Raw genomic sequence first — 63220 nt, 5'->3', positions numbered from 1 at the left:
CAGGAAGCGCCGCATTCCCACACAGCAGGCACCCCACCCAGCGTGGGCCTGCCGGCAGATCATGTTTCTGCTTCCAGCTGGTGGGGCCAGGGGTGAGGAGAAACGCCTTCTTGTTCAAGAGATGCTCTTAAATGAGTCAAGTGTTTCTGGAAACCAACCCAGAGAATGTGGGCTGCATTTCAAGTTAGCAAAGGTTTGAGGCTCTGGGTGCTTTCAGGAGAGGCCATGACGGACAAGCAGCCCGCCCTGTTCACAGACTCTGACCCGGGGGGACAGCCGTCCAGAGAGTTCATCATTGTCTTGCACTGGGAACCGTCCCATATTTTACCGTTGCTTTGTCAGTGTGTTTCCCATTCTTCTATCAAAATAAAGTAAAATCCATTAAGGAAGGAATGGTGGAATAGTCACTGGTAGTGCTAATGACCTTCTGGATGGAAACACCTGACTCAGTTCAGGCAACACCCTGAATGTGGGTGAAATGTGGGTTATTGTCTTGTCTGAACTCAGCAGAGATACCAACCATGGTGACCAACCCACAGTTCATCACTCAAGAACAAGGCACAGGATATCTTCATGGGTTGTTTGTGGTTTAGAAGCTACGGCTTGTTAGTACAGCCAGGTTTGGACAGCACGACAATCTGGTGTTCGACAGCAAGTCACACCCAATCCATACTGAACCTTCAGTGTAGCTTATTGTGTTGTCTGAACCCAGTCAATATGTCCTGAAGAAAATGGGACTGACTCCAACACTTGGTAGAGCAAGGCAGCTGGTTTGGGGGCTCATGGAAGGAAGCAAATAGTCTGTCCTTCATTATGATTGCATCCGTATTTCCCAGGAAGAGGAAAGATGCTAGTGGGGTTTTCTCCCTCCGGTACCAAAATAACTTCAATTTGGTTACTAACTAATCACTAAGACTGAAGAGGGTGGGCTGCCTTTTGCTTTTCTGACACAGATGACAGCATCCGTCCTGCTCTTGGTGGCAATTGGTCCAGCTCCCCCAGTGTATGGATGGTTGGAACACTTTGGGTGGGTGCACCTGTGACATGTCACCTGTCCATCATTGATCGCGTGTGCCTCATTTTCTTAGGACGCGGGGCATGATCTGAACATATGCAATGCACCTCGCTTTGCGGAAACTAGGCAGGTTGGATGGCCATGGAATACGTTTTGTAATGGAAATCAGGATGCTCTGAGTTTCCATGGGGAAGAAAGGTGGGATTGCTCTGTAATTAAAAAATAATAACACTACTGCTAAACAGGCTAAGTAAAAAGGAGGAGGCAAAAGTATTAGAGGAGAAGTGGGGAATCTGCAGTCTTCAGATGTTCTCGGACTTCAGCTCCTGTTCGTTCCTGACTCTTGGGTTGTGCAAGGTGCGGCTGCCGAGAGCTGTAGCCCAACATCTGGATCAAATGAGTGATGAATGTTTGCAGGGGAAAGATGCCTCTTTAATTTTAGAAAAGTATCCAAAGATATGTAAAATTATTGGGATCCCGCAATCCTATGCCTGTTCAGACAAAAACAGTCCTACAGCTCCCAGTATTCTCCAGCCCACCATGCTAGCTGTAGGAATTTTTTCATTTTTTAAAAAAGAAACAGGATTGTGCGCTAAATAGACTTATTTCTTAAGGAACCATTAACAAATAACCTGCATATAGAGTTACAAAAGCCAACCTGTTTTATTGCATTTGGGATCAATATAGTTGGAGATGCAGCACTTCCTTTCATTACAATTCCTGTTCCTCTGCTTGCATGGCAATGTTATTATGATAGCATTTATTTGATTACCTTGGATAAAGGCAAGCTATTTGGAAAAGTAAATAAATAGTAAAAGGACTTCTATATTATGTCACTGAAAATAGTAAATGCCTACTTTATTGTCCTTTTGGTGCCAGGCAAAGATCTTTCTATTTTCCAGAGACTTTTAGATCCAATGTTAATCCTGCTGACTGTTTTAAGCTGCTTTTATCATTTTGGGAGCTTTTAGCTTAGTGTGTGTGTATGTGTGTGTGTGTACATTTACATTTTGATAGTTTCATTCCTTTTTAAGCCATCTTGAGAATATGATTGCACAGCAGAGTAAACATACTTAATAAATTTGAGAGCGTGATTATCTCACCTCTCCTAACTAGGCACCTGGGTCTTGTTGTCTTGCCTCTCATTCTCTCATCCTCAACTTCTGCTCCTTTCTGGCAGCACTTGGAGGTCCAGTCAAGGTGAGTGGCTTGCATCTTTACTTGACTGGGAAAAGGGTCCTCTCACACTCAGAATGTTGCTGCATTTTAAGTAAGGGGTGGGAGTAGGAAATCTCATCCATATCTTTGTGTTTCACAGTCAGATTTTTCCTCTTCACCTTCTGTCTTAAAGCTACATTACAAATATTTTCTTCTAGATTTAGGAGACTAGATGGAGTTCTAGGCTGATGAGGCTTTATTCTGCTTTATTTGCAACCTTTGTTACGGACGGGAAGAGCTTTAGGTTGTCTCTGCCCTTTTTCCTTCCCTCTCTCACTGGAATGTAGAGCTTCTCCAAAATGGAATTCGGTCCTTAGGCTGCAAGTGGTTCTGTAGTCCTGAGTTAGAGCAAATTTCCTTAATGTGGGCTACTTGGGAATGATGCAGACTGTCACCCTAAACACTTGGGAGAACAACAGGTTGGATAAAGATGGGTTAAAGTGCTGAATTGGAGATACTCTGTTCAAACCCCATGCATTCGCAAAACTCACCAACTTCAGACTATCCACCATCTTTCAACCTAGACTACCTCACAGGATTATGGCAATGAGAAAAATGTCTTCCTTTCATCACCTTAGGAAAGCAATAGAACATGAAATTAGCTCTGTATACAAGTCTGTATCCACATTTGGAATAAAGTGTACAGTTCTGATTGCCACATCTCAAAAAGAAGTGAAGAAAAGGACAACCAGAAAGATCAAGGAGCAGGGAGTCTCTCCCCAGAAGGAACATTTACAGTGTTTGCAGCTTCTTAGCTTCAAAAAGTTATGGTGGATGTGAAAGAGCAGTTATACCTAACTGTCCAGGGATCCTGGGAGTTGTAGCCCAAGACTTCAGGACAGCATGGTGCATGGTTTACAAGCAATTCTCCTCCTATAGTATTCCAGTACTCTGGAATTCTCCCAGAGTACTAGAACCCCAAGCTCCCCAAGGTAGCTGAATGGTAGGAGATTCAAGACAAGCTAAAGGAAGATCTTCATGGTGCATCTAGTTAAAGTGTGAAATTCATGCCAGAAGGTGCAGTGAGGGCCACCAACTTAGATAGTTTTCAAAGGGGGTGAGACAAACTCATGGACAAGTCCACTAGTCACCATGGTTATATCCTGCCTCCTGGTAGAAGAGAATGCATGCTTCACAATACCAGTTGCAGGAGAACATGACTGGGAGGGTGTTCTTGCACTTGTGCTCGTGGGCTTCACATGGGCCGTTGTGGGGATGCATGGGAGGACTAAATGGGCCTTTGGGCTGATCCAGCACAGCTCTTACGATTTCTCATTCATGTCAAAGCAAATAAACATCCAGTGGCAGGTGGAAAAATGCAGTGGCTCAAATCCAGTTAAAAGCCCTGTTGAAGCTGACATGAAGCTGACTATGTAAAATCTCCTTATTGAACCTCAGGCTTAGCACATGCACAAGGAGCGCATAATGCAGTTCTTGGCCGAGACAAGCTTCTAAAATAAATCTCTTGTGAAACTGAACTGTCCCCAGAGTGTAGTTAAGAAAATAAGAGCTTGCCAATGTGCCAACAGCTGGGTCCTTTGAAGCATTTTAAAGAGCCCCTTCCTCCGAGAAGAAGATGCCCTTGCTCACCATCTGCAGAGAAGCCAAGCTCTGCTGGGGTTAACCTTTAAAGCTTTAATTGGCCAGGTTACCTGAGGGATCGCCTCCCTGGCATCATGTCCTCTGCTTCTAAGGTTTATGACTTTCCAAGAAGGCCTCTGATTCAAAGATCAGCTCACTTCAGGGAGCACCTTCTATAGCATCCTGGACTAAGCATGTAGCTCTCCCATCATCTGATGGAGATCCCCTTCCCATGTACCCTGTACTGTCACATTTACACAGGAATATCAACTACAGAGAAAGAGACAGCAGCTCTTCAAAACCTGCAGTTTGCTTTCAGGAGGGGTGGAGGCTTGGAAAGGCCGGGTTGTGGCAGCCGTCTTAAGCGGTCAATTGACTGCAGTCTTTTGCTGGAACAACAGCACCTTAGGAGAAAGCACCCCGTCACCCTTTTCTGTAATGTGCTATCCAAGGTACTGATATGACTCCCATTTTTGTAAAAACAGAAGGACAATGCAAACAGAACTTTTGCATGGCTGGCTTAGGCTGGACCAAGGCACATGCAGAACCTACAAAGGACTCATGGAGCTGCCATGGGAGGTTCAGCAAACGCCATTTCTCTTGCCCTTGTAGTGTGACTAGGGAGAAGCTGCATAGTGAGAAATTCTCTCTTCTCTGCAATTTTTAACAGTGTATGGGCTGTGTCTTTCACGGACTGCACAAACCTGATCACCAAATCATCCTCATTTCTGAGACATGAATGAAGTCCAATTTCCCTCTTGCTACTCCCACTTCCTCTGCTAATCACTTTTTCTTTATTTTAGGTCACTTAAAAACAACCGAATGCTGCTTTCGATAGCAGCATGGCGCCAATTGGCAAGGATGTGCCATGGGCCTTCCCTACAAATCAGGTCGATTGTGTTGCTATGGTGAAAAGGCAGTGATCTCATAAAGAATGGTATTATCAGATTATGAGCAGAACTAAGAGGTTTCAGTGAGCAGGAGGGCGGGTGGAGAGGGGTCTAAGCAGGGTGGCAGTTTGGATGGGTTAGACTCCCTGTGTTGTCTGGCAGAGGCAAAAGGCAACACTTCCTTCATATCGCCCAACACCTACTTCCCCTCTCTCTGAGAAAGCACTCAGCAATGTGTTCCCTGGGACTGCAAACATTTGCTTTTTCCATCGGCCAGAGAATGAGGGCCCTGAGAGCTGCATCGTCTGCCCCTCAGGAAGAGCATCATGTCCACACATTAGCTAGAAAGAGAACAGCTGCAGAAAGCTTATTGTGCTGTTCCGTGCAAGAACGCAAGATAAGAAAGTTTTGCAGGTCTGAACCTGGAAAGGTTCTGCAGGGGGACAGCGGTCCCAGGGGGATCCCCATTTACTTTGGGGGTCCCTGTGGCAGCTTTAAAGAGTAGCCTGTTCTCTCTAGCTGTTTGCCTGCTCCTTCCATGCTCAGCATGCGCTCCATCAATGTTATATCATCCCATGTCAGCAAAGTAGAATTGTGCCAACCAAGGCCCAGTGATGCTTAATCATAGTTAATGCTAACCAGGTTTTGTTACTGTAACTTTGGTTAAGATTCCAGATATGCAGCGAAACCATGCTCCCCACCCCCCCCCGCTCACAGTCCTACAAATGTTTACTTAGGATCAAATGCCACCGAGCTCAATCAGATCTGCTTCCTTGTAAGCTTGCTGAGAGTGTCAGATTCAGTTTGCCAGGCTAAGTCCAATTTCTGGAAGGCATAGACAGGAAAATGCAAGACTTTCTTGTCACTCTACAAACGGACTGGAGATGCTAGCGCAATCATAATTGGGTGCAGGAGGGCAGGAGAAGTGATCTCTTCCTACTTCCAAAATCCATGCTGTTCGAAGTAGGTGGCAGCTCTCCTCATTCTCCACAGAGCCTGCATATCAAATATCTAGCGCCCAGGATTGCTCTGTTAACCACGGTTTCTTCTGCTCAAATGTATGGTTAATGCACAACCATGGTTTGTAAAATGGCTTCAAAACATGGTTTGGGATCCTAGCAAACCTTGATCACGGCTAAGAATCATGCATGTGCAAAGGCACAGATAGCTTTGTGGATGGCCAAAATACTGTTAGGACAGTCTATTACAGAGCCACTTCGGACAGAAACTTCATAGCAAATAGCAACTGCTTTACCAAAATATAGCTTCCCATCTCTTTTTCCATGATGCAATTACAGGGGAATTAAGTCAGTGTGGTACAAACTCCGCTTTGGATCTCTCTTAATATTTGCAGACATCAAAGGCAGCAGCACTTCTAAAACCTTTCTAATTAAAACTCTGGCTTGGTGGAATGCACATCACTCAATTCAAAGGAAATCCTGATGTCTGTGGCATATTTTTAATGACAGCTGACAGGCGGCAGGATTGTTAAGAGAGACCAGGGTAGAGCCTGTGATGGCTGGTTCATACCACATGATACGCAGCTAAGGGCGGGTGACAGGGAGAGGCAAGAGGATAGAGAGCGTGCTCTTGAGTCCATGTTTAAACCACCCTTCCCCAATCAGGCACCCTCCAGATCCATAGGACTACAGCTCCTGCCATCCCCAGCTGGCATGACCATGATGACTAGGGATGATGGAAGCTGTAGTCAGCATGTCTGGAAGGGTGATGTTGTGAGCTAGTCCCTTCCCTCTTCAGTCCCTCCCTTTTAATAAAGCTTATGGCTGTACCCTCTGGGTGACTTAAAAGGCCAGAGACCCTCTAACTGGGCAGGTCCTTTCTCCCACTGGGTCAAGCACTGGGTCTTGCATCTGCTCCCCACCCCATCCTAAAAACCTTTCTGCCCCTCCCAAAGCAGACCAGCTCTCACACTTTGCCACTGAAACGTCAAAGTCCTTGCCCTCTGAACTGCCTCCACAGAATCAGACAAATTTATCCAAACAGTCTGTAATGAGTGTGAGACAAGCCCACTCTCTACAAGAGAAAACTTGGGGACGTCTGACTTAAATAGTTGATTTCTACAAGCTTTTCTGTCTGCTGCATGGTCAGAGAATGGTTATAGTCAGCATTTTCACACCTGGATATGGCAGGGGTTTCTTAGGAAGCTGCCTTCCTCCAGGTGAGATCATTCATTCCATTAGGTTAGCATTGTTTGCTCTAACTGACAGCCTTTCTCTGGGACCACTGGCAAGATGACTTTTCCATTGACTGTTCCCTGAGGTTTCCAGGTAAATCTGCAACAGATTCAGATGAGTTCAGATTTCTGTGAAGATGACTTGCAGATTCTTTGGTTGACACTCTTTTCCCAAGTCAAGTAGATTCAGTGAACTTCTGATCTTGGGAATTTCTACAAATTTGCATTTATGCAATTTGCATGTGTGCAAATGCAATGGGATTCTTATGCATCCCTGAAAAGTAATCCAATTGCATCAATAAATGATTGAATGTTGGAATAAAAGATGCCCAACAGTCTGAGAAACATAAACAACATGGATTTAACAAAGGCTGTATATCCCTTTTGATTTCCTTTTTTATCATGGGAGGTGCTGAAATTGAACCTGGCACTTTCTGCTGGGGTTGAACTATGGTCCTTCCCTCATAGTGTGGTTGCCCAGCAACCACTAAAATACTTCATCCCTCTCAGTTCTGGCAAAAAGGGCAGTCAAGGTCTGACACACAGCTCAGGAATGCCAGGGCAGGGGCAGCTGTCTCCTAAGGCAAATGAGCAGTTTTACTCTGGGCTCCAGAAAATGCAAGATGAGCCAGACAAATGCAACACGCAGTTGCAACACCTCCAGGACGAGACCACCTTGACCCGTGGCTCCCTTAGCAACCATCTGCAAAGAAAGGCCTCTTTTCCTCAAGGGCACCAGATACGGCCCTCAGGCATGTGGGGACAGGAACTAACAGTAACATATCCTTGGTTTTCTAAAATCTGGAAAAAATGGAAGCTTGTCAATTGCAAGGAGATCTATGCAGCCTGTTGAATACAGCCCAACAAACATCTACAGTGGCTCACTATGAAGCTCATGAGCAGTATCACGTATTTGTTCTATTTAAAGTAGATCCCTTTATTTTAATGGAGCTACTTTAATAGGGACAAACATCGGATACATTCCCACGCTGAGCAAGGCACGTTCTTTCCCGCGGTTTCCCTGATCAGGAATATCTCAGCCCTGCTTGGAGCTTCCAGCGACGGAATAAGGAAGCGACCGCCCGCGAAGTAGCTACTTTGCTGCTGAGTTCAAGTTTTACGCGCACGTGAAAATCTCCCACCGGCCTGACAGCCAATGAAAAGCGTTCTCCAAAGAAAAAAAAACTAGGGCTCTTCCTTCGCTTCTTCGGAGAGAAAGGGGTTACCGAGCAGTCACGCCTCTTGGTAGGCAGCGGACCAATTGGAGGGGAGGGGGCGCGGCCGGGATGGAATGTTGTGAAGGTGGAATTGGAGCGCCGTGTGTGAGGACCAGATGCTGGTTGGCATTCCCAGAGATGAGGCGGGTGGGTTAGCTAGCTGCGCAATCCCTGAACTGCTCAGCGGAGAGACAGGATGGAAGAGAAGGGAGAGGGATGTAGCTTATTGCAGGGATGACTGTAGCGGGGGAGCCGGTAAGTGTAGGGGGGTCCCACGCAGGGAACATGGCATAGGAAGGAGGGGCGAGCAGAAAGCCCGTGCCGCTTAGGTGTGCAAAAGGGAACCAGCTTCCCCCGGCGAGCCCGCCCCCGTTCAGATCGAGTCTCTCTCCACCTCACAGTGGAGGGCTTGGATTGCACAGGGCTCGAGCAAAGAGGGGCTCATTCCTGCTAAAACTGGACCGAAGCGGAAAGTCATAAATAAATATAAAACGGGGAAGCAAACAGCAAAAGCAGCGTGCGGGGACAGAGTGACTTAAGTCAGAGAGAAAGGGCGGCGGGGTGAGGAGAGAGAAACAAACTGACGGCGGTAACAGCAAAGAGCAGGAGATTAAGGAATCAAAACACAGCATCGTCTTAAAGGACTGCGAAAGGCTTCTGGACACTTGTCGCAACTCTCGAGCGGCTCTGATAGCAACAGTGCTCATTATTAAGCGAGCCCCCAAGTGGGGTCTGCCTGCGCGCATTGCTGGGCAGGATTTTTTGCTTGGCGAAGCGCCTGAGAAACAGCGGCACCAAGTCCAAAGGAAACGGCGCGAAAAGGGGCCCGGCGCTGCTGGGCTGCGGTCTTGCGACTTCTCTCCCCACCCCCTGTTTGTTCAATGGCAGCAGAAGCCTTGGCCCGACTCTTTGATTCTTTCAAGGTAAAGACTCCGACTCAAATCTGGCAGGAGCGGGGGAGCGGCAGCTTCCTCAGTGAGCGAAGAATCAAGTGTCTTAGAGAGACCTTCGTCTGTTGCGTGTAGGACAGTGTGAACTCCCCAGAGGGGTGTGACAAGGACACGGGGCACTGACAGGCCTAATCTGACACCAGACCGGAGAACAAAAGAAAGAATACCGAGCCAAATCCAGTCACAATCTGGGCAAACAGGTTGATAAACTGAACTGACATGGTGCTTGTTTTTGCTTTAAAACTAAAAAGGAAGAAAAATAGGACAGGTGGTTGGAAGATTTAAAAGTGGGAAAGGGAACACACCAGGAAGGTTTTTTTTTTTTTTTGGGTGGGAGATAGTAATAATCACAGCCCAGGGTGGTGACAAGGTTGAAGTAAACATTGTGTTGTGGAGAGCGGGTGCTGCAAGGTGTAGTGGAAGGCTGCACAGAACAGAAGAGACACTGCTGAGTAGAAGGCATTGCAAATTAAAACTCCAGCAGCAGAGAGCTGGGCTTCCAGAAGAGGAAGCTGTCAAACCTGGTGCATGCATGTGAAAGCGAGAGAGATAAGATGGGGAAAGGATTCAGAAAGTTAATGCAGTCACCCCAGGTTTTCCATGAGTTGCAATCATCTGCAGAATGATTGGCATGCTTCTCCAGCTGTTAAGACCTGAGCTTCTGCTTATCTCCAGTGGGTTTAATGCCGTCGTTTGAGCTTGCCTGAGTATTTTCCCTTTCTGGCTCTTCCTACTGACCAAGCTGGCCTGCTTTTTCAAATAAGGGGTTGGGGTTCTGTATGAACCTATGCAGGCCCGGAAAAAATATATTTTCATGACTTTCTTTGCCACTTGGCTTCTGCTCTTCTTCTTTGGAGGAGACCAAATAAGACGCCTTGCCTTCTCTGGCAAGAAGGCCGGCGTATTGAAGAGCTGGCCCCAGTGGGCTGATGGGTTTCTCCTGAAAAGCTTTGCAGATCCTGAGGAGCTCCAGGAAGATGATGGAGACCTCAGTGAGCAAGCCCCCAAAGCCCGGCGAGAGTTGAGGCGGAGTATCTACAAAAACAGCCGATGTCGTATGGAGACTTGCTTTGACTTTTCCAGGTGTAGGGAACACGGGTTCAAAGTCTTTGTCTACCCTCTGGAAAGAGGAGACCCTGTGTCAGAAAGTTACCTCAAAATCATCACATCCATTGAAGACTCGCGGTATTACACCTCCAATCCTGAAGAAGCCTGTTTGTTTGTTCTAAACATCGATACACTGGATAGAGACCACCTTTCCATACAATATGTCCACGACATCAATGAAAAAATCCAAGGGTTCCCTTTGTGGAATGATGGCCGAAACCATCTCATATTTAACCTTTATTCTGGCACTTGGCCTAATTACACAGAAGATTTGGGCTTTGACATTGGTCAGGCTCTCCTAGCCAAGGCCAGCTTTTACATGGAGAATTTTCGGCCTGGTTTTGATATCTCCATCCCTTTGTTTTCAAAGGACCATCCCCAGAAAGGTGGTGAGAGAGGATGGCTGCTTAAGACCACTGTTCCACCTAAGAAAAAGTACCTCTTGGTTTTTAAAGGGAAAAGATACCTGACTGGCATTGGTTCGGACACCAGGAATGCTCTCCACCATATCCACAACGGCAAAGATATCATTTCCCTGACCACGTGCAGACATGGCAAAGACTGGGAAAAACACAAGGACAGGCGATGTGATCAGGATAATACAGACTATGAAAAGTAAGTGAGATGTTCCTTCTATCTGGGCAGTAAGTTTGGGCAAGCAAGCAGGGCTGGGGTACAAATTGATACAGTCCACACGGCAAAATTCTGCAGAATTGGTGTTGGAATCAACACAAGCTTGTACAGAGCATTTATCTGATCGGTGAGGTTTGTGCAGATGCGTCTCGCATTAGTAACGGGGGCTATGTTTGTGTGTGCAAATTATTTTCCACTTCAGGCACTGAAATGTTTGGGCCAAGCCCTGTAGGTAACTGTAATTTGTCTCAGAGATGCTCATGCAGAGAAGAAAACAGAGGAATCAGCAAATAAAAATGCAGCTAATGTAGAATTTCCACCATCAAAAGCTGGAATATTTTGCTTAGATGTGTGGTTTGACACAGCCCCCTCCCCCAACATGCAATGATATGTCAGCAGAATCCTATGTGTAGGTTGTTTACTCAACCATCCAGGGCTTTAACAGAACCATTACTTGCTAAGGCTTGTCCCTGGAACATTTTTCACTACCAGGACTCGGGTCTGGAATGTGTGAAATGAAGATAGACAAGCAAAACATGTCTCTAAACATGTGCAAAGTGTTTTCATTGTTGAGTCTCTGCAGCCATCTTCCCATCTTTCTAGGATTAAAGGTAATGGCCTTTAATATTGGAGTCAGTTCCTACACTCCCCTTAAATCTCAGTTATGGTTTATCATCATTTTAGCGTGCACTATCAATTAACTGCATTATTTTGCATACTTTCTAGGGCATACACAAACTTTATTGACACATGTACCTTCTCTTTGGGCAGCAGAGATGGCCGAGCAGTCATTAGTCGTTACCTTGTTCTGTCTTTCTTTCATTTCTGAGCAACTAAGCCTGAGGAAGAGTTCTGTGTGACCCACAAGCTTGCTTAGCATATTTGCAGTACTAATTCACCCTATTAAAAGTATTGTGTTGCTTGCATGGTGCTTCAGGTTCAACACAAAAGGCAGCAGTTGGCTTATAATTTCAGCTGATTTACATTTTTGTTTTATGCAAATCAGCACACTTTGCATAATCTATAAATTGCCATGTGCTAGATATGCTTCATCTGTGGTATAAATTTATCCTAATTTCAGCATTATTGATTCTGCTCTTCCAAAAGCTTTGGCTGAGATTTGAAATGCCGTTGTGCATCTGCCAAACCCTCCCTGTGCTTCAAAGTCCCTAACTCTTACAGTCATCTTTATTTTCAGTTTTGCTTGTTTTTCTTTTCTTTTTTTTTTACCAAGGAGGGCCAAGAACCATGCTTGTAACTTACAACTATTTAAAATCTTGTACCCTGTTTCTCACTGCTCTAACAAGAGCCGTGTGGCAAGAAATAAATGATAAGATTGAATAACCACGCCAAGAACTTTGGCTGTGGGGTGGTATAGAAATGTAATCATAATATTAATATTAGTAATGTACAACTGTTATAAATCTCAGTCCAATTCTGTGAATGTTTACTCAGAATTAAACCCTACAGGGTTCAGTGGAGCTTGCTTTCAAGTATGTGTGAATTGGATGGTTATGCTATGGATTTTAGAGAGAAAGAGCAAAGAACATGGATGAGAAGGGACTCAGCAAGAGTGTGACTGTAAGCCTATGCATTTTCTCTTAGCAATAAGCGACACTGCTTCGATAAGGTCACTCCTGGTATTTTTAGAACTGTAGCCTAAAGCTGTGATTTATTAATGTATTTGTAGTTATATCTGGTGTTTTCCTGCAAGAAACCCAAAGTAGCATACATAATCCCCCTTCTCCATTTTATCCTGCCAACAATCCTATGAGGTGGGTTTGGTTGAGAGTCTGTGGCTGGCCCAAAGTCACCCAGTGAACACCATGGCCGAACAGGGACTAGAACCCAGATCCTCTGTGTCCCAGTCCAGTAGACTAACCACTATACCATGTGATGCAATCATTCTCAGGGGAGCAAACCTTATTGAGGTTGGTAGGAGTTCCTTCTGAGTAAACATGAATAGGAGCAGAATGCCCCTTTGGCTGTGACACATCCCTGCTCCAGGACATTTGGACAGCATGGATTACTACATGAGTGAGTATTGAGGAGGTCTGCAAGACCATAAGGGCTTAAAAAGCAAGCAAACAAATGTGTACCTAACATTTACAGATGGGCCATCTGTGATACTGACTGCTGGGGCTCAGAAAATGATAGGAAAAGAAACCTATGCTTATTTTGATCACCTGTTTAAATTTATTATTGAACAAGATGCATTCTGAAATAGTGCCCCAGAGCCCTCTCCCTTAAAAAACTTTAATTACAAAGCTTTTAGTAAATAAAAATATAGTCTGACTTAATCAGAGGCACTTGCGCATGCTGCAACAAGCCTATGTGTGTTTGCACCTGGATGCAACTCCACATAAGTGAATGAGGTTCTGTGTGTGCATTCCCCTATTCTAGTCAACACATTAAGATGAACATCCATTCAAACATATTAAAATTCTGCCCATTAACTGCTTGGAAGGATGAGCAACAGGATGAAGATGATGATGGTGATGATGCTCCAGTCATGTGCATGAGCTTTGCAAGGGCTGAGAGGAAAGGTCCCTGCCCCAAGGGGCTTCCAATTCAGAGAAATTACGCAAGGGAGAAAAAAGAAGAAAGGGAGGGGAAGGAATAAGGGGTAAACAGGGAATGATTATTTCTGGATTGTTTGTTGTAGCTCTCTGACCTTTTAAGTCTGTTCAAATCAGCAGGGCTTGTGCTGTTACAGAACCTGATTCCTGGTTTCAGAGAACATAACAGATGGCAAATGATTTCTTTGATCGCCCTGTCTCTTCCATGCGCTGCTCAATTTTCCTGTTGAAAAAAGTGTTTAGAAATTCAGGGATCCCCAAGCAGCTTGTCAATAATAATAATCTAGCAAAACCTACTCCCACTTTTCTTGAATGTGATTTGTTTTTCACCAGAATTCCAGCTGCGAAAATGCATGTTTTGAGTATGGTCTGGATGCACATAAGGCATCCATCATGTTGAAGCGAAGCAGGTCTGGGGCTGGCCTGAGCTTGGAGGGGAGACCACCTGGGAACCACATGTAGCTCCCAAGACTGAGAATGAAGGGGAGGAAGTGGAGGGAGGCTGGAACATGGGGCTCCAGACTTCGAGATGATAGAAGTGCCGCCTATCTCAAGGCCTCTGTCCCCAACACTTGACCCCATGATGCAGCATCAGGAGTGCGGGGGGGGGGGGCAGCCAACTAGAGCATAGGCGTAAAGGGAGGGGGCAGGCCACTTCTGAACAGGCCCTTCAGAAGGGATCGGGCCCAGACAGATGCAACAGGAGGGTTTCCAGAAGTAGTTGTTCAGCTTGGGTTCAAGGAACCACTCCATGCATGCTCAGAGATACATTCTGTGAGGGCTGCATTTGTTGGGTATCCTCTGCTGAATGAAAAGCTTTTTGCTTCCTTGAACGTGTGAAGGGAGGAAAACTTGCCAGATGACAACTGTGGTCCAAAGGTTTGGTAGTGCTGCAGTGCCATCAATATTTATATTTGAAAGAGGTCATGGACCAGCTCTTTTTACCATAAACCATGGCTTTCTGGACTAAGAGCTAAAGTTCCTTTCCTGCTACCTTCCTCCAGCCTGCCATGTACCTCAATGTAAGAATTCTAATGTGTATTAAACCATAGCTTATCCATATGTCTCGGAATCTGTTTAAAGCTCTGATTGCAAACCAGGCATACCCGAAACAGACCAAGGACTACAATTCTGGATTGTAATCAGAACTTAATCCATGGTTTCTTAGTCAGACACACTGGGAAACTAGTGTGACAAAATCTTGTACGAAAGGTTCACAAAAGTAAAAGAAGGTAAGCAGAGGGGCGGGCTTGACAAGAACAAAGTTAGTTTCCCGTCTGATAAACCATTGGTTATGTCGGAACAGGGCCAGTATGGGCAAGTGCCGCGTCTCCCACCATAGCAGCACTATGATCGGAGAAATTGCAATTAGAGACATTCTCCATTTTTGGTAATCAAGTGAAGGCATTTCATCTTACATTGCAGTGGATTGGGTAACAGCAGGGACTGTTCGCATTGCATAATCTATTATCATGGAATAAGTCATTCCCTTTCTTCTACCTTGCATGTAATTTGCACAGACAAGAAGGCTACCCCAAGGCAATTGAGAGCTCTTGTATCTATATTTCACTAGGAGCAGGCAATATCTGAGCCCAAGGAAGGAATGTAACCCATGATGTGTTATTTTTGTGAGATTTGGTATTTTCATCTTTCTGTTCGTTTCTTGGCTGAGGCCCGGCTGTTAGGGAATCCTCTCCCAGTTAATGTTTAGCTGGCTCCTTCAGCTCTGGTATTCAAGACTTAAACACATATTTATTTACCATATTTTAATTCGCCTCATAACTAGTCTTCAATGTGGAGATTACAAACCATTAAAAGTGCGATCTTGTGCATGTTTAAGCAAAAATAAGGCCTACGACTCCAGGGATACCCCAGTTGGCAGATGTGTGCTTTCTTTTTCCCCTTTTGTCAAAACTCGTATAGGATTTCACCCTAACACAGCATGCATACGGTTAAGAATACAAAATACAGTCCCAATATTTAAAAGAATAAAAGAACGTGGAGTATAAAACCACATAGTGCTAGAATTAATAAACCAGCAGTAAAACGCATATTTCATTTTTAGTGCTGCATTTCCTTAAGTGAGTTTCTTTTCTCCTAGAGTTTCTTAGCTGTGTCCATTTAATGTTTATGCACCTTCAGCTCTTGCCTGCAGCCTGGGTACCTGGCCCCAAAAACTTCCCTGCAATTGAATTCAGCCCTTCACCGAGGGGATTTTGTACCCCTGATATATGTAAATCTGTCCCAAATAATAGTACAATTTGAAAGCCTTGTTATCACCTCATTCATTAGACAGAACAAATACCCTAGTATTTTGGCAAATATGGTCCTTGCTCCTGCACATACAAAAGGCCCAGGGAAGGGCTGCTTTGTCTTCCAGCTTCATTGTGGCCTAATTTTAACCTTGTTTCTGTCTCCCCTCACTGCCCCCCTTTATATGTTGCTTTGTGAGGGTTTGGCTCTGAAAAGCAATGAATAAATCATTGATGTATGAAGTATTTTTTCTGCCTGTGCACTGATTCTAAGGTCTGTAAGGCAGCTTACAAAGAAAGACGTTAATTGTGGACATTCTGAAAAGCAATAATTCAACAAAATAATGATAACATTGGCACAAACTATCAAATATGCATCAGCATAGGACTGGCAGAATGCCATCATCCATGGATTGTGGGAGGGGGAAGTAAAACAAAAACTCATGTAGGATTTGAATTACTCTTGCTGCTCCCTGAAGTGGCAATCTTCTTGGTTGTGAAAAAAAGTTCCTAGCGTTTATTATGTAACATGAGATGAAACGCATATTGCTTCATTGGAAATTGGAGGTCAAGTTCAAATTAATTAAGATTTTACCAACTTTTATGGCAAGTGCATGTACCAGGGTTTGCCAGAGGCCAACTATCATTTTTCTCTTGAAGTTTGGGGGTATTTTTGTCTAAGAATAACACAGAATAATAAGTACTTCATAGCCAGTATTTTTTCTTTGTCATTTGCTATGATCTTTTGAAACAATTATGCAGTTTTCTTTTAACTAACATGCAAGCGCTTAATACATTTTGATTTTGGTCCTTTCAATCTTATATATATATTATTTTAATGTTTAATGTGACATTAAACTCTGCAGATAAAAGAGAATAACAAACCATAATATATTCAAAGCCTACAATTCAAGTAACTAAACTGTCTAGCGGAAAATACAAATTAGGAGAAAAAGGGAGAAAATACAGTGAGAGAACAGTTGAGAGGAGGATAAATTCTGACATTTACATGCAGATGGCACAGCGTTAAGATACCAGCTTGCACTGAGGTCAAGGGTAGGGAGAATGGAGTACCAACATTTGGCATGGCTGGGCCCATGGAAAGACCCCACAACCTAGTAGAAAGGTCCCCCCGGACTTGCCTATTCTCTTTGCCATTGTGGCCTGATCCCAGGCTTCTTGTTCTGTCTGATTCAGATAGTGGTGGTTCTGAGGCACCGGAGTGGCCATGGCCTGCTTCCTGGCCAGCCTGTGGCTTTCCAGGGGAAGAGGTGGAGGGCAAGGTGCAAGAGGTGCTGGTAACCCTTGGGGTGAGAGGTGGGTGTGTCCCATGGAGGGTGTCCTTCCCGAGGCCCCCATGGACATGGAGTTGGCAGTGCTCCTAGCATCTGGAAGTTTATCGCACAGCCGGCATTAATGACCTGCTCTGATTTCCGGTTTTGTGAGCAGGGAGGCTCTGTGGTTGCACCTAGGGGGGCATGCAAACATGCCTTGATTGGCACCGCTTGCTGCTATCTGAACCTGGGCAACAGGGCTTGTTGGTAGCTTGAGCAACCAACACATTCTACTACAGCCCCTGGGTTGATGGTTGTTTAACACTCCAACAAGCCATGCTGCCTGGGTTTGGACAACCTGAAAAGCTGTGGACAGGCAGTGGTCATGCAACCCATACTCAGGGTGAACTGTGTGGGGTTGTGATTATACAAGCCAGGTTCTCATGAGAAGGGAAGAAAGTTCTCTTGTAGAGTTACATTTTTGGATAAGGGGAGACTTACTCTTAGCATGCATCTGTACATAAATGTGCAAGTATGGGCACAAAATCCTCACTTGCCTTCTACTTCTATTACCCTGCTTTTCATGAGCACCTGCCCAGGTAAGTAAATGCTGCTGAACATATTTGAGTTGTTTCCCTTATTCAGTGCAACCAGATTTTTTAAAAAATTACTGGTTTGCTATTATACACTGTGAGAATAAATGTTCAATGTTCTGGACCATTTATTAAAGTTGGAACTGGATGTCAGCATGCCAAATGCAGCTTCTGACACTGGCTTCTGCTGAATTTATGTATAGGCAGGGAGGTGGCTTACAGGAGAGCATTAGTGGGAAGAAGGGAACATGTGTCACCCTGCCATGCTCTTCTCAGTCTCCTCTGCAAATCCTTCCCCGCAGCACACACACCCTGCTATTTTTCTGCCTAGCTGGGCCTGCTTCCTGCTTTGGAGTTTGTGCAGGGAAAAATAAGACCATCCTGGGAGTGGCATTTGCAGAGGGAAATGGGTGAGCAGGGAAGGTTCAAGCACCCCATTCCTCCATTGCCTTTCCTGTCACTGTCCCCTTCAGCCCAAGGTAAATACACGGCTGTGAACTCAGTTCTAGCAGCCAGCCCAGGACAAGCTAGTGCAGAGCAACCCCCCCCCCCCCCAAAAAAAAGAAACCACAGTGTGCAGAAAACAGAAAAGTCATTGGTGATACCTTTGACTTGTGCCTATTTATTTACATATATTTATAGGCCGCCTATAATTGCTGAGGCCTGCCTAGGATCTTGGGTGAGGTACTTTTCTTTCAATCTCAGTTTTTTCTTTGGGAAATGGGTGTTTTGTGACTGGCCAAACCTGTCATGGCAGCCGTTTTGGGATTGAGCAAGCTGTGACCACAGAAGACATTTTGTGAGCACCCACAACACTTTCAGAATTCCCAGTGTGTCTACCAAATCCCAAAAGTTGGAAAACTTCTGCCCACCCCATTTAAGAAATTAAAATGTTTAGGATGGTTTGCAGTAAATCTTAGTAATTACAATTAAATAGAATGTTAATTAAAATAATGTAAAACAAGATAAGGCATTACAACTTAGAAGTTGTAAAATAATAGGCCTGGCATCAACATGATAACAAATTAGGCACGAGGTGTTCCACAACCGTGCCGTTCCTGAGATGGCTCTTCCTGATCATCACCAGCCATGCCTAGGATGGTGCAATAGAACAGTTGCATATTATCAGACAAGAGGACACAGGTTTGCATCCAATTTGTGTATGCTCATGTATAGGAATACATGCAGCCTTAAAAACAATAATAATTTAAATAGAACTGCAGTGCATCTCACCATAATGGGTTAGATGAGTGAGTTGTGTGTCTTCTTGTAGTACATCATTTTATTTTGGAGGTTCAAACTTGTCTAAGGGGCAGCAAGTTTCAGGGACAATTTACCTTTGGGAGGTAGACTGACTTGGATTTCGACATTAGACATGCTGGAGAACATCCTGCCTCCACTCTAGCCACTAAGTTGTGATGACGTGAGTTATCTCAAGGCTAGACACAAACTTGTGAGGGTAATCACACCTTGGTAACTGGTTCATGGTGTCTGCTTCAGTGAGGACTAGTAACTCTCCATAAGTGGAGGTTCAGTTAGGGTACATTCTAGAGGGGATGCCTGTAACCTGCCTTCTCCAAGGTCACTTTTGAAGCCTGAGCAAAGCATTGGGCACAGTTCTTGGACTTTTCTTCCAGGGGGGGTGGGGGCAGTCTCAGTCCAGATCACCATATCAGCTCTTGGACCTTTTTTTCCAACCCCAAATTTAAGAACCTGAAAATCGTTAGCCCCACCCCGCTCCCCAGAAGCTATCCAGGGGCCAGATGATTGCTCTGTTAGTTTTTAATTCCTTTTCCCGTTTTGGCAGGTATCATATGAACTCTTCTGTTTCCCGGCTAGTCTTAACAAAACCAAAGTTGAAACAATGTAAACCCAGGCACAGCAAATTTATTTAATATTATAATTATATAACTATAATATATTAGATGTAAAATGCACTATAACTTTAGTAATCTATGGGTCTCTAGAGGTTGATGTGCCTTGTTAAAGGTTTACACAAAGCAGACCTACCTTGTAGTCTGCTGTTATGATTGTCAGTTACTATCCTTAAGAAAAGCAGCCTTTTGGCATCAAATCAGTTGGCATTTTTTAAAATGAAGTTTATAATTATTCTTAATATAGATAGTTATCAGAATTGCTGATGAGGAATTCCTTCCTCCGTGAGGCATTGCTTCTCCTGTGAGCAAGCAAAGAAATGGCATTTTCTAACACGGTACTTGCTGCAACACGTCCTTGTAATCTGAAAACAGTATAATACAGGTTTTGGTGGGGAGAATGATAGTTTTTTCTTATATGTAGCTTCTTGCATTGATTAATTGACTGTTGAACTAAAATGTAAATGATATAAGAGTGCATTCCTACTGCTGGCTGGGGCATGTTGAGAGATGCAAATCTTTTTTCAGTTTAAACTTGCATAGGATTGTAACCTAATTGACCAATATTTCTTAACACTGCGATCCTGTGATGCTTATCTAGAAGATAACCTCCAGTGAGTTTCATGTCCCTTCCAGGAAAATATGTAGAGGACTACATTCTCATAGTGCAGTCCCAAATGTGTCTACTCAAAAAGATTTAGGTAGGTCTGTACAGGACTGCAGCCTTAAAACGCAAATTATTGTCTGTGCCAAAGTCCAATAGCTTTATTGGTTGCATGAGTTCTATAAAGACTAGGATGATAGGTTGCTAATTACAACAACTTCTCAGCCTAAGAACTGGAGTGGGGGCAGTCATTCCAGTGATGGGTAGGACTGAAGGCCAAAGGAGCAAGACTAAAGTACCAAAAGTATGGACATATTTTTGCTTCAAGCTCTTTCTGCCTAAGAGCTTTCCTAAGGAGAAATTTTGTAATGTGGAAAAAGCTGCAAAAGCCAGGAAAACATCAAACAACTGGTGGCTGGAAGAAGGATGTTGAGCCAGAGAAAGGTGTATGGACTTCTGAGGAACTCCAGAGGTCCGGATTGGAACCCCTTGAATAATATTGAAGCTACTTCCCAGGTGTTTCAAGGCTAAGCTGTGAGGGTTTCCCTGAAAGATTCAGGTGTGTGGCTTATGTGGGAGAGCAAACATCACCTGCTCACTCAGCCTCTGACTTATGGCAGAGGCCTGATGTTATTGCCCCTCCTCTCTGAATCTGCATTTCCAAAGGTTTGCACACTTTAAATGTTGCATCACCAGATAACTCTGCCCCTCCCAAGAGTTTATGGCGGATCCAGTGGGATGCAAAATGTGTGGCAGACTATCAAATAAAGGCATCATCTTGACATTTCGGCTGGTGCCAGAGCTACCTGGAGCTTGGTTGACAATGTCACGATGAAGTAGCCGAGTCAGACACTGTGGGCTGCAAGTTCCTGGGACTTCTGAGCGATGGAAGGAAAAAAGAATTGGCTCCAAAACAGAGTTCCTGTCTACATGCTTACTAGTTAGCACTGCCTTCCACAGTGGAACAGTATCTGCCTTCTTCCTGTCCCACCACATACATAAGCTGTTTATGAACTGGGCGCTGTACACAGAAGGCTTTATGCACAGTTGCTTGGTTTATGCCTTCCTCCTCCTCAACAGGAGAGGAAGGCCACAATCTATGAGCCAAGCTGTGTTTGGTAAATTCTGGAAGCTACTGTGAAGGAAGGCTGGAGTATTAGAGCCGTCTGCCAATCCTTAGTTTTATTAGGACTTGCTAGCAGATTAAATAACAGAGTAGGGAGAAAAGGGGATTGTAGGAAGGATCAAGCAATGAAAATTAAGACATTGCAGGTTTCATGATGCTTCATGGAAAGGGGAAAGCAATGCCATGTACTAGCTTCCTGAAAAGGGTGGAGAGAAAGGATTATGTGAATGATCAGATATGGGAGATTATTTAGTAGTTACAAGTTAGGGTGTTGCAAAGGAATTCTCTGAAAGAAAGCAGCAGTGAATTCTGTGTCTGCAAGCTACTGCCAAAGAATGTATCTGCTGGAAGCCACATTTTCAGATGTGTAAACTGTGGACTATGCTCAAGGAAGTGGGCCCTAGCCCATAAAAGCTGCTGCCATAATAGAGCCATTAGAGTGCAGTCCCAAGCATGCTGAGACAGCAAAGAAGTTCTACAGGTCAGTCTTCTCCACCCCCACCTGCAGCTAGAGCATGCTGGGAGTTCTAGGCCTCCTCTTATCCATTCATACCAGCTTCACCAGCTGGGGCATGCTGGGAGTCATAGGACTTTTTTCTGCTAAAATGTATGGGATTGTGTCTAGTCTTTGGGGTACTACAAAATCCTTGTATTTTCTGCACCAGGTTAATACTGCTCCAGGTCTGGCGTTTATATGGGGCCAGCCCTACTCTTAGGTAAGGTGAGTTGGCCAACTCAGAAGCAGTAGCGACAGGTTAGGGGGCAGAGCAGCCAGCCCCGTGTCCCCTGAACTAGCCAGCTGCTGCAGAGCCATGCATGAGTGGTTTGTCTCTGGGGCTGCACATATTTTCATTCAGGGTCATCATTCATTCATGTACAGCATATTTGGTCCTGAAAGTATGATTTTTCTGTAGATGGAATGGGAGAGGAGGGCACCATTTTGTCCTTCACCCCAGGTAGCAAAATGTCTTGGGCTGGCCCTGGGAATTTATCCCATGCTACTAGAGTTCTGGAAGGACTTTTGGGTAACCTTTTTTTACGCATCTCTTAAGGAGGATAAATAATCTAGGTAAATATGTCAGAGCTTCGCAGCTACAAACCTGTCAGTTCCCTTCCGCCCTGCCCAATTTCTCATTTTCCCAATCTTAAGTTTTGTTTGACTTGAACTTCAGGAATTTCACTGGTCTTAAGTTTGGCTCATTCTAAACTTTGAGGAGTTTTCTTAAAGTTTACATAAAAATTGACAAGCATTTTAATGCATATTTCTTCTAATATATGCATATTGCTTAATATTTTAATTTTTATAGTTTCCTATTACATTGCAATTTAATGTTATTTTCTCTAATATACACAGTTTTGTACATATTTTTATTAAGAAACTCCATTGCAATATTTGAATCTGAGCACATTTCAAAGCTGAGTTTGTGTTCAGAAATTAGGCAAGTCGGCATTAAAATGTGCCCTGAACAAATTTCTTCTCCCTTCCTAAATGGGAGCAAGCCACAGTCCATGGGGCTTATTCTGCTTATCCTTTCTATTTGGGCAGCCTCTGTTCCAACAGCATTCTCTTTTCTCTTTGCACTCTGCTTCTTCACCTATCCTTGATTGTTGCTTTCCTCTCAGACAGACTGCAATCAGTTAATTGCAAAGCAAGCTTTACTTCCTAGGTCTCCTGTGAACTGTGAATCGAGCCAGATGAGATAATGTAGCTGTCAGAACAGCAGAAAGAGGCCGATTCATCTTGTGATTGCTCTGTGTGTGTGCGCGCGCATGTGCATGCACACATGCATGTATGTGCCAAAGATCTCTTTGCTTGTTTCTGGTGTTTGGAGCTGTGGCATAATGTCACAGCCGAGTAGTGGGCCAAGGCACGGTTACAAGGTGGCTCCTTAGCAACTGAAGGCAAGGGCACTTGTGGTGACTGTGTGTGGCTGGAAGGAACCCGCTGGCTTGGCAACATGGTCTGGTGTCTTGTGAGAACACTGCAGACACAGTCATTGCATGTGTGGAGATGCAAAGTACATTGTACAACATTTGTCAAATAGGAAATGTTCCGTCTTTTCCCAGCTGGCCTTTAGTAGTAGCAGTTTTAGTTAAATCAAACCAAGATCAAAACAGACTTTGAGATCTTTGTTTGTTAACTAACTATGGTTAGAAAAAACTACCAACCCCTGATTTCATATGAAACGTTGAACTGTGGACAGTTGTAAAGCAGACTTTCTTGGTACTGTGCCCTGCAGATGTTTTGACTACAGATTCCAGGATTCCTGGCCTAGCAGGGAGTTGTAGTTCAACACATCCAGAGGCCACCAAGATGGAGGAAGGCCGTTCTTAACTGGAGCTTGATAGTTTTCCTTTCTGTGAATGGGAAGGGGAGTATCAAGTTTGAAGGTTGGTGTAGTTTGTCCCCAATCATCTAAGCCACAGCATGTCCCCCTGCCCCACAGATTTCTTCCTGTCTAATCATGCATAGGATTGAGCCCTCAGCTGGCTGCTTTTGTTTCATTTTTCGTTTAGGTTGTAATGTGACTCGGGATTACAAAGTGCCACATGGTGTAACCCTTCCCTAGCCTGGTGTCTTCCAAGTGTGTTGATCTACAGCTTCCATGATGTCCTGGCTGGGGGTGATGGGAGTTACAGTCTAAATGCCTTAGCCGGGGACAGAATTGTGGAGGCTGGGGTAGATAATGCTGACTGAATTCTAACCTAGAACTCAGGGTTACCTGGTGAAAATGGGCAGGTGGCTGGGCCCTGACAGACCAAAGAAAATACTTCTTTGAACATTGCTCCTGCATGTATTTCACCATCATCTGTGGTGATGGAAACTTTAAGATGGCTGCTACCACATCATAGAAGGTTGGCCTCAATGGCTGTCAGCTATGACTGTGAAATAGAGCTGTTGTGTATATCACCAAATGAGGCTTTCTTATATTTTGAATAGTCTTGCACTAGGCCCCAGTAATTCTGTGAGAAACCCTAGAAAGAGATACAAAATGTTCTCGCCTCCCCTAGGCCTGCCTGTCTTCCAAGTGACTAAGGCTGATGAAGGGCCTGTCCCTCTAAGGGACTTCTTTCCTCCTGTCTTCCCACAAGCTGCATCTGCTCTCCAGAGAGGCTAACAACATCTCCCTGTAACTATTTTGGGCTTCCTCATACTCCAAGGAATTAATCAAAGGCCGGGCTGAAGGGAAGGGCTTTTATTTCCCTCACAGGATGGAGGCCCAGGGAAGCCTTCCGCCTCATGTATTATGAAATGGGTCCTTGCCCAGTTGTGTCAGCTGAGCTGCTTGCTCAGTAATCGTCATTCTGAGAATTAATTATAAATGGTGTGTTCTTTAAAAAGCAAAAAAAGCACCCCCCCCCGCCCCTGGCTGCCCCTCTTATGCACTGCGGCCTTGATGCAGGCATGCTTGCAAACTCAGAGGTTTGTGTGCATCTTATGCCAGGCATGAGGTGCAACATGCTGGTTTCTGTTGCTGCCATGCCTCACACAGGTATTTCCTCTAAATGGCTGCTTTTGGCCATCTAGGCTTAGTGCTGAGGTACTGGTTTAAGGTCTCGGCCTCAGCTTCCTCCCCTTCCCAACCCCAAGATGTCCCCCTTTTCTCCCCTTACTCCACCCCCATGCAGCAGGGGTGGAGTTAGGGCTTGGCGTTGCAGGATCCCCTAGCTGCAACTCTGAATCATCTTGTGGCGCCTCAAATGAAGCTGGAAGATCCTAGGATCAGGTCTTTCCTGGATTTCACCATTTACGTTGACAGTCAGCTTTCTTCCACCTGCAAACCCAAATCCAGCTTTCTCACTCCTTGCAAATATATTTAGCGTTCCTATGTGTTTGTGTGAGTGAAGTGCTGATGTGGAAGAGGTGATGGAGTGTGAGTAGGGCCTTCCAGGTGTTTTCACCATGCTGGCTGGAGGATGGTAGGAATTGTAGTCCATCCCATCTGGTGAGCACCAGTTCGAGAAAGCCTGGCTTGATATGAAGGAAGAGCAATGAAGAATCTTGGGGTACCTTTAAGACACATTTATTCTGGCAAAAGATTCAAGGACGGCAGGACATCAAGGGGCATGGGGAGAATTGTGAGGCTAGGAAGAAATTAAATTTGGGAAATTACTGACAGTGACAACCACTTTATTACTATTGGTCATCCATTGTTTCATTCATTCAAGGTTCAATTCTATTTCCAGATGTTTGAATGAGGATAATGGCTTTTTGTCCTACTAGATTGATTTCATTTATTACATTTCTATACTTCCCACTAGATGAAGCTCCCTAGACTGTTTACAAAGATTTAAACCCTGGAAAATACATTATACATAGTATAAAAACTATTTACATACAAGCTTATAAACAAACAGCACAGACACTGATACAAACATATCTAAACAATTTTAAACTATAATAAGAAAAAAGCAGGACCTAATTAAAAGCTCATCATGCATTGCAAATGCCTGAGAGAAGGTTTTAACTGGCATGAAAAGGATTACAAAGTTGGCACCAGGCAGGCTGCATGGGGGAGGCAACTCCACAGTTGGGGGGCCATCACCAGGAAGCCCTCTTATTTCTTGCTGCCTTCTAAGCCTCTCAGAGGAGGTATCTGGAGGTGGGCCTTGAATGATGAATGTCTTGTATGGGCAGTTCATGATGGGAGGGGGCTTCCTAAGGGATTGTGGAGATTAATGTGTCAGTTAGTTTACCTTGTGGCAGAATGTTTCTGTTACTAGCATTCACTGCACTGAATGGTCATTGTTTAAACCAAGGTTGCAGCTTGAGAGCCAAACTTCATTTCAGAGAATCCAGCATTCCAGTATTGGGCTGTGCCGAGTCCATAAGAGACTGAGCTAGAAATAACAACATAATCTGGCTTCAATCTCTTACTGCACATAACTAATGCTTAGAGGTATTTTGACTTTTTCGAATGGGGGAAGTGGTTTCTGGGAAACCACGAATCATTCAATAGTTGAGGGATGGAGTGAGGCCCAAGGAGGGGTGTGTGGCAAGCTGGAGAGCCCTGCAGGGGCCAGATTTGCCCCCAGGCCTGAGGTTCTGTACCTGCGGCTCTTGTTTAAACTTTAAAACAAGGTAGCTGCAAATTAAGCCTGGGTTATTTAAGCTAACCACAGTAAATGACTAGCTTTAGGGTCCAAAGGATAGATCAAGCTCAAATTAACCATGGGGAGAACATCCATGTCTATGTGTGTTGTGACTTATTCCTGCTTGTGCAAGGTGACCTAATCCATGGTTTAAAGTGCAAACAGATGCAAGTTCAGAGAGAAAAAAGGCCTCCAACTCCCAGCATGCCCCAGCCAAGCTGGAAATTGTAAACCCTTTTTCTGTACAAGCATGCATTGGATGGTACACTTAGTCTCCAAACTTTAGTGTAACATGCTATGTGGGTGTTGAAACCCCAGTGCAAGAAATTGAGAAGAATCTTTTCTTCATTCCACCCCCCCCAACAAAATATGCTTTGGTTTTAATAACTATGTTTACATTTTACCCTGTTTTTATTAATACATTTCCCCTTTGGATCCTAGTTGTGATGGGAGAGACATACAGACTGATGGCAGGATGACAGTTTGTCTGCAGTGGTGCTGTAGGAATGCTGAGAAAATAGATGAACTCATTAATAAAAACATCTGCATCTCGATTCATATCTCAGTACATTAGGCCCGAGCACGCCTGGCGGTGCATTTTTCATATCTGTTTATCTTTGCATGAAAGGCCCAAGAGGAGGGTAAGACTCATAGCTGCAAAGAGGAGATGAGTGATCGTCTTGCCAAGAGCGGCGACAGACACTTGGTGATGCTGCAATATGAACAGAAATGCCATTTGTGAATGCGCCACATATGCCATCAAACAGCTGCCAAATCAGTAGCCTCAAAAAGAGCAACAGCCTTTCTGTTGCTTCTCAAGCTTTGCAAGCACAGGAGAATCACCAATTCTCACTTTATAATTGTGCATTGATCAGAGATTGCAACTTACGTATGTGCACGTAAGCTGGCACATTTGTTCTCAGCTTGCATGAAATGTTCTCTAATTGGATATTTGCTTCTAAATGAGCATATTCAAAGAGACCAGCACAGTTCACTCAAAATTACTCAGCTTGCCAAACTCACCTTTCATTCTGGTGGTTTCTTTGTTTATTTAGCTGCCCTTGCTTGGCACTATTTTTCCTTTTGGCTTTGCTATCCTGGCTTCACTTGCCTTCATAGCTGCTTCATCTGTTAGGCAGTGGTGTCCATTTGGGCCTCCATGATCTAACCATGCTGGGCAAAGCATTCTGACTGAGGGGGGAGGAGAAATTTCTTTAGTTCACAGTTTAAAATCAATGTACCTATTTGATACTTCCTGAATGAATATGCGACTCAAACACAGTATTTGGACTTTCTGTGCTGCAGTTCTCTGATTAAATATTGCAAACATTCATCAATCAGTGAAACTTACAAAAGCACGCTATATTAGGAGTCTTGCTTGCAAAAAGGCAACTATTGTGCAAGATTGCAAACACAATTAGTTATAGTAGGAGAGTTGTGTATAGATGTCTGTGCAATTTTTTTTTTAAATTGCAAACTTGATGTAACAGGATGGTAAAATGCAAAATCTTCTTTTTTCTCAGCAAGCAAAGGCTACTTTATTTGAGAAGACCTTAGGTGTATAAGTGAGTCTGTTTGTTTGGATGCCATTTTTATTCTCTAATGGTTATTTTTATTGTATTTTAATATGTGTGATTATTTTGATCTATTTTAAATTGTTTTGGAAGCCTGCTTTGAGTGCCATTTCTGGTATGACACAGTAAAAATAAAATAAATGAATAATAACATTGGCAACTGAGAGAAACAAAGCCAAGGTGATTCTCTGTCGCTGGTTTTTGCATCATTGGCAGTAGAGGCCACCTGATTTCTGTCAGTCGAGTGCTTTGACCTTGGACAAAAGAGCTAAGAGCAATGAGGGTGAAGAAGGAAGGAGGCATATGGTGTGACGAAGCAATCCCAGTGAAAGGGGTGTCTCACTGAGGGCATCCTTTTCTTGCCCTTCCCCTTCTGTTTGTGTGCAGTGTGGTGGAGGTGCCATGGGGATTCCAGAGGGCCAGAAGGTGGTGCCCCCTAGGGTTCGCAGCCCTGCCCTGAGCTGTTGACCAGACATTACGGCCACTGGGGGAGGAAGCTGGGGTGGGATTTTGGGAATGGCTGGTAAGGGGCAAGAGGAGGGAAAGCTATTTCTGAACAGTCTCCCAGTGCGGTGCCTTCCCGCTAATTGCACTTCACTTGCCGAAGCAGCTGTGAGCCTTGCTTCCATGGCAGCTGGTCCCTTGGAAAGGAGAAACTGGCCAGATTTGACCACCTTCTGTCTGGCCACCTGCAGAAATCAGGATAGTCGTTAAGAGCTGCCATATGGCTCTCTAATGAAAACATCACTTCCAGTAGATTTGCTTCGAGATATGCGCAGTGGGCTCTGTGAGGAGGCAGGCTGGGTCAGCTCCAGAGCCACTAATCTTCCAGCAGGGGGAAGGCAGATTCTGATTAAATAGGGCTGGCCTGTGGGCTAGAATGAGGTGTTTTTATGATAAGACTTTCTTGATTCTTAGTCTGCGTCTTAAAGTGTCTGAGCTTCCCGATGGAGAGGCAGGTGGTGGGGAAAGAGGTGGAAAGCTGGGCTGCTGCTGTGCAGAATGCATGTGATCAGTGGCTCTGCACCACACAGAATTTATTCCAGGTGCTACTTGCTCTATGCTAAGAGCCAACCAGAGATTTTGTGAGATTAAGGCTATAAAGCCAAGTATGTTCAGCTTGGAAAAAGTGCTACAACTTCCAACATGCATAAAGTTTCTCTCCAAATGTTTAAACAAGGAAACTTTTAGCTATTACATAATGTTTCAGAAGATGGTTGCAGAGTGTTATACTGGGGCAGTGGTGGGTGGGTGGGTGGGTGGGAGGGAGAGGGAGAACTAGAAACACTGGGGCATAAGATTGTGGTGTAAGAATAACAGGGTTATGAATGCCTCTATTTTCTTGAGAAGAATGTTGGCTAATATGCAACTGTTCTGATGTATACCAGCTTGCACACATTTTTGGCTGTTAAAGTCTTGGATTATTTCATCCATAAGCACTGAGTTCATGTGTACAGATGAGCTGTTTAATTCTAAAGTTTAACAGTAAAGCTTGTATTCCTTGAAAGAAAGCAGTAAGCAAAATGCAAACCATGCTAGGAGTAATGGATAGTCTTCCTATGCGGCTGTTTTAAAACTTCTGTTGTATGCTTTTTCCTACCTGTCTGATCCCTTGTTGCCCTGATTCCATAGTATTCTCCTTGCATTTCCTTTGGGGGGGTTGAATGTGAGAGACTAACAGCTTGTCTACTTGAAGACCACCTAGCAAGTCAGTTGCGGAGCCCAGAACACTACAGGCCACAGAGGGAGGTGGCAGAACCCTGAATGGCTAAATTGGCCTGTTCTACTTTAGATGGCAGATGTAGAAATGCCATGCTTCTGAATGCTCCCCCGAGTAAAGAAGCCAAATTCCTTTCAAGAAGATAATTAATCTCATGCATTTGGTAAAAAGATTGCTCAGCCCCCCTCTTCCTGGTGTGCTTGTGTTTGTGTTGCATGCCAGGGAATTAACAAATGTGATTCTCTTTCTACAGTCCATCTTGCCACTTCAGGACACTGCAGTTTGTGTACAACTAGCCATGTTTTCCTGGTTCTGTATGTTCTGGGCTTCAGGGTGGGGCCCTTATGGTGTACTTAGGACTGCCTGCATCTCTTGAGCCACAAGGCACATTGTCTTTCCCAGCCCTCATTTTCCCAAGTGAGGTGACCATGTGGAAAATGCAAGTATCTAAACACCTGAACTGATGTGCTGGGTCTTGAACTGGTGTGCCATCTCTGGACAGATAACATGCTAAGCTTCCCAAGCAAGAAGTGCATGGCTTTGCAAAATCTCTCTCCTACAAAAAACGCAAACCGGGCAAGCTTCCCTAAGCACTTTGAAGTCAAGCTGGGTTAATCGAGTTTTAACTGGCTGTTGAAGCTTAAAGACTGCTTCAAAACAACACTGCTCAGGTAGTTTTGTGGGTGGGCCTGTATGTGATATGCACAGACGATACTTTCCCTAACTTGTAAATTAGACCACAGAGATTGGAGAAAGCTTGTGAGGAGAGAAACAAGGAGTGAATTTTTGTCAACTAGTACTGGAACACCAGAGAGGTGCTTGTTCCTGAATCCCAATGGTAAATCTGTCCCTGTGAGGCATTATTTTGCACTTGGCTCTGGGTTCAAGTAAAAAATGCCCAAGTAGATTGCACAGGCCTGAAATTGGACTATCATGCCAGTAGCCAACAGAAAATTCTTGTGGGAGGTGCTGCCCAAAAAAGCAGGGGAAGCAGTTCAATTGCATGCCTTTTTTGAAAGTTGTAAAGTGGTTGTTTTTTAAGAATGTGGGGAATTCAGAAAATTTAGTGGCAACCAGACCCTTCCAGCCTACCCCACCCCACCTCACCTGCTCCTGGCTACAGGCCTTCAGATATCTTCGGAGCAGCAATTGTGACCTTGTGGAGAAAGCCTTATTTTCTAGGCACTGGAAATTAGAATGGCTACCATTTCAATAGGGGCTGAAGTGGCACTGTACTCTGTTGGCTACAAGCCTCTAGTTTTAGCTCCTAAAATACAGAATGCCTCTCTGTATTTTATACAGAAAGTGTACTATCTCACAAGGGGACCCAATGCAATGCATTGTTCAGACAGGAAAACATCCTGCAACTTTCCCAGTTCCTAGCTGGGGAATGCTGGGAAATTAGAGACTTTTTGCTGTCTAAACATGCATTGAATTGCATCCTTAGAGTAGCAGTCGTCAGCAGATCTTTGAATTTAGGACTTGTCTTTGCTGTTGTCTCTGTGCCACCCCCCACACACATTTTGTGCATGAATGCGGCACAAGGTTCTTTTTACAGACTCTTCTTCCAACATAATCAGGTTGCAGCACTGATGACGATCCATCCATCATGCTCAATGAGAGAATTTGCCGGGTCAGAAAATCCCACTGGAGTTAGCAAAATGCCGTGTTTCCACTTTGCTTCTGTGACAAAATAATAAATAATGCCATTTCCCTAGTATTAACTTTTCCCCCCTTCAGCGATCTGCAAGTTATTTATTTATTTGCAGAGGTGTGCTATCGTTTGCACAGCCATTAGAACTTAATTTATGAGCAGAGTGCCCACAATGGCCCTGGGGGACCAACGTCTGATGGAGCTGCAGATACTGGTCTCTGAATGCCAATTCCAGGGGAACGTGAGCAAGAGGAGCTGTTGCGCCCCTCTGTTACAGTGGGTTTTCCCTCGTGGACAGTGAGTGGGGTATAGCCTTGTTTATTTATTTCATTTTTTAAATACTGCCCAATAGTTGCAGCTTTCTGGGCAGTTAAGACACACACATACACACACTTAAAACCACAAGAACATAATAACAATAACGGTAGTGCAATTGAATCAGTGTAGAAGCACAGCAGTGGTGCAGAATAAAATGCAATTAAAAATAAAGTTAAACCATTAAAATGCTTGGAGAATAAAAAGGTTTTCACACAGCACTGAAAAGAATACAAAGTGGGTGCCAGGCATACCTGTTCAGAGAGCTATAACTCAAAAGACCTGGCTTTTTTGAGATGGGCTCCAGGAGAAGGATGACTTCAGGGTCAGAGTTAGTACTAGCACTTTGAACTGGTCTGGATTTCACCTGACAGTCAGTGCAGCTGGAAGAGGACTGGCGTAATGTATTCTTATGATCCAGTCCCCATTTAACAGCTTCACTGTCCTGTTTTGGATCAGTTGAAGTTTCTGGAGCATTTTCAAAACTAGTCTCATATACAGTGCATTGCAGTAATCCAAACGAGTGGTTACCACAGCATGGCTACCTCTGTCCAGGTAAGGTTGTACCAAAGTGCTGGAATACCTAGCCTTTGGTGTAACCCAGCAGGGCTCTAAACATGTTCCAGTTTTCTTCATATAGGCCGAATTTGGGCTACTGTATTTATAATGCAGAGGAAAACTGCAATCCCACAGTTACATTCCTAAGTGGTCCAGTCCCAGGCATTGCTATTTCCTGATTCTACAGAAAGCTTAAAACACAAGTTGGCAGCAGTCTCTGTGACTCTGGGCTTGTTTTGTGGCAGCTGTGGCATATTTATTGCCCCAAACATGGGAGGGCCTCTTTTTTGAATGGCAGAGAATCACTGGCTTCACATGCTGGCCCAGTATGTGCTGAATCTGATTCAGACCCAGATTCAGTCCAAGGTCTTAGATTCAGGCCCCGGCATCTCCTGGGATGCAGCCATCTTGAGCCAATAAAACTGGGCTAGATAAGACAAACCGTCCAATCTGGTAAAAGGCAGCTCCCAATGTTTCTCCTATTGGCTACCACTAGTATGCTGAATGTGTCCACTTAATATACTTCCCCTTCCACCTGACTGTTTCCAGTGTCCTTAAAAGAGCCCTGCAGAGGTCAGGCCCATGTGAGGAATGCTGCCATTTGGACATCGCCCAAGGATCAGGGCTCCATAGCCTTTAGTGATAAGTAAAGCCCCAAGACACTGGAAATGTCCCACGAGCTTAAAGGGTCAGACATCTGCCAGTGCCTGAGCACCAGGCCATGACCCAGTGAGAGCGGCCGTAGGCCAGTAATTGCCTTGGATGCCTTGTTGAGCCTTGGCTTTTCTGTTAGTGACCAGGATTTGTGGGGTCAAGCCAAATATCTCCAAAGGAGGGGGAGGAGGGGGGTGGGATCAGGGACCTTTAAACATGACAACAGCCTTCCCCAGCCAGGTGCTCTTTAGCTGGGTTGGACTGCAACTCACAGCCCTCCCAGCACTAGCTTGGAGAAGTTTGATGCACACAATGTACCCCTCTCTTCCTAATTAGCTCCCTTGCAGGAGGTATTTGGGGAAGAGGGGGTTGCATACAGAACAGTCCCCTTGCGTTCCTCAAAGCGGTGGTGAACTCTTAGCCTTCCCTTGCCCCCAACTTTGCCTTCCCAGAAACACTCTCTGTGTCTTTCGCCATGGCCGTTTGCTGCTTCGCTGGTGCCTCACATCCCCTGTCCCTTCATTGGCATCGCATCTGTGTCATTATTAAATGAATTGAAGCATGAGTAATTCACTGGTGGGGAAACCTCCTAATGACACAAAGGTGACTGATGGAGGCATAGCAGATAGCTAATGTGGTCTTTTGCAGCTCGGGGAGGAGAAGCTGTCCTTGCCCAAGCCCATGGGTGTGCTAAGGGCACACGTCCCTTTCATATACATGCCTGGAAGTGCAAAAGCTGTGAAAATGACTCCACATTAGCTTGGCTTCCTGGAACCATCTCAACTCAGTGGTGAGTGCAATATTGTCCCACCTGGAACTTTAGGATCTGTTTCTATATATCGCTTCAGTCTGTGTGTGTACACAAAGAAGCCAGCTTTGCTTTCTCCCTGTTACGCAGTCTTATGTACAGGGTTAGCACTTCTGCAAAATTTCCTGCTACCACAAGGGCCCTGGACACTTATGTAATAGTGTATTGTGGTTTCAGTTCTGAAAATTTGCATATATACCTGTAAAGCATATATATTGTAAATATTATAGCTTATGCAAATCTTTTTAAGGTGATGCTGTTCCTCTATTTTTCATGATTCACAAATGGTCACCCTATACCATTAATTTTAATTCTCTCAACTCAAGGTGAAGTGGCCTGTAATTGTTTTTCAATGGTAATAGTTAATTCCAGAACTTTATTTGTATATATAAATAAGCATATGACATTTTATACAGATTGGGGTCCTTTTTTGCCCTTTTTTCAGGTGGTCCCTCTTTTGACAGTTCACAAGTTACCAGCTTAGTTCTGTGGCAGCAAGTTCCATAACTTAAATGTGCCACATGTGACAAAACATTTCTGCTGCCTGAATTTTCTGTAGTTTCATTTGGTGACCTCAAGTCCCAGTTGCTAGACATTCTGGCCTGACTGACATCTTTTTCCTAATTTCTCAAAATGCTATGTCTATCCGTCCGTTATTCCTTCCTTTTCTACCTTTCTACCAGGAACTGACACACAAGGCAGACTAAGGCCAACATTTAAAATAAAATCATCATGAAACAATTACATTAAAACACAGATTTTAAGAAGCACAACAATAAAAGAATTTTTAAAAGCACCAACAGACCAGCTTACAAAGGCTGCTTGATTCAAAACATCTTTGCCACTAGCAGACCCCACACACAGTTCGAGAATTTCTGCTTTGTTTAACCTGCTCCTGAACAAAACCTCCCTGCCTTGCCTTGCCTTGTTGCTTAACGCAGGCAACCCAAATGGAGATTTCACGTCTTCTGTTTCTTTTCGCATGTCTTTAAGGGCTAGACAAACAAACACTGGCCTACATTCTTGTTGCAGTCTCCTTGGGGCCTGCAACAGTTGGGAAAGAATTTAAGTTCTTTTCAGGCCCTCTTCCTTTTGGTTAAAAAAAGCATGAGATGTGAGAGCTGGCCCAACAACAGCACCAGTGCCACCCCTACTAGACTTGGACAAGACCCTGAAACGGGCTACAAATTACCAGGATCAGCCAGGAAAACACTCCCCTTCGACACCGAGGTCTTGCAGAAATCTGTCCTGGCCTTGGCAAGAGCACTTTGAGCTGTTTCTTCATTTATACCGGATGCCCTTTCTGTTAGTCTCTCTTTAGAGGACAAAAGGCATTCCCTTACGCAAGGCTTGTGCTTGTGACAGGGTTGCTAATTCCTTCTGGAGTTGAGGAACGAAGGGCATAATTTGTGTCATGAAGCAGGAGTAGCAGACATTTTCTAGAGGGCCCCATTTCCTTAGGGGCCACATGCTGCCAGTGGGCAGGGCAAAGTGCATTCTTGCTGATGGCTGGTGCTGTTGGGGCAAAGCATCTATAACTGGGATGCCCTTCTGGTGCATTGTTTGTATATGTTGTGACCGTAACCTGGCAGTGTTGTTCAGAAGCCAGGATGAAGTGAGGGTATTTGGCCATCTGGTCCTAAGTACGCTGTCATCAGCTTAATTTAGGGGAATACTGTGTATGAAAGCCAAAATTCAGACTTTACACACTGTTGCAGGTAGGTTCTCCTTCCTACGATTTTATAACATGCCTTTGAACAGCAATCAGTAGAAATTCAACAGTTGAAACTTTGCAAGAAAAAAAAGGCTGTGTTGAGTATCATCTGTAAGGGAAAAAGAAGGAAAAGCTGGCAATCAAAGTGGTGGGCATGTATTAATTCATAAGAGAGGCCCTTCTTCTCATGCACACCTACCTGGAGCTGATCAGGTAGCCACAGTCGCCTCTAATAAGAAGTATGTTGGCCACCCACAGACAAGTTTGGGTTTCTGCATACCCAGCAGACCACACAGATCTGCAGAAAAGCTCGTGTATTTCTGTGCTTTGTAAAGCTCCTGGAAAGGGCTGCACTTAAACATCAGAACATCAACTGTTCTGCAGTTGGCTATGCACCCAGCCCTGAATGCCTGTGCCCGGCATGGGTAGGTGGCGGTGGTTATTCCCTTCTTCCTGTTCTGCACCATTCAGGATGGAACCTCCTTCCACATTCCACTTTAGCCTCGTCCCACTATTCTCCTGTTTCCCTGCGCCCAATATCTGCTTTGGGGGAGAAGGAGAACTCATCTCCCCTCCCTGAATCCTTATGGACCCCAAATTTATATCCCTTAATTTCCAGGTGTGCAGAAGTTTATTGTGGTCATTTGCTGAGGAAGGGAAAGACTTTCTTCTGCTGTTGTTTCTCCTCCAATGCACTGAAGTTTGTTTTAAGGATGGAGCCTTCAAACAGATGTGTATACAAGGGACTGTTGCTCTGTCAGCATCTGGGCTGCAAGAGGGACTTTTCCCTTCATTCTGACCTTTGGTATTTTGACTGCCTGGTGCTGGAACGAGGGAGCAAGTTCTTCCAAATTACTTTTTTGTGGCTGGTTAAAGATAAATGATGGGGTTTGCCACTGCCAGGTAACCCTATGACTATTATGTGCATCTTATAGAATCATGTTAAAATGTGAGATGTAAACTGCATTGGGTTCCTTGCAGGAAAAGGGTGGGACAGAGCAAGAATAGTAAATGAACTAGTGAGGGTCAGTGCCAGGGCAGACCAACCTTCTCATTTTTTCCCCCTGTGAACCGTTGTATGAAACCTATAACTGACGAGGGCTCCCACCAGTTTGCCATGGATGGAGCACTCACCACTAGGCTTGTCAGCTTTGGGACTGCTCCTTGTAGATGTCCCTTTCTGAGCAGCCGCAAGTAGGATTGCTGTTCCTTTCCTTCCTTGCTTCAAGAGGGCAGAGTCACCACCTCTCAGGGTGCGATCGTGGGTTCAACCAAACCCACTTAGGAATGTGTCCTCGGCTCCTTGGCAAGTGCAGCTCCTTAAAGGAGGCCCACGGTGAGTGCCCTTTCCACCCACACAGGATGCTGCATAGAGGGAAAACACAGGTTCCTCAACCCCTTCAGCGGGCTTGGAAAATCTGTGAGCAGTGCCAGCCAGAACGGCAAAGGAATTGCTCCAAAAGAAATACACAGTTGGGCCTGCCGGCGGTGGAACTAGCTCACTGCAAGCATATCGGGATCACTGTGGTATGTAGGACAAAGAATTGGCAATGTCGGGGTATTCTTTGTGAACCCTTTGGTGCAAAGCCCTAGAGCCCATACCTAAGTGCCTGATACAAGTGCCTGATCCTGCCTAACCATATGTTGAACAGTTGGCACGGCCATCTAGAAACCTCAGGAGGCTGGATTGGGATTGCAGGTGGGCTACTTTTGTCTGGGGGTCTGCAGTTCGATGCCCCTGCTGTATATAGTTGTACAGATTGATCCCCATGCTGGTTACAAGACGTTGAACTTTGGCAAATGCAGGTTGAGAGAAGATCCAGGCAGAGCCAGTGCTAGTGGAGTGGTTGTGTGAGTTCACTCTCTTATACACAGATTGTAGCTCAACCCATATTTAGTTTAGTAAATATGGGGCAAGTTTTCTTCCTCAGCCACATTACCGGCATGGTGACGAGCTCTGTCACCTGGTTTAGATATCTGCAAAGGTTTGGAAATTATTTGCTAGTTGGTGACCAAGCCCAGGGCTTGATTTTTCATGGTGAAGATTGGTGCACATGTATCAGTAAATTGGAGTTAGTGGCAACAACCTTGAGGACAAGAGACCCCCATAGCTCTGAGGCAGTTCCCAGGTTGCATACTATATTTGCATGGACCTCCATAGAGCCCCTGTTCACAAAAGATCATGAATTTTGTGACTCAGTCTTTAGAGAGGAATGGGGAATGGGGCCTGATTGAATTCTCAGTCTAAGGTGATGCTTCTCAAAGTTTAAGGGAGACAGGCGCTCCTCTGATTTGTTCATGTAGCCATACTCAGGGATATGGCCAGTCACTTACCTGAACATGTGAGTGGGTGCGTGGCCTCACAAAAGTTGCGTGCATCACATACTGTAATATTTCCCCATATTGCCTGTATGTCCAGCACAAACATTTGCAGGGGGAGCCCTTCGTGCATACAGCCACACAGGCCGAAGCTTCCATGTGAGTGGAAAACCCATAGCGTGACTGTCCTGAGACTTTTATGTATAGGACACGGTATAAACGTTTTAAACAAATAAATAAATGGGGGTGGGATTACCTGGCATGGCACCAGGGGATGCGGCTGCTTGGCGTGCCACCCTCCCCTTTATCATGTTGGAGAGGGTGATTTACTGCAGGCCTGAATGTGGCCTCTGTGTATTGGAACATCAGGTTGAGAAAATCTCTTTTGGGCACCCTGAGTTATGGGCTGTGATTGATGAGAAGGGTCCCACAGAGGGTAATTAATCAAAGGGGAATATCCAGAATTCCCAATGAAAGACAACTCGGTAGCCTCAGTTGCCAAGATGGTAGGAAAAGGTTTATTTTTTGCTTATGTACTGCTCCCTGCCAGGTTGATGGGGGAGAGTGCAAATATAATATAACATGCTTCTGGGTTGCAACAAAGCAAAACAAACCCCTGGGTGGATGAAGAGGTGTGTGCATGAGCCTGTTTTCCAAAACCCAAATCCAGGAGTATGGTCAGAATAAGCCAGTGGTCCAAGTCAGGACACTCAATACATGCTGGTACATTTGCTTCTTGGGAGCAACTGTGGCTTACAATGTGCACCCATACACATGCGTGTGTGCACCCCCCTACACAATACAATCCCCCCTCCCCGAGTTTTGTGCTCAGGGAAGGAGGTTTTATGCTTCGAGGTTGTAGTCTGGTGTAAGTATGTACTGCTTACGCTTACAGAGTATGAGTGTGATAGGGTGGCGAGAAATGCAGTCACTCAACCATCTCAGACACCTCTTGAGGTCTGACGTTGTCAGGGGCTTCCCTCCTTCTCGACACCCAAGGCTAGCACTCTGCACTGTGTCATGCCCCACACTGGACCCTTTGTTCTCACTGCCCCACTTCATTGCTTGTCGTCAGAGCACAAGGTAGAAACACAAGACGGTGTGTCCTGAACGAATGTAAATATTGGATTTTCCACTGTGGTTACAGGCAGCCTGCAGTGAATTTACCTCTCCTTGCATAGGGTTCACAGAGGCTTCTTTCATCTCCTCTAAGTTCCAGGCTTCTCAAAATCAGGACATGGTAGGAACCAGGAGCCAAGCTGTTTGTGCTCTGGGGGGATGTTTAGGAGAGACGAATTAGGAACATGAGAACACAAAAAGCTGACACCCTTGGTTGATCTGGCCCAGCACTGAGACTCTCCAGGGCGTCAGACAGGAGATTTTCCTAGCCCCACTTGGAAATGTGCAGGATCAAACCCAGAACCTTCTATATTGAGATGTACAAGAATTGCATCTCCATTTGCAACTTGCCCAAAATGCCCCATTTGCAAGAGAGAGCTTCTCTTTTTGATCTGTGTTAGTTGTCACATGTTCATGAACGCTTTCCATGCCATTTCTGCATTACTCTGTTCATTTTTAACATAATATGCACAAAATCATGTACATGTATTTTAATATATTTTCTGTCAAAATACTTCCATTTTACCCTTTGTGTGCATTTTAATGCATAGTTTTCAGAAGAGACTTTTTAGTTGAGTAGTACATTGTTCCAAAATGCATTATGCCCAGTAAGTGAAACCTGACAGAAGGCAGAGCCACTTTAAACCATGTGAACCCCGCCTGTACTCTTGCTTGTGAGCCAAAAATGCCTGCTAGAGCATGGGGCCCACAGGCTGGATCCAGCGCACCATGCGCATTTATCTGGCCTTCCTCAGAGGTTTTGGACTCGCTGCACATGCACCCGGGCCCGCCGCCACCCGCCTCGCCCCATGCACAGGGAGGTGGCGGCGTGCTCGTGCGGAGATCGTTTTGGACTCACTCGGAGAAAATGATCTCTAAATGAGCAAGCCGCTGCCGCGCCTGTCCACCCCTGCCCCTGCCTTGCCTCAGCACCCGCGCACCTATGCACACACCGCCCCTGCCCCCCTGTTGAAAAAGTTTGAGGACCCCTGTGCTAGAGAACCCATGAAGCTCTGTCTGACCACATCCTGTGGGAAATCCTTCCATGGACAAAGCTGCTTTGTGGTTCCCCTTCTCTGCCACTGCTTAGGGTATCTCTCTGTGTGGGGTGAGGGAAACTGAATGATTTGCATGGAAACCCCATCTCCCGTCAGCTCCCCGACTTTCCCACTGCCTGAGCGGCATCATGTGTCGCCCACACGGCGTTCTCCGTTGGTGCGTCAGTGGGCCATGAGTGTGCTTGTAGTTAAACAGTGTCTTACGGGAAGGACCGTGTGCCCAGAGCTGACCCAATGTGGCTAAACATGAAGGCTGGAAGTAGGAAGGACAGCTTGCACCTTTCAGAATTCTCTGGGACTTAGTTGTTCACCATGAGAAGCTGTCTAGCATCGGACCAGACCTTGTCCATCTAGGCCAGTGTGGCTCCTCAGACCGGCAGAAGCCACACCCTTGAACTTGCTGTCCTGTCAGGGACACACCATTTTGAAGGGCTCCCCTTCACTGCGTCACCATAAGCTGGAAATGACTTGGCAGCACATACCAACAGCAAAGTATATTTTGCCTTTTTCTTCATCAATTGCTTTTATTTATACCCTACTTGTGTACCAAGGTCCAGCACCCAGCTTACCAAAAAAAATTTAAACACTTTAAAACAATAAAACACATTCAAATATAGTAAAAGCATAACCATTTAATGTCATTAGCTGCTTAGAGAGCTGTTGGGTATTCAACGGCTTGTAAATTTGAAAAATTAATAAAATAAACAACTTGTACTTGCTGTCCGAGTATAATGGAAAGGGAGCCTTTTGGAGCAAGCTCCTCAGCGAGTTACCATGTTGCTTGAACCCAACTGAGAGAACAAGCCATGGTTAACAACATGCAGTTCACAACAGTTCATAACAATCATGGATTCTCTTCAGGCATTGTTCATAGTTACTTGCCTTCTCTGGTTAGTGCAGCTGGATTCAACAAACATGATATGCCATGGTTCAGCAGCAGCCCACACTTAACCCATACTGTGGGATCTCAGCTGTCTCACCCCGTCAGTGACTGTCCCAAAGCCACACAGTGAGCTTCACAGCCAAGTAGGAACTAGAACCAGGTCCTCTGAGACCCAGTCCAACACTCTAACCACTAGGCCACACTGGCTGTTCCTTTTAGCTGGAAATGTTGGAGCAGACAAAACACACCCCTTTCTCCTGAGCTAGTCATGCCTCCTTCACACGAAGCAAATGTGGAGGGTGGCACCCATGGCTGGGGACAGAGGGATGCGTTCTTTTGTGAGAATCGACATTTCCAGATGAGGCTGAGTCTAAGGGCTGCCCTATTTCTATGACCTCATTCACAGGCTGGCAAAAGAAAGTAGGCATTCAAAGAACTCGGAGGGCGGGGTGGGGGTGACAACTGACAAAAGCTGCTTTCTTCCCTCTCCCCCAAAACGCCCCATGCCACATGGTCATCATAGGAACCTTTCTGGGCAGTGTTGTGGGAGAAGACAGTGGTGGTTGGGTTGCTGATTTTCAGTTCTGCCACCCCAAGTGAATTGCTGAGAAGAGGGAATGCATCACCCAAAGAGAGGATAAAAGTGACATCAGTTTACATGAAATGTGTGTCTGCTAGTTTATAGAAAGAGGTGCAGAGCTTGAAATAATTCTTAAAACTGAAGGAGAAAGGCAGTCCATCTCACAACTGTGGAAGTGTGTGAGCAGGGCTCACCTTGGACCAACAGGTGTGTGCAGTTCTGAGCATTCTTTTCTGCTTGTGTTCAACAGAAGTCCGTAATAGTTCCATTCTAGATGGTGAAGTGTAGTAGATTCCCCCCAACCTTAATTCTGGAAGTGAATTGCACATTTGGGGGGGAGGGCTTGGCATTTGCACAAATAGTACTTCGTGCAAATTGGGTAGGTTTTTATGTGGGAGGGAGATCTTGAAAGTTTTACAAATGGGGGCGTTTTTTAAAAGAAGTCCTGAACTTTCAACAGTGTACAAGAGCATAGAGTCAGCTGTCTGGAATGTGCAGTCCTGGTTTGTCAACTTTTCATGTGTGTTTCAGCTGGACCTCTAGAGTAGGTAACATGAAGGAAAATTGATAAATCAAGAATATGTGCAAGCTTATTTGCTCACAGTTGCAAAGGGCCAGGGGAAAATGTCAGTAAGACAAGGGAGGAACTCAGTCTGGGGCAGGTACTCTAAGAATACAGCTATCTATATTTGAGAAGTTAACCATGGAGAAAAAACTGTGCTAAAATTTATTGTCAGGAAAATATTGTTGTTAGATCATGACTTAAAAAGGGGGACTTGAAATAACCCATTGAGAGAGAATGACAACATTAAGAATCAGTGGAGAAGAATGGAAAGAAGGAATAACCAGGACAACAATCCTTGTCTTCTGGGCCAGTTTGGAAGCCATCCCTGCTTCCACATTCGGACATGGCAACTCGCGTGGCATGAAGATAACTAGGCAAAGCGTGCACTGCGCAACTGCCATGTGTGGGGCTGGGGAAGAGGAGCCTCTGTGTTGTCATCTTCCTGGTGGTTATGAGAACCTGGCAATTTGGTGGTCTTGTCTCTTTCAAGCCCTTCTGATGAGCAAGGAGAGTGAAAGCGTTTTTTTATGGCATTCCATTGTCTAGGCTTTCCAGTATTATGTTTTCAGTGTGAGGATTGCTTTAACTTGCAACTGCTTATAAATTGTGTACAATAATCAATAAGGCTTCTGGCTGCAAAGAAGACATTACCACACGCTTAATTTGAACAGGAGCTAACCCACTTAATGCACCATTACTGTAAGTGGAATTCTTTGCGTGTGTCTTAATCTTTGCACACCATGGAGCCTTAGACAAGGCTGTTTGCTGAAGCTTTCCCCCTGAAGGTTAGCAGAAAAGGAAACCCTGCTGAAATTTCCACTCAGTGATTCAGGAGTGCCATGGATGAATCATTTCAAAGCCTAGTGAAGCCAAAGCTGAGGACCCAAGCAAACCACCCCCATCGTCCCCACCCCCCGTTGTCGTCTGGCCCCATAGAGGGTTTGGCTTGCTGGCTGGGAATTCTGAGAGATGTGGTCTAATATATCTGGAGCGCAGCAGGTGGGAGAAGGTTGTTCCACTGCAGCCCATCACCTTGACATTGGGTGGGTTGGTGTTAGTTCATTCCAGAAAGATCCATTGCATCAGAGCCTTTGAGGATGAAGGGGAGAGAGCCAAGCACCATCACAACAAGCTTCTAAAATAAGTTTGTGCCTTTCCCCCTAGGTTTGACTACCAAGAGCTTTTGCACAATTCTACCTTCTGCATCATTCCACGAGGGAGACGCTTGGGATCCTTTCGGTTCTTAGAGGCATTGCAGGTACGGTTGGAAGTGTCTTTGTCATATCACCCCAGTCAGAAAACAATTGGGTAGCAATTTGTGCTCCTCATTCTGGGAAAGTAGAGGTTGGTAGAGAACTCAGGGTTCCCATATTTTGCGGGAAAGTTACTAATTTGTACCAAAAGTACATCCCAAGGTTGCCTGCACATTGCAAACATCGACTGGTGTAACGGTGATTTCCTTTCTGCAGCCCCTTCTGGGAGTGACTTGGGAGGGCACATTTCTCATTTGAAATGCTCTTGGGCAGGAGTGTGTGACTGCCAGGGTCCCAGAGACCAATTCCACGTCCCACGCAGCCTATAAACCCACTGGAGAATGCATCTGGAATTTGCTGCCAAATTTGAGTGGCCTGACAGTGGGGCAAAAAGTCAAAATGAGATCTGTGAGGAGGACACTCCTTGTCTGAAAGCTAAATTGGCCCTTTAGGCAGCTGCTACACTAACACCCTTTGGCAGCAAGCCAGTGCTTTCTTTGCCGCCCTGTTCTGGCAAGCTCAGTGCTGCTGCCAGGGGACGTGGGGAGCTCCTGAAAGGGCCCATGGCAGGTGGATTTCACATGCATTGTGGTCTAGGGGAAATAAATAAATGGGGAAGATACTTATAGTGGCAGAGATGGGAGTAGCAGAAGCAATCTGCTTCCCCCTCTTAACTGCCAAAACCAGAGCAAGGAATTCCATTGTAGGCTTACTGTGAATGGGACCTCAGCAGATCAGAAGCAGGGTAGTGCCCCCGCCCAGTTGCTTCTTCCATTTTTCAGGGAGCTGAAACACCCTTCCTTCCTTCCTTCCTTCCTTCCTTCCATCCATCCATCCATCCATCCATCCATCCATCTCCCATTCAACTAAAACTGTGGTTTCAGCCTAGCGCATCTCTTAGCCACCTTATGATTTTGCTCATCGTGAGACAGGCATTCCCCAACCTCTTGATGTTTTGGATGGCATCATTCCGAGTGTATCAAAAGCCTTGGAAAGGTTAACCTAAATGTAAGCATTTGAGCTGAAACTTCAGCTGCGAAGGATGAGGGAAGCGATCAGTGCTCTCAGGCTTATCCTTGAAGATGGGCCAAGGACACCAAGCTGAGACTGCCCTTGGACAGTGATGGTGTGAATTGCTAACAGCTGGGGAAGTAGAGGCCTCTGGGATTGGTGGGCTGGCATCACTCCATTGCCAGGAAGGGCTGGGGGAACCCTGCAAAGAGAAAGTCATTTGTCTCCTGCTGGGTCTTCGCCTGGTGAGAGGTTTCACTCCCTGACCAAACCTTGAAGTCTTCATAATGGGAAGACCTGCATTAGGCAGAGAGTAGTTTAGGCTCAGCTTTATTACCGTATTTTTCCATGTATAAGACACTACTTTTTCTTTAAAATATTTACATTAAAATGGAGGTGTGTCTTATACACGGGGGGGGGGGGGAAAAAAGGAGAATCGTGGGCTGGGGGGGTGGCAGGTGGCATGCCTTATGAAACTGCCTTTATAAATAAAGCAATTAAGAGCATAATTCTATGTCTGTTTAGACAGAAAAAAGTCCTGTGACTAGTTTAGGATTTTATTTCATCCAAACATGCATAGAATTCTGCTCTTAGTTACTTAATTTATATATTTTCATTTTATTGAATATAAGCCACTCTTTATCAAGTATAAGCCACTTGGAGAGCTGCTAAGTGGCAAAATCAGGATGCAAATGCCAACACCATCATCTCCTACTGAGATAATGTCCATGGAGCACTTTGAGCATTGATGATTCCATAGGTTACCCTTGAAAAGTAACTCACAAAGGTTATGAACAGCAGGATTTTAAAGACTGCAATCCTCGTAATGTTGAAGAATGGCATTCAGGGCAGGACAGGAAAGCGTTAACCATTTGAGGCACACAGCTGGAAACCACTTTAGTAGACTGGGCAAAGTTGCCAAGGAACTCTTCTGTTGGGGAGATGGGTGGTTGCTCTGAATAGCTGCTGCCTTCCCAGCGGCAGGGGATGCTCCATCTCCCCCCACCTGATACGATCTGGGTGTCTTCCTCATGGCTGGCCCTGCCACTGGCAGGGCAGAGTGAGGCCCTTGCCTCACGCAGCAAATGCTGGGGTGAGGCTGCAAAAGTTGGAGGAGGGAGCTGTCTGTGCCACAGAACCTGCCCCGTGCCCCCTGAGCTAGCCTGCTGCCTTCCAGGGGGTTGCCGATGCAGTCCTGCGGCCCATGTCGATGAAAGATGCAGCTGCCAGCACAGCTGGCTTTTCTGCCTGGAATGGGACAAGCCGCCATCTTGCTCTGCGCCTCAGCAGAAAACCCCTTGCCAGTGAAGAGAAATGGCAGTGCATTTGGACTCTCAGTTGGAGTGTTAAATTGGCAACTCCGCCATGTACAGATATTACAAACGTAATATCTTGGAACTTTGAAATCAAATTAGGGCAAGTCTGTCTAAGGAAGTGTGGTGAGGCAAACTTCCCAGAAATGGTGTTGCGTACCCTGAAGCTGCCCCAAACAGTGCAGGTCTCACCTCTTGCGTTCGCTTAACTCTTTGGTTCTCCTGGATCCAGGCTGCCTGCATCCCTGTGCTGCTCAGCAATGGCTGGGAACTGCCGTTCTCGGAGGTGATTGACTGGAGTAAATCGGCCATCGTCGGGGATGAGAGGCTACTGCTACAGGTAACAATGCCTGCACTGTGTTAACAAGGGTGGGCTGGCGTCCAGGCAGGCTGGTACAAGATGGCGCCGCAAAAAGACTAGACCTCTGTGCTTTTCACATAGAATACTGTGTGGCTACTGTATAGCAGGCCTAGCCATGAGGTCATCGCAGTGCTGGGATGAACAGATTCTTCATGGCTTATTTGTGGGGACAAGATTGGAAACATGACATGTACGAGGCCATTGTGTTTTTCCCTGATCGTTATATATATCTTACATTTCTATGCCACGCAATAGCTGAAGCTTTCTGGGCAGTTCACAAAACAGGCTCAAAACTCTTAAATACCATTAAACAGAACATTAAAACATGCTACAGAATAAAAACAAAGTTAAAGCAGTTGGAGGGAACAATGGCCTGCAAGGATCTAAAGAGAACTAACTACATTTTAAAAGAGAAGGGCTGAAAAGTGTGGGGAATAATGGGTCTTCACCTGGCATGGAGAATATCACAATGTAGGTGCCAAGTGAGTTTTTCTGGGGAGGGTATCCCACAGCTGGGAAGCCACCACTGAAAAGTCCCTCGGCTTAGTAGCCAACTGCCTCCTGAAGGTTGTGACATTCTTTTCACTTGTTGCTTATTTGTTTTAGTAACTAAAATTTTGATTGACGGGAAGATGCATATCTAGTAATGAATGCAATTGTGGCAACTGGCATAATTGTTATTATGGAATTGCCCTGGGGTTGGTTTCTTTTGCTGTGGCAGCAGCAGATGGCCTTTTCACACCCGTGGCATATCGATACTGCAAATTGGTAAATAAAATTCCTATAGATAAGTGGGAGGCCATACCCTCCACCTCCCAGGAAGAATATCTTGGAAAGAGGGAAACCAGCCTGGCCCTATCCAGCTGCAGGATGCTTGCTCTGTTCTTCCCTGCCAGAAAGAGCACCTCGGGCACAATCCAGCTGAGCTGCTCTGAGACTGGCAGTCATCCAGTGCAAAGCAAGAGGAGCAGTAGAGGCTGCTCTGGCTTCTGTGCTCCTCCCGTGCCGTGTTTTCACTGTGCAGCTGTTTTTGGCTGCCTAGTGGAGTTCTTCAGAGTGTGAGAAAAGGAGGCTGCAGGGAACACAAGATGCGTTGCAGCCTGGCCTCAGCAGTCTTCTCCCTTCCCTTCCCTTCCCTTCACCATTCCTTCTCCGCAAGGCTGATCTTCCAACCTGGGAGAGGCAGCCAGTGCAGTTCCTTCTGGACCAGCTGCAAGGGGGGCTGGCTCACAAATTCTGAGTTCAAAGATTGGCTACTAGAGGCCATAGAATCTTGCCCCTAGAAGAGGCTGTTGCAGTACCTGAGTTTGCCATTCCCCCCCCCCCATCTCCTTCCCTCCAATCCGTTTCCTTTTGAGTTAATGACTTGAAATTGTAAACCTGAGGATGTGTTATTACTGATGTTTGTAAACATCTCTGGGAGTCTTTTTCAGCTGAAGAGCAGGGTAAAAATGCTTTAAGCAAATAAATACTGTAATCTACATGAATGTAGCTTTTGAGCAACGCTTCTGCTGCATCTTGCATGCATAGCTAGAAACTGTGGCTCTTCATCTGTGAGGGCTGTCCCTTCGTTTCAGGGCCTCGATGTCTGGATGACTCCCTTGGCTAATAAATCATTTGCTTTCTTGTCTTCATGCCCTCTCTGCCTTCTCGCAGATTCCATCTACAGTTCGATGTCTCCACAGTGACAAGATCCTGGCCTTCCAGCAGCAAACGCAGTTCCTGTGGGAAGCTTATTTTTCTTCTGTGGAGAAGATTGTGCAAACTACCCTTGAGGTGAGCCACAAAGATCTGGGGAGCTGCTTCCTCTCCTGTCCCAGCGTCGTGTCTGAAGTCACCAGACTGGGCAAGAGAGGCTGTCCTGTTCTGCTCCCCTGTCTCTTTCAGAGGAGCTCAGTCCACAGAAGTCAGCTGTGCAGCTTTTCAAGTAGGGTGGCCATATGCACAGATCAGGAAATCTGTAAACTGTTTGCTGCCTGTGTGGGGTAACCGAGTCCTAGACCGAGACCAAGGAGAGCCTTGCTGGACTCCTCTTCACAAGCTGCCGTGCAGCTCACTGGATGATCCTAGGGCCTGTCTCTCTCTCTCTCTCCCTCCCTCTCTCCCCAGCCTAACCTATCTGGCAGCACGTTTGTGAAGGTAAAATGGGAAGTGGCAGAGACTCCTTGAAGGAAGAGTGGTATTAAAAAAGGAAGAGAAAATATAGATAAATATCATGACAAACATTTCCTAGTGCTTTCCAGTAAGGGCTGCTGTAAGGATGACCTGAGGAAGCCTTTCCAAACCTGGTGTGTGCTAGGTGGGTTTATTATGTATTTATTAGATTCATATCCAGCCTTATTTTTCTTTTAAAGAACTCAGTGCAGCTTACATTCTCCTTCTCCTGCTCTCCATCTTATGCTCATGACAACAACCCTGTGAGGTAGGTTGGGCTCAGAGTCTGTGACTGGCCCAGCGTCATGCAGTTGGCGTCATGGTCGAGAGGGGACTAGCACCCAGACTGCCTGAGTCCCAGCCCTGTGCTCTTAACCACTACTCCACTGTGTTGAACTGCAAGCTTCAGCCAAGATGGGAGTTATAGTCCAACACACCTGGTGCATAGCAGGTTGAGGAAGGCTGGCCCATGAGATGAAAGACAGAGATTTCAACCTTTCCATAGGAATGTTTAGCAGCACTTCCAATACACTGTAGGCTCTGGAAAGGGGAAAAAAAATCCCAAGTTCATTATCCACCCAAGAATTGTCTTGCTGAACCCAAGCCAAGCAAGGCCCAAGTTTTCCAGCGTTTGGTCTTTGACAGAAGCTAAGCAGATGCTTTGCAAACTGAGTCAGGAGGATGAAAAACATGCCTTTCATGCAGCCACCAAATCCTTCGATTTTCTGTAACAGGTTACCACTGATAACTCTCAAGGTTTCCAATCAGTAGTGCTGGAAGTAGATTTTTTCAAGGAACCTGCTTATTATGTGCTAGCATTTCCTTCTGCTTCAGCTGAACAGGCTGTGGTTGCTGCATATATAGATAGAAGAGTCAGTGCAACATCACATTGCTTAATGACTGATGCGCAGCTGCAAACGATGCTTTGTTAGGGAACCCTGGGGATCCAGGAGAACATCCAGAGCATTAAGGGAAGCTGACGGCTGCTATTTTGCATTGTTGCGGAAGTTGGTCCCTTGGCAATGTTCAGCAGTACTTGATTGTTCAGTAGCATCGATTGATTATTTTCAGCACTAGGTGTGGAAAAGTGGGAACGCAAGCAAAGATCTGCTGTTGTACTTGTTTGTGGGCATCAGGTTGGCCACTGTGGAAAGTGTTCTGGATTAGAAGCCCCTTTGACCTGATCCAGCATGGCTCTTAATTCAGCTGCACAGACCAAAGAAAGGCCTGCCTGAACAAGGTTTTTGCTTGCTGATGGAATGTCCTCAGAAAGGAGTTTGGGTGTAGCTACAGAAAAGGCCCTGTCCTGAGTGCCTATGTCTCAAGAATACCTCAGACATCAGTGGAATGCAGAAAAAGGCCTCTTCTGGGAATGATAAAATTGGAATGAGACTGGGGAGAGAAAAATGAGTTGAACTATACTAATTCATATTTCTGAGCCAAGAAACTTAAGTGAAATGCAATTAAACTTTCATTGTCACACTTCTCTGAATTTTGCAATATAGTTTTCCAGTGAAAAAATGATCACAAACACACCTGTAATAAGGGAAGTACCATGCAAAAACACTTTATTTTATGGAGAATTGCTTACCAAAAGTGAGTATATTAGAAATTGCTTGTACAAAAACAAGAATCTTAGGAGAATTGAGCCCCTCTGGCTCAAATCATTCCTTGCCCTTTCAGCCGAAACTGCATTTTGTACTAGCTTTGTTCCAGCCTACCACAGCTTGGCCAGCATCTGAGTAGTTCTTAGCACTTATATAGTGCTTTGGAGCTTTCATACAGCTTCCCATATGTTCTTCTGAGAAGGGTCACAATGCCCTTGCAAGGAAGGCCAGTATTACTGTCTTCCTGCCGGACATGCAGGGCAAGGGAACGAGGCCAAGGGAATACTGGTGTGCCGAAGGAAAACAGTGTTGTGTGATGCAGAGGCAAAGTTGGGAGCGGGAATTCCCGCCTCACAGTGGACACTCATAGCACAGTGGACATGCCTCGCCAACCTAACCTGTAGGGTGAGGTGAGCACCTGGGGTTGATCTCACAGCCAGGTTGTCACCTGTTCCTCCATTAGGTGCTGACAATGCAAAGGTGTAGTGCTTATGCGATGACAACATTCTTTTTCTTTGTTAGATAATAAAGGATCGGATATTTCACCAGGAATCCCGCCCGAGGTTCTTCTGGAACACACTTCCTGGGGGGCTGCTGGCGCTGCCAGAGTATTCCACTTATCTCAGTGACTTCCCTTTCTACTACCTGCAGCAAGGTATGTGACCCCTGCCCCAGCCCTTTCTCGGTAGCCCTGCCTGGACAGCAGTCCTGATGGCACTCCCCAGCTGAGTTTGCTTTCATGGGAGTGATGATTATTCCCACCCAGTCATTGTACAGCCTTTGGGAGTTACATGGACAAAATAGACCAGACTCTTCTCAAGGACCTTCCAGTTGGAGAATGGGGAAACTGCAGAAGAAAGGAAGCTGGGCTTAGCAGAGAGGAAGAGAGGGCAGAATGGGATCTAATGCTGTTCCAGGGAACTAACAGCTGCATCGTTGCCAGCTCCGTCTGACTGCAGAGATGGGGAACTTGCAACTGATGGACTGAATTTGCCCCACCTGGCAGTCCCAACCTGGCCCATGAAGCTCCTCTCCCACCAGAGCAGGGAGAGGAGGCTGGTGAGAAACTGAGCTGATGGCCCAGAGAGTGGTCCTTGATGCTGCTCCCTCCGGGTGCTAGATAATAAAATAATAAGGGATGCTTGGTTAGTTTGGGAGTGAAGATTAAGATGGTAGACCCCGTGAAAAAGATAGGCTTGGAGCAGGAGTTTTGGCATCCAGACTTACTACATCTTTCCCTATAACAGGATCGAACCCTTCGGGCAAGTTTACAGCATTAATCCGGGCTGTCTCACCAATCGTCTCCCTCTCACAGCCCATCCTCAAGCTCATCCAAGCTGTCTCCAAGTCTCAGTATTGTGCCCAGGTAAAGAGGAGGCAGAGGTGCAGCCTGTCTCACTGTTGTGCAGCAGGGGTGGGGAAAAGCTGCACCTAGCAAACTTCTCCTTTTGTGCAGAGCTATTTAGATGCACTGGACCCGGCTTCTGTGTTACAGGTAGCCTCCCTGCTTGCTGCTGGCAGAGCAGCTCATTTGCCATGTCGATCGGAAATGTTTGCAGGCTGGGCCATGGAACCTTGCTCAGGCCAAGGGCCAAACACAGTTTCAGAGGCATGCTCAGGGGCTGTATACCAAAAAGGGCAGGGCCAGCGGTGCCAGCATATTTGAGCTTAAAGCCTGTGAGCTGCGGTCTGACACCTATGCTCTAAGGCAGACAATTTTGCGGAGCTGGAAAAGGTCTTTGTGGCTCCGAGAGACAGCGGTTTCCATGGCCACCTGGAGAAAGCACGCAGAGGGGTTGAGTCTTCGGTGTGAATGCACTTTGCGCTGTCTTCCATTTGCACATCCCAGATGTGCAAACGTCTTGTTTCAGTTTGTATAGATCCTTTTCAACATGAATATGATCCCTTTGACCTCTGTCCTAAATTCCCTTGGCTCTACTCTTTGTCTCAGAGACTGAGTCTCAGACACACTCAGAATGAGACAACAGACTTCAGGGGTGGCAGCATGTGCCGCACCAGGCTGATCTATGCAGGGTGGATGGGTTGGAAGTCATATTTCTGGCATGTTACACACGCACACCCAAACCCAACTAGTCAGAATACACTCAGGGAGCCAAGTTCTATCCTAGCCCTCCTCCTGCAGTTCTAGTTGCCTTGCAAGGCGATTGTTTGTTTGACATGAAGAACATTTTAAATACAATGATTTCCTGAACCTGGAAACGGAAGTCACCTTTCCCCCAGCTCATTCACTACCTGCAACTGTGTTTGTGTGCTTAATTTAGAGCAGAGGCAGGAGACCCATCTGTACTAGGACCCTAGAGTAGTGGAGAGGAGGGGGCTTTAAGTTTTGGATCACACCCCCTTTTGCTGTCCCCTCAATCCAGGCTTTCCAAACCCAGAGCCCTCCAGAAGTTTTCAACTACAATTCCCATCATACTTGATCACAGGTTTATCTAGGATTATTTGGCCTTCTCTACTACATCTCTTACTAAGTGGGTGTTTTTTAATTTTTGCTTGTTCTTTTTTTGTTCTTACCTAAATACACACCCAAAATATGGAAGCTAGCTGATGAGTTGGCAGGCTTCGGAGGCACCTGGGTGGGTGATGTGCTTTTTTACCTGCCAGCAGGTGCTGCTCAATCACCTTTTTTTCTAACTGCAGGGCAAGTCCTGTCAGCAACGCTGTCTTGCTGAGGAATTCAGCCAACAGGGCTCCACCTGTCCCGGACCACCCTGGGTGCTTTAACATGCAAAGCGGCAAGTTAGTTGGAGGCTGCCAGCACCCTTGCGCCCAAGTTGGCACTGGGGTTGCTTGGAACTCAGTCAGTCTCAGTTCAGTGAAGGCTGTTCCATGTGCGCAGGCTTATCTGGGGTCTTGGACTATTGATGGCGAGGGTGTCAGCCTCCGTCAGCCCAAGGGCCATGTTTCCAGGAATGCGCAGGGCCAAAAGCGAAAGGGAGCTGGGCCAAAATACCAAAAATACCAGCCTACTTTAATTAGCGTGCTTCTTGCCAGTAACTATACCATAGGAGAGGCATTTCTATCTTAGAAAGCAGTTGGGGCGGGAACTGCACAAATGCCAGGAAACCACCAAATAGTTGGCTTGGGAAAGGGGGCAGGGTGAAGGGACAGGGCGTGGCCTTCCGGAGAAGGTTCTGCACCTCGGCTCTACCCCGCAGTAGGTGAAGGCTGGGTTTTCTCGGAGGAGAAGCTTGGTCGCAGCTCCCTTGTTTCCTTCCACCGCAAAATATGAACCATGAGTGGGGATGATGGGGGATGTACTCCAATCCACCTGGAGGGCCTCAGCTTTGGAGAGCCTTCCGTGTTCTCACTGGCAGCACCTCTTCAAAGTCTCTGGCAGGGGAGGGTCTTTTGCTTTACAGCTTCCTGGATCTTTTAAATAGAAATGCTGGGAGCCTAACCTTAGACTGCCTACCTGAGTGTTTCACCACAGCTGTTCTTCTGACCTGTGCTACCACCCTGGGAGCCACTGAATCGTTCCATAAGAATACGAAATGAATGAAAGAAAGAAAACATAAGCAACTATGTCAGTGCTAGGTGCAGAGAGAAGGCCCAGGCAGTGATGAAAATCTCAGTGCTCCAGGAAGGTCTGCAGGGGAGTGGAAATTCTAATTGTGATGGCCACTTCAAAGCCAGCTTCCCCAACCTGACGCCCTCCAGATGTGTCTGATTTACCCATAATTCCTTAGCTAGCTTTGGAATGGTGGGTACTGCGGTCCAACACGTATAGAGGACGCCAGGGTGGGGATGGCTGTGCTAAGCTGTGTCCTGGCTGTATGGCTTGCGTTTGCTGCAGGGAGTGACTGCAGTTTTGGGGTCCAGAATCCCTGTGAGCTTAGAACATCAGGTTGTTGTTGTTACAATTTATATGCTGCCTTTTTTCATCTTGGAAGGACCCTAAGGCAGCATACATAGTTCTCCTCAGAAGAACCATCCTGTGAGGTAGACCGGCCCAAATTCACCCAGTGGGCTTCATTGTTGCGTGGGGACTAGAACCCAGACCTCCTGGTCCCAGCCCTGTATGCACCACTGTGGCTTCCAAGAGCCAGTTGCCCTAAGAACCCAGCAGTACTGGAATATATACTTGCAACCTGTTAAGAAGCTGGAACAGCGAAGGCTTCCCAGCCCTCATTAGCCGTTTTCATTTCCAGTTAATTTCTTCAAAGAGATGGCTGCTGAGGAACTTCCTTTAAGCAGTGGGTCAGCAAGTAGACGAGTCTCCACTGCCTCTCAGGGGTCATTTGGGGGCTCTCCTGGACTGCAGGACCCTGAGCCTGCACCCCACCCTGGTGGTACCTTTGTAGACACTGGCCAGGAAATGGGTACATCCAGTACAAGCTGCTAGATAGCCTGATAAGATTTCTTTGCATTTTGCTACCTTTTTGTAGCTCATGCACAAGTGGGAAATGTAAACAGCTAGAGAAAAGTGAAGCTTTCTTGCTATATTAAGTGGAATAGACCCATTACAACATGATTTCCCCCCAGAGTCTTTTATTACTTTCTTTTAATAATAATATTGTGATTATGTTAAAACATGCACAAGACCTGCACTGCAGAGCTGTAATTGCTTCTAACACCATAATTATATTGTTGATGTTATGTATTTTTTAAAAACCTTATTAATACAAATGAGTGGGCAAATGTGCGTGTGTACAGGAAGCAGGATGGGATGATGAGAAGTTTAAATACAAGGTATTTGCCCACAACTCAGCTGAAATGATTCATAATTAGAAATAGGAGAGAAATGAGTTTTGCATATTAATGTGAACCCACCTGATTTCCATTTCCAAACTAATGTACAAACCAGAACACAATTATTTTTTGCTAGAATTTGCACTTCTTTCAATGCTGTGATGTTGTTCTTTGTTCAAAAAATGCATGCAGACATGTTTACATTGGGAGAAATTACCTATAAAAATGCATGCATTAAGGAAAATAGTAAAAACATAGAGAGGAGGGCATAGATTAGGGGAAATTGCTTGAGAAAAATGCATTAAATGTGGAAATGGGATGAAATAAGCTTGTGTTTTAAAAAATGTGAGGCAGTTGAGAGGCCAAGTTTGGGCCTCTGGCAGGGGAGATTTAATACTTTGCCCCTCCTAGACTGATCTGGAGTAGAATATCCTAGGTATGCTACTTGCAGTGGAAAGAAAGGTTCTGTTGGTGTGTGGAATAGAGCTTTTTCTGATGCAAATAGCAGGTATGGGGGCTCAGTCTGGGTAGGAACTCCTGGTGAGGCGGGTGAGTGAGAGGATGAAATTTGTTCTACTTCCTCTCCAGGGTCCCAGTCTGGGTCTTTCCATCTACCTGTTGTTTACTTTAAAGAAAACTAGTCACGCTGTATGCATCTAGTTTAGCCCATGATTCTACGCATGGGCTTGGAAGTACATCCCACTGAATTCAAAGGAACTTACTCCCAAGTAAGTGTGCCTTAGGGCATTACAAACTTCTGTAAGGAGGGGAGAGAAATTTGTTATAGGAGGGGAAATAATGTTCCCAAAGTCATTATATTAGAAAGATTGCTTGCAAGAAATATAAATCTCTATACTGGTCATATAGTAAGAAACACATGCATAAAAATGCTAATGAATTTTCAAGCATTTCAAAAACAAAAATTTTCAAAGATCAGGATACACTGGAGAGCTCTTCAAATCAAACCAGACCAAACCCAAATGAAGATTGGGAAAATGAACAACCAAGAGAGACTGAAAGTGATAAAGTAATTTCACCCATCTGTAACCCTGAGCCCAACATTTTTTGGCCATTGAGCACATGTGGCAGTTTTGGCAGTATCACTCGTACCCTCACCAAATGGATGCTGGTGCTGGACTTGGCCCTTGACAAATGCATGGTGCACATGGCCAGTCACAAGAGACAAGCCAGGGAAGCTTAAAAAGAAGCACATGCACATCCTGCAAGGGGCTCGGAGGCACTCTTGGAAATAAAGGTGGCAGTGGAAGGCCACACTTGCCTTTCCAGCATGCCCACCATGTGGCATTGATGCAAATTCAGGCGCGGCACAGGGGGAGGCATGTACAGACACTGCTACTGGAATAAGTCCTGTTGGACTCCGTAGTATTTCCAGATGAACATGGATAAGAGCAGTGAGCTGTGGATTGGCTGGAAACTTCCTCCCAAAGTTTTCTGCTGTCTTGGGAACTCTTTCCCAAAAGTACATCCTTGCACAAATTTTTATAACCAGCCACAGACAAAGAAGGGGAAGTTTCATAGATGCATATTTTAACAGAATATTGCCTCTTTTACAATCCTGGGCAGAAGTCTGTATTCTGGGGCATGCAATCAATCAATCCATCCTTCTTGGTGTGCAATTAAAGCCTATTTTAATACAAAAGAAGACCTCAAACAAACAAAAGCCCAGCTGCTAACAAATAATTTGACTCCTGGTGACTGGAAAGCCTGTGTGAGTGGAAGCAGAGGCATAAATGGGGTGCTTTTGGGCTCACTGCAGGTATGGGGGGGTGGGGGTTGTGCCCAGCAGTGTTTGTGATGGACTTATAATCTTAGGTTAATGCCCACAAGAACCCAGACACAGGCTCTGCAGTAACATACAGGTTAGGTTTCCAGTATTTGTCTGAGCCTTCAGAGCAACTTGATTGGCAGCAGTGAGCAGGCAATCGGGGTTCAGGTCCATGGCAAGTCAAGATTCACTTGTTGCCCTGTTCAGACCACACCTCCTTTTGAATATACCAGCATGCATCTCTGATCACCTGGTGTGTGGGAAATAGAAGCAAGCAGGACTTCTGGCAAAAGAACGGTGGCCCTTTTGGGACTTGATGGTTCTTAGTTCACTCTTGCTGATTTGGGATGGCCTTTATTTCTTTTTTTTCTTTTCAATACAGGTTGTAATTTTATGGAGCTGTGAGAAACCACTGCCACAGAGCAGTACATGGCCTGAGTCCACAGTTCCCCTGATTGTTATCCAAGGCAGCAGCAGGGTAAGCAGGGCTTTTGACCGAGTCTCAGTCCCATGCTCTTAACCACAATAACGGAGGATAACTATTTATTGTACTGTAGTTCATATGTTTGCTTATGATGCAAATGACATAAAATATATTGAGAAGGAAAAACATTCACAAAAGAGAAACAGATGGTATCCTGTTTTAGGAAATCTAGAAAAACTGTCTCAGCAGAGTAGATGCAAATGTGAGCTGGGAACTTTGGAAAATAATAACTCATTGTAATGTGCTAAATCCCATTGTTGTATGAAACATCTTAGCACAAAAATGATCATATCTCTGAGAGGCAAAATATGGGGATCTGAGGACTCATGATCTGTCCACCCTTTCCTTTCTGTTGAACTCCCTGCTCTTTTGTGGTGGAGGCTCAAAAATACCATTGGGTAAGATCTTTAAGACAGGCATGCTTCCATTTGGAAACATGCTTTGCTTGCAACGACTGTGTGTATGCTCAATGCCCTTGTGCGGAAATGCCTCAAGATACCGGAATAAAAGATTAACAGGCACACCTGAGCTCGGAATCTGCATGAAAAATAATCTCTGTCCTGGTATTGTAAGTCAGTCAAGCCTGTGGCACTTGGATCTGGGGAAAGTGTGGAGAGCCAGGATCAGGCTGCAGTCCAGAAATCCCATCTCATAGTATCCCTGGGGAAAGGCGAATCAGTCACACTTCTGCATTTGGCTATGCCCTCTGCTGGGATGCGCTTTGAGATTGGCTTCCGGCGGAAAGAGGCTCCCCCTTGGCCCCTGCCCATCAAAGACAACTAGTGAGGCTCCTTTCCAGCCTTTCTGATGGCTTCTCTTTTGTCTTCTCTCCTCTGAAGGTCAGTGATCGGTTTTTGCCTTACTCCGCCATTGGGACAGATGCGGTACTCAGCCTGGATGAGCACACAAGCCTCTCGACTAGTGAGGTGAGGCGATTCTTTTGAGCCCCTTCACTTTCCAATAACACACACCCAGGATGTATGAACACACCTGAGGGCAGCCATCTCTGGGCCAGAGCTCAGGCAAGTTAAGAGGGGACTTGTGCTCCCCTGGCATGAGGCCTAGAGCCTTGAGTGGCACCGTTAAATAGTAGTCCAAACTCTGGTCTGACCGAGGGTGCTTGAGAAATTCCGTTGTGCAGATACTTTGGGAGGAAAATACCTTCTCAAATAAATGTGGAACGAGGGCAGGCATATGGGTAAATGCATGCAAAAGCAACCTGGCCTGGAAATAGAGAATTGCTGTGTTGCACTTGCTGAGCACGAGAACCAAATTCAGTCCCTTGCCCAGCTTAAGTCTTCCTCCCCCCTGTAAGTGGAGGCCAAATTCAGCTGGATGAAATTCTGAATGTGTTCCAGACACTCTTGTCTTTGTTACGCCTCCTCAAGTTCAAGCCTTGGAAATGGGTCCCGGGGCCTAATTCCTACTCCGGGGCCTGGATTCCTGTCACGTCCTGCCACCTGGGCACCAAACCCCACAAGGCTCGGCAGGCCCATGATGAAAGAGACCTCTGGGGAAGCTCAGGTGGCATCATGCCAGCTCCCAATTGATGGCCTCCTCTGCAAATGCATCACCTGACTTTTATCCTCCGAAGCCCAGCCCAACCAGGCTTCTCAGCAGAAGGCGGGTGGAACCCAGGTGCCAGGTGGGGTGGCCTTGGGCTTGTGATTTGAGGCTCCTGCATTTGACTGTTTCAGGGAGTGGTGAGCAAGGGAGGCAACCCTTTTCTTTCAAGCAGGGCTCAGCAAACTGGTTAGGGTGGGGCAAAAGGGCTTGTCATGGTTGCTTTACGGGCATGTCTACTTTCCCCAGAGGACAGGCCAGACATCTGAGAGGTCATGTCTCACACGAGCAACCACCCAACCTGCACACAATTACATTGTCTGGCATTCTTCTTCCAGGATGGACTCCACTGTCAGGTCCAACTGGAATAGTGCTGCAGGGACTGTACCGCCTGGAAACTGCACAGGGCATTTGCAGGAATCACACAGAAGGTTCTGCACTCGATCTCGCGGGCGCTCCCGCGTTCAGCTGGCTCTCTTTGCATTTCCATTTGTTTAGAATCGGACCAAGAGTCCACAGTGTACTTTGAAGGAGCCAAAGGCTGGGCAACGGGTGGGTGGCCCAACTGCCCTCTTACACAGATGCCTTTTTCTGATGCTCTTCTTCCCCCATTCTCCCCCCGACTGTCCAGGTTGACTTTGCTTTTGTTGTGTGGAGGAGTTTCCCCAACCGGATTGTAGGTTTCCCTGTACGCAGCCACTTCTGGGACACCAGCAAAAGCCAGTGGAGCTACACCTCAAAATGGACCAATGAGTTCTCCATGGTCCTCACTGCAGCTGCATTCTACCACAGGTATCCCTCCTCTGTGCTACATCATGGGGACCTTCAGAGCAATCTTGCAGTGTTGAGTGCTTCTTGCAGCATGCCAGCCAGCCAGCCAGCCATGTCTTCTTCCAGGATGCTACATTCCCCTGCCCTCCTTAGGGTGCTGTCCTGGGACCCCCCAACATTGCCTGGGAGGCCGCAGGGCCCTGAAGAGCAACCCCCTGCCCTGCCCTGCCCCACCCTCCCTGTGGCGACCGTGGAAAGAGGTATGCCATATGCCCCCACCCCAAGGTCACCATTGGGCCTCAGAGAGGATAAAAAGGGGTGCTGGCAGCAAGAAGGGAGGAGTCTGGGGCTGTGGACTTAGCCCAGTTCCAATTAGCATCCCAGCCACTTTTGTCCCTGCTCTCTAGTTTAGTATTAGTACACTACATTTCTATACCTCCCTTCACTGAAGCTCTCTGGGCAGTTCACAACTTAAGCAGTCACCCAGCTCAATTTCAACAAGGCTGACCCTGCTTAGCTTCCAAGGTTAAGCAGGATCAGGCACTGCAGGCTATGTGGAAGCAATGACTTGGTGTCGACTAGATGGCCAAAAACGGTGGGCATGAAGGGCAGCTGCAGTGATCACCATCACACTTCCCTGGGGGCATCCGACGCACAAGACCTCTGAGTCCAGCGGCTTCCATGCATTTGCTGTAGGGGTGACTGGGTTGTACCCTTAGGATAGTTTTCTAAGGTGTGTTTGTTTTAAATTTCTGCAGATCACAAGATTTCCCTAAACGTTTTGATAACTTTCTCCTGTGCATGCACATGTACTTAGAGGACTGAGTTCATTATCAGAATGTGCATGCACATGTGTGCACATATGTAAATTGTGCATGGGTTTTTCTTAACACTTAGTGGTACATAAAGTGTACAAATAAATCAGAACTAGGCGGGCAGACAGGAAAGAGGATGAAGCGGCAACCAACGCAGGGCCTGGCCAACCACTGAGAAATGGTGATGATTTTCTCACTATACCCCCATGCTTAGGGAATAGGCAGGTGGCTACCTGAGAGAGGACCTTTTCTGTGGTGGGTCTTTAGTTGTGAAGTCTAAGCCAATGAAGAAAAGGAGTGGAGGAAGACAGGTGGGACAACCTGCTGAGCTTTCTGCTTGATTAGGAGATTTAAAGGCATTCTTTGCAAGGCTTCTTTGACAAGAGGCCTTTCTTGCAGCAGTTTTAAAGTCATATGCTTAAGTACCCCTGAAAGAGAGGATGCCAGCAAATTGCAGCCATGTGCCAGGGGCCTGTACCCTACTTTGGGTGCCAGGAGCACTAAATCTCCTCTCTGCTTGACCACTGACTCCCTCTACAATCTTGGATGAGCTATCGATGCGTCTGGTTCTTATTCTAGGCTCTTTCCTCACCAGTCCCCATTTTTCACCCGACAGGTATTACCACACCCTCTTTACCAATTACTTGCCTGCTAAACTAAGGCGCCTCATCGATCAGTTTGCCAACTGCGAGGACATATTGATGAACTTCCTGGTTTCCGCTGTCACCAAGCTGCCTCCCATCAAGGTGACCCAGAAGAAACAACACAGAGAGAGCTCCTCCCAGCAGGTACAGTGTAGGAAGATGCCAGTGCGGGCATGACAGAAACCAGGAGTTGTTCCCGCGTCGTGTGTTTTCCAGCAGCCACTGGCCCCTTTGAAACAGGGCACTCTTAAGAACGTAAGAGCCCTGCTGAGTCAGAGGAGGTCCTTGCAGTCCTGCATTCTGCTCCCACAGTCGTCCAAGAGGCTGGTGAGAAGCCCACAAGCAAAACACAAGTGCAGTACAATGCCTTGTGCTGACTCAGCCCAGGGCTGCCAACATGGCTTTCAGGCAGGAACTTTTCCTACCTGGAGACCCTGGGAATTGAACCTGTGGGTGGAGCCTGCATGCAAAGCAGGTTCTTACCACTATGCTAGGGCTTCCCCTGTATTTCCCAACAGGTGAAAAGTTCTCTATTGTTCAGTCAAGTCCTGTTCTTGTCCCAGTATCAGAGTGCCTGTAGCCCCAAGGCACCTTGATGAATCAAATTAATATATCAGTGAATATCAGCAGCCCCTTTAATGCTTAACCACAGACCCTTTATCTCCCTTACTAACAAATATGATTATGTATTCTGTGAAAGTTAAAAGATATTTTCAAATAGTGCAGTTTGATAAATATTTGTTCTGACCAGCCTAAACCATATGCATTTTCTCAAAATCTGACATTTCAGGGCAAGAAAGAAAATCTCCCTACGCAGATTGTAGCTCTGTGCATGGAGCAGTAGAACCAACCATGGCTGGTATATTCCATCTTTCTTGCCCTGCAGAGACATTGGCCCCAAGGAACTGTGGGAAACTTCCCTTCTGAATACGCAGTGGGCACAGTCTGAAAGAGTAGCTTTGGTAAACAGCCGTTCTCACTAAGGGAAGTGTGTTTGTATATATGCTGCTGCAGAGTGTCACCATGGGCGGAATCCTGTTTATGTGTTGACAGAAAAATGTCCGACAACTCCCAGCGCAGCTGGCTGGGGCATGCTAGGAGCGACAGGGTGCTTCCTCTGTCTCCTTCCATCCCTTTCACTGCTTCCCTTTGCTTCTCTGTAGCTACTGAAGAGTGTCCCCCCAGCCACCAGGAACCTTCACTTCTCTCAGCGCCAGGAGTGTGTCAACCAGTTCGCAGCCTGGTTTGGGTACATGCCGCTGGTGCATTCTCAGTTCCGCCTGGACCCTGTGCTCTTCAAAGACCAAGTATCTGTGCTGCGGAAAAAGTACCGGAATCTAGAGCGGGACTAGCTTTGGATAGCAGGGACCTGCAGAAGCAGTCCACCCCCTGCTGGACACTGGGAGGGCTGCAACATGTTGGCACAGCTTTGCTGCCAATTGGGGAGCCGTCCATGCAGCAGTGATATCCTGGAGATGCTGTTTACATTAGCTGCATCAAAATCCTCCTCATTTGGGGCACTGAAAGATGGAAACTTGTCTTGCTGGTAGCTGTGGAGATGCCAGATGAATTTACAGTCTTTATTGGGTTTTACCAGTACAATAAAGGTTTGCAGGAAATGGCTGCCTCCCTTTCCTTTCTTCCAGCAGGCCTCTTCACACTGTTTGTGTTTTGCAGAATTTTTTCCAATGGAGCAGGTTTGTCACCCTTGCTTGAAATTTACTGGCCTGGTCTGTGTTCTCATCTTCTTGCCCAGGAAAAGGCTTGTGTGTTGAATTTCTTTGATATTTTCCTAGTTTCAAGAAGATTCATTTCAAAAATGTTGTAACTTGCTGGGGAAGAGAGCACTCTGCGTATACTCAAAACACTGTGTTCTGGCATCGATTTCTTTCCCTGAATTGCTTGAAGAAATGTAGGTGCAGGGTTAATGAAATATACTAAATCTGCTCAATTTAATGGAATCTACCTTGCAACTTGACTGAAATGATGTTCTTATAGTAGCTTTCAAAATACAGTGGTGAAGGGTGCAATACAATGCATTTTCAGACAGGAAAAATTCTTACATGCTGGCTGGGGAATGCTGGGAGTTGTGTGACTTTTTCGATTAAACATGCATAGCATTGTGCCCTAAAGCAGCGATCTCCGACCTTTTTGGCACCAAGGACCGATTCCGTGGAAGACAATTTTTCCATGGACTGGGGCAGGGGAATGGTTTTGGGATGATTCAAGCGCATTACAGTGGCACCTCATACTTTGAACTTAATTTGTTTCAGGAGGCCATTTGAACTCTGAATGTTTGACATCTGAAGCAATGTTCCCCATTAGAAATAATGGAAAGAATTAATCTGTTCCCATACTCTGAACAATACCCGTCTTGATAAACTGAAACAGTAAATACACATAATTTAAGGTAAAAATGACACAAATGAATGCCAAATTTATTAATTAAAACTTGAAAACAATAAATTATGTAAGTATGTACTATATAATAAAACAAAAATTGCATTTACTGTCCAAATTTTTCAGTGAGGAGGGGTGAAGCAAAAAAGGATCGAGAAGGCAGTGAGAAGGATCGGGAAGGCAGGCAGTTAAAAGTGACTGAAAAGGACTGAGGCGGCAGTGAGAAGAACTGGGAAGGCAGGCAGTGAAAAGGTACTCAGAACGATCAAAAAGGGCACTTGCCTAAAAGGCACTGAGAACAATCGAAAAGGCACTCAAAAGGATCGAAAAGACACTCAATGAAAGGCACAGACACAACGAGAGGAGAGACGACTTGGGCACTCGACTGATGATGCTTATGCAGTGATTGTGTTTTTTTCTCTGTGGCTGCAGTTCGAACTTAGAAGCACAGTTCGAACTTCGAAGAGATTTTATCTTGACTCGAGTGTTCAAATTCTGAATTTCTCCTGCTGCTCACCTCCTGCTGTGCGGCCTCGTTCCTAAAAGGCCACGGACCAGGGGTTGGGGACCCCTGCCCTCAAGGACCATAGGAAAAGGTAAGAAGACCAGGCTGCGTTTTGCCC

General features: G+C 45.8%; 1 protein-coding gene across 1 annotated transcript; it reads left to right on the top strand.

Moving 5' to 3' along the window:
* The first annotated feature begins 9837 nt into the window (after positions 1 to 9837).
* On the top strand, positions 9838 to 61549 carry EXTL1 (exostosin like glycosyltransferase 1). The gene is made up of 11 exons (XM_044435039.1): positions 9838 to 10787; positions 42887 to 42980; positions 45532 to 45639; positions 47317 to 47436; positions 49944 to 50076; positions 50669 to 50787; positions 56303 to 56398; positions 57244 to 57330; positions 58599 to 58759; positions 60170 to 60341; positions 61361 to 61549. The coding sequence occupies exons 1-11, from the start codon at positions 9853 to 9855 to the stop codon at positions 61547 to 61549; spliced, it is 2214 nt and encodes a 737-aa protein (XP_044290974.1). The 5' UTR covers positions 9838 to 9852.
* The last annotated feature ends 1671 nt before the right edge of the window (positions 61550 to 63220 follow it).

The sequence above is a fragment of the Varanus komodoensis genome, unplaced genomic scaffold (genome assembly GCF_004798865.1).
Source record: "Varanus komodoensis strain SLA01 unplaced genomic scaffold, ASM479886v1 scaffold29_1, whole genome shotgun sequence".
In the NCBI taxonomy this organism is placed as follows: Eukaryota; Metazoa; Chordata; class Lepidosauria; order Squamata; family Varanidae; genus Varanus; species Varanus komodoensis.
This window is presented reverse-complemented; position numbering and strand designations above follow the sequence as displayed.

Bases quoted from the DNA above. Each gene is read 5' to 3' on its own strand.
- EXTL1 (XM_044435039.1), top strand. From the start codon at position 9,853: ATGCAGGCCCGGAAAAAATATATTTTCATGACTTTCTTTGCCACTTGG. The intron at 57,331-58,598 runs GTGAGGCGATTC...CCGACTGTCCAG, and splicing joins CAAGCCTCTCGACTAGTGAG to GTTGACTTTGCTTTTGTTGT. The intron at 58,760-60,169 runs GTATCCCTCCTC...TTCACCCGACAG, and splicing joins GCAGCTGCATTCTACCACAG to GTATTACCACACCCTCTTTA.